Source organism: Lagopus leucura, unplaced genomic scaffold (genome assembly GCF_019238085.1).
Source record: "Lagopus leucura isolate 7727_CA_CO unplaced genomic scaffold, USGS_WTPT01 Super-Scaffold_100001, whole genome shotgun sequence".
NCBI lineage: Eukaryota > Metazoa > Chordata > Aves > Galliformes > Phasianidae > Lagopus > Lagopus leucura.
In genome coordinates, this window is record NW_024962262.1 from 31654005 (window position 1) to 31726093 (window position 72089).

The following is a 72089-nucleotide window of genomic DNA, read 5'->3' on the forward strand; positions in this document are numbered from 1 at the left end:
CAGTGGAAATTACCCCCTGTCATCATCACCACTTCTGAAACACACCAGCCACCACCTCAGCATGCTCACATTTACTGTTTGATTTCCATAAATGTTCAGCAAGCTTCAATGAATGTCAATGTCAATAAAACTAGTGTGATACTTGACTTTGTTTTTGTGAAACTAATTTCTCAGTCTGGTTCAGTGGAAGTAGCTGCAATTCTTAGTGAATTCTCAAGGTGTTTGTCAGAGATTTTTGATGAAATTTTACTCTTACTATGCTTCATCCTTGAAAACAATTATTCACAAACATCCATACTGCCAAGAAAATGATGGCATGAATAAGGCATGATTATGAAGTGAGAGATACCTTTCTCTCGTAAGTTAGATCTTCTAAATGTCTGATAGAGAGACATGGTCAGATTTTTGAGTTGAATGTCTGATTGCAACTCTATACATTTCACTTGAAAATTCACAGGTAATTTATGTAATCTGAAAATAGAATCACAAATATACCAGAAATTTGATGTGTTTTTCTGCAGTCTTGAAACCTATTATCAGATTCCTTAATCAAAACGGAAATCATGGCTACACATTTTTTCACTGTTCACAGGACTGTGTTTAGTCAAAGTATCAAAATACATAAAATTATTTGCCAAATTTTTGCACTTTATGTCCTCCCTGTGGTCTGTTTTCAGTCCAGACAGTGCCAAGCGCACATCAATGATTTGGTTGTTGCTGAATGATGGGTGTGCCTGTGGCTGGACCAGGATGATCAGTGGTAAAGGCTACCACCATGCATGATGACACTGGACAGGGGACAGGTTGCTGGAGAGGCTGAGCTGGGCTGCATGTGGACCACAGGCTGCAGGATAGACATTCCTGACTTGGAGTATTAAGAACAGTCCACTAATTCAATAATCAAATTGAACTCTATTATCTCTTGAGATCCCTTCCAACTTCTGCAATTCTGTGTTTCTTTGATTCATCCATTGATCTGAGTATATAAGGTATGGCTTTTCTGAAAGACAGAGGTGAAGAACTATTCTAAAAAGGTGATACAAAAAAACCTGTGTGATTCTGACAGAACTATTAGTAGCAATAAAGTAGTATAGTAGCTATTAGTTAGCTTACAGTATTTAAACTCAAAGAAGATTTCTTGTGTCTACGCTTATATTTACAATGTGGATGTGTTTTTGTTATCTAAGGCCAATCAGAATAACAGAAAAATAGAGGTTAATCAAGGGAACTGTGCAAGGCATGAAACTCTTGCAACTGAATCACTGCAAACCCAGCACGCTGAATTAGCTAGTCCCTCAGATGTTTGATGGAAAAGGATTAGATCATTGTCTTTGATGTGAAACCTGTCAAGTAGATTGAATGAAATAAATTCTCTGGAAGGCTACACAAACTAAAGGGCTTTATTGCCTAAAGGATTAAGACAAGATTGACAATGTAGAGATTAAATGGGTTTTGACAAAAAAGCAATTTATTCACAGACATGCAATTTTAAAGAATTACACAGTCTCCTGGTTGTACAGGGGAGACAATGGAGTCTAGAAGAGAAAGAGCCTGTGACATTGCTCCATCTATGGAGTGCACAGACTTGGAACCAAGCTGGGAGCCCTTGGGGTCTTTCTTGGTTGCTCCTGGAATCTTTCAACTCTTGATCTCCTGCCACTGATGTCTCTCCCTGTGTTAACACAGACACCATCAGAGTCAGTATATGGAAGGGAATATTCAGTTCCTGATGGATATCTATGACATCACTCAGAACCCAACAGATGTCAGTCACTATTGCCAAAATCATCCTGTCTGGAAGCTTCTTAGAAGCCTGCAGCTTTACAGTGATAGGTTGCTTATGCTTAAGGTACTCCTCTATTCTTACAACTAGGCTACTACCAAATCTGATACAGTTATGTTCATATGCTGGCACTGCTGTCAGCTAGGCCCAACCCATACCAACTGCCACATGAACTTAAAATGAGATGCACAGGGTGGAACATAACTTTGAAGCTGCTGAAACGTATGTTGTTGTTGTTGTTGTTATTTATAAGAATGTTTATAGAGTTTGTATTTCCCTATATAACTATCCTGATTTTGTATGAAACAGCATTAATAGAATAAGAGAATGGCTTGGGTTGGAAGGGACCTCAAGGATCATCAAGTTCCAAACTCTCTGTCACAGGCAGGGTTGCCAACCACTAGACCAAGTACGAGATCAGATTGTCCAGGGCCCAATCCAATCTGGCCTTAAACACCTCCAGGGATGGGGTATCTACAACCTCTCTGGAATTTAAAACTAGTAATAAAAAACAGATAAAGAAAAAAAAAACAACTGAAGAATAATATTTACATTTTATTCATACATTTACTGTACAAAATAATACATGCGTTAATTAAGAGAAACCAAGAGGTGAGCTCAAGAAAAAAAAAAAAAAAAAAAAAAAGAAAGAAGAAATACATTGGCTCTGACAGGATAAAGAACTAACCTAGATATTCCTGTGCTATACAAGGCATGAGAGAAACATTACAAAATAGCAAAATTATTTCCTTGTTCTGTGTTTTAGTAGCTTAGGTGTTTTTCATTCTTCAGCTTTTTTTATACTTGTCTGAGTTGGAAAAAAAAAAAAAAAAAAAAAAAAAAAAAAAAGAAAAAAGACCTGGTAAGAAAATAAATAAAGTTTCAAAGCCTCCAGGAGTGTATAACCTCTTGGTTTGCCATGAGGAAATATGAATTGTCTGGGGCCACAGATAAATTGTATAATATAGTTAAGATGGAATAGTAATTTTTTTATTACTATTTTTGTACTCTACTGTGTACACATCATACTTGCCAAGCCCAGGAAGTGGTAGTGAATGAAGTTAAAACCAACTGGTGTCCAGTTGACTGACTCTGTTTAATATTGGCTGATCAGTGTTTAAAATTTTTACCAATTACCTGGAAGAGATGATTGAGTGCACTCTCAGAAATTTTGCAGATGATACCAAGGATAAGAAGAAGTGTTGATGTGCCTGAGAATACAGAGGGATCTGTATAGGCTGGATCAATAGAACTTTGGTCACAGCAACTCAAGGCAGAATGGCTTGAAAACTGCAGAGGAAAAGGATCTGGGGGTGTTTTTTTGACATCCAGCTGAACATGAGACAGCAGTGTGCCCAGGTAGCCAAAAAGTCCAATAGCATTCTGGCTTGTATCTGAAATAATATAATCAGCAGAACAAGGGAGGCAATTGTCCTTCTGTACTTGGCACTGATGAGCCTGCACCTCAAGTGCTGTGTTCACTTCTTGGCCCCTCACTAGCTGCTTACTTTCAGAAGGCTGCAGGTATGCAGAAATCTCCAGTAAGATATCCTTGCCTCAATTGCAAACCCTTAAATGAGGTCCGGGAAGGGGTGGATCCTGTCTCCAATCCTTCTGGTCACTCAAGTGCATGCAATGCACCCCTCTGGTGCATTAGCCCTGCCTTCCTAACAGGTACTCAATCACTGTTTCAAGACATGACTTAGCATTACAGAGCATAATCAGGAACTACTGAAATGTTTCAACAGTGTGGTGGGGGAGGCAGGCAGATATGTATATAATCATCCATAACATTGTTTTTTAAGTGAAAAAATATGCATTGCATATTGTATTGAAGCAATATGTATTATTAGAAAGGAAAAAAAAAGTGCAATAGTATTTAGACTGATAGTGTGCAGAGACTGTTCCTTCTCCCACTCACCTATATTGCCTTATTCTTTCTCAGTATTCTCCTGTCTCTCCAAGTACATCCGTTATTTCCTGTACTATATGTAAGTTGTAAATGCTGTGAGGCAGGAATCATCAGTATTTTGCTTTTATTTTATTTTATTTTATTTTATTTTATTTTATTTTATTTTATCTTATTTTTTTACTGTAATATACTGATACAAGATTGAGCTTTTCTCATGTTTTAATAATACTCATATTGATAGAGTTGTCAAAAAAAATATCAAGCAAAAAAAAAAAAGTTTTATTTCTTTAACAGAATTTCTGGATTATTGAATAAGAAGAAAGTGAAGATGATAGCATTTATTTTGTCCTGTTTTGTCCTCTTTTAGAAAAAGAAAAAAAAAGAGAGATCTAAATGGCATATTAATTAGATGACTTTACAGCTCACTAAAAACTTAAATGAGTAGTTAGCAGCATATTACAAGAAAACTATTAAAATATTTCAGATCAAATCCAGTATATCTGGACTCCATTAAATATCTTCAAGGATGATTTAGATAATGTGATAAAAAGAAGAATATAAAATAAATAGTTGCAGGTATTTCTGAGGACAAAAGTAGAACTGAAATGATTTTAGAAAGTTAGAGGAGAAGTTTAAAATCAATAAGTTAAAATTAAATAAAGATAAGGGCAAACTAACATGTTTACAGCAGAGTTGGAAAATGAGAAATAAATAATAGTAGGAAGCATGCAAGAAATATAATGGGTAATAAATTGAACTGAGTTGACTCTTTGATCTTGTTACACGGAAGTAAAATTTCCTTACTGTATGAAAAAGAATATCATGTGTACGAGAGAAGATTGTTGAACCTTCATCTGGAATTTTAGTTTCAGTTTTTTAATAAGTTCTAGGAAAGGTGATTGTACACGAGTGTAAACAATCAGTATTCTTGGTAGTGGTGAATAGTGCTTTATTTTTTATTTTATTTTCAATATAATAAATAATAACATTTAATAAAAAAAATTTCTATGTTCTTGCGTATCATGGAATCCGACAAACTCAGTGTATGAACAAGGAGTGTAGAGCAAACGAAGGCAATGACAGAGCATTTATTTGAGAAGTAGGTGATATAGGTAAAGATATCAAAGAGGAATTAACTCACCCCTACTGGTAAAAGTTCGGAGAAAGGGACGAGCTGAGGAATGTGACCCTCCCCTGTTCGAACTGTTGCGCCGCAGGAGAGAAGGGTGGGGGAAAAAGGGGACTCATGTAGACTCAGATGGCATGGGAAGTATTGCAGAGATAGAAGGGGTGGCTCTGGAACCCCCCGCCTGCTCCAGGCACTCACGTACTCACGTAGCTCACCCAATGGTTCAGGCTGTGACCTTGGAATTCCAGTACAATGAGTGAGTAGCTCTCCCTTTTTTGAATCATAGCAGGGGACCCACATGTACCCTAGTCTTCCTTTTACTGTTCACATACTTTAAGAAAGCCTTTCTTATTATCTTTTATCTCCTTTGTCAGATTCAATACCAAGGTGGCTTTAGCCTTCCTTGTTTCATCCCTGCAGGCATTGACAACATTCCTATAATCTTCCCAAGCGATCAGACCCATTTTCCACATTTCATGGACCTTTCTCTTTGCTTTGAGTTTACGCATGAGCTCCTTGAGCATCCATACAGGCCTTCTGCTGCTCTTCCCTGATTTATTACTTTTGAGGACACACTGATTCTGAGCTTAGAAGAAGCGCTGTTTAAATGCTGACCTGCTCTCACAGGCCCCCTCACCTTCTAACACCCTAGCCCACTGGATAGCTCCAAGTAGGTTCCAGAAGAGATCAGACTTGGCTCTCCTGAAGTCCAATGTAGCAATCCTACTTTTTGGTTTGCTCCTTCCACTCAAGATCTTGATCTCCACCATCTCATGATCACTACATACCAAGCTGACCCCGACCTTTACTTCCCTAATAAACACACCCCTATTAGTAAGTACAAGGTCCAGTAACATCCCACCCCTTGTTGGCTCTTCCACCACCTACATCAGAAAGTTATCTTCAACACATTGCAGGAACTGTCCAGAGCTTGCATGCATGGACATGTTGCTTATCCTACAGATATCTGGATAATTGAAGGCCCCCAGAAGATCCAGCACCTGGGATCACGAGGCTACTTCCAGTTCCTTGTAGAAGGCCTCATCAGCTTCCTCCTCCTGATCAGGGGGCGGGTGTATAGTACACACCTACAACACTGTCACCCATACTAGCCTGCCCCTTAATTCTCACCCACAAGCTCTCCACTGGTACATCACCCTCTCCCAGGTGAAGTTTGATACATTCTAGCTGCTCTTGCACATAAAGAGCAGCTCCACCACCTTGCCTAGCAATCCTATCTTTCCTAAAAAGCACATAGCCATCCATGACAGCATTACAGTCATTTGAGCTGTCCCCCCAGTGACATCTCCATGATTGCAATGAGATCGTGGCATTATGACAGCATGCAGATCTCTAACTCTTCCTGTTTATTTTCCATGCTGCACACATTCATATACAGACACTTTAGGGAAGCAGCAGGTGAAGGTATCCCTAAAGAGACACAAGAAAATTTCAGGCAGGGAATTCACAATGGTACCTCCTCTGAGGAGTCCTCACAAAATCATACAGGACAATCCAGAGGTTTTTCTGTGCAACGACAACAACCAGAAGACCTTCTCTGTCCCACTGACTTAAAACCTCTTCCCTCATAAAATCTAGTTGAAACAGCTGAACTACAAGCTCCACCTTAGCAAGGGTTATTTTACCCCCCTCATAACTACTTTAAAGCTCACTCAACAAGCTCTGCCAAATCCTGGGTTAGGATCTGCTTTTGCCTTGGAGGCAGGCAAGACCTGTCCACAGCCATCAGATCAAGTGCTGAGTAAAACAAACAAACAAACAAAAAACTCACAATAAATTAAGTGCTACAACAAATATGACCTGTCTATTGAATCCAGCAGTTCAAGTACACTTTATAAATTGATTTTTGTTTTTCCTTACATATTGATGTTTCTGACACTCTGTTTTCTTGTGTGGTATTAAAATGCAAAAGCAACAGAAATACAGAAAGATTCCAGTGAAAACATAAATAGATTTCAGAATCTATCATCCCCAAGAAATCAAAAGTATGTATTTGGCTAAAGTGCTATAACATAGACTTCACATTTCAATACAGAGTCTGCTGCTCTGACTTGCTTGATTCATCCCTTCAATCAGTTTTCTTCTTTTATTTTTTTCCTTATAAAGAAACGAACACATTACTATCTGTTTGGCTTTTCTTGTTGTTATTGCTTTTTTCTCCTTATAACTTTGTATCTGAAAAGTGAGTACTTTTTTATATGGTAATCAAAAACAAAACAAAAAATCTTTAAAATCATTACTAAATGCAGTTAATTGAGGAGCCAATGAGAAAAGGTTCTTTGCTGTGATGTGATATTCATGATCAGGAAGAACTGTTCAGGAAGAACTGCCATGTCTGCAGTGACGATGAGGAGTTTGCGAACAGCTCAACAAGCAGGATCATAAACCTAGATCTCAGGAAAGGAGATTTCAACATCTTAAAAGGTCTTCTTGGAAAAATCATGAGATATATGGGATAGACAGGGTAGGAGGGGTATGGTGGAGTTGCCTCTATGTTAGGAAGTGCAGAGAAGGCCAAGGTATTCAGTTCATTTTTTGCCTCACCTTTTGTCATTAAAACCACCTTTCAGGAGCCCGTAACCCCAAAGACAAGAGGGAAAGTCTGGAACAAGGAAGAGTTACCCTTAGCGGAGGAGAACATACCTAGAGGTTCTACAAACAGCATACAGGCATCTGCTGGGTCTTGTTGGTCACACCTGTAAATGCTGAATGAGCTGGACTCTTACTGCAACGCCATTGCAAGTATCTCTGAATGTTTATGGTGTCTGGGAGTTATTCAGAACACAAACAAACACAGGCTGGAAAATCTTGCACTAGCTTGCTGTGCTTTGAGCATGGGTGGATTTGTTGATCTCAAAAGATCTCTTTTGACGTATATGATTCTGTTACTATCTCCATGGATGGATACTCCACAAATTTTCTAAACTTTCTGAACAACCTGTTGAAAGGTTGATTACCCTCATGATAAATTATTATTATTTTTATCTGTAATTGAATTATAGTGGAAACTACTGTGAATAGTTTATCTGTATCATCTTCATTTCCTCCTTCTGGACACTTTTATACAATGGCCAGACGACACATGAATCTTCTCCTCTCTAGTTTCAGCCCTCTCAGCCTCTCCTTGCATGAAAGGCTACTAAATCACAGGATTGTTTAGGACTTCTGGAGGTCATCTTATCCAACTCCCTTACTCAAGCAGGACCACCAAGAACAGATTCCCCAGGACTGTGTCAATGCAGCTTTTGAAATAGCTCTAAGAAAGGAGATTCCACAACATCTCTGGACAACTTATACCTGTGCTCAACCACAGAACATGGTACCACAGATGTGTGGAATTGTTTTTCCATGGTTAATAAAATTACCTGCACATATAGATTTATGCTGAAGCTGTGCCTTAAAATTGACTTACTTACTGAGGATAAAGGGTAAGATGATGATTGATTTCTGGCCTGTGGTGCTTGAAATTTTGTTTTAGGAAATAAGAATTACTGTGAAAAGAAGAAGGAGCCAAAGGGGTTGGATACAAACTTCCTTTATAAGGCTAGAGTTTTGATCCTTTTTCTAAATTTTCTGTGGCCAAGTTACACAGGACAATCATTATTTATGATGTTGCTGCTGCTAACAATATGAAATCATCTCAGTAAATTCTTTGCAATTGCAAACTCTAATAATGCAAGAAAGAGATTATCCAAAAAGCCTAGTAAAACTTAGCCATGCAAGCATGTTAAGTGGGATTGTCTCTGATTAATTGTAACATAAGCTTTATTAAAGGTTAGGATCTAAGAAACTTACCGTCAAAAAAATAAATGAAAAAGGCTGTACAATCTGTTTGGTAGTATGTAAGTGCTGAAAATAATTAATATGCACAATTGCATAAATTACTTTTTAATTATATCTAATAAATACTTCTTCTATCTAATAAGTCCCATTGGAAGACAAAGTCCCAACAGAGAATATTGGCTCACTTATTATTGAAGTTACTGTTAAATTAAAATAGTTAGGAAGGAATGCTGGAAATACACTTGTGAAATAGGTATTTTATTTTCAAAAGATTAGCAAAGGTCTGGCATCTTTTTTCAAAGAAATATTAGTAATGTTTATGTATACTGATGTAATTTTCACTCAAGTTAGCTTAATAACATCCTGTACAATGTGGTGTTCAATGGGAGAAATTATATTAAAGAGTAAAAAACTATTCAAACAACACTGAATTAATTATTCAGTGTCTTTTATCTCATTTAAGAGATACAGATTTTTTTCTGAAACCTTTGAAGGAGTAACTCTCTCAGAGAGACTTAATACTCCTAGTTTGGCAAGAATGAAAAAATATATATTCACAGATTATTAATGAGTAAATACAGATAAAATCATCATTAAATTTTGTTTTTCAGGGAAACAGAGTAAAATACTACTTCTAAAACTACTACTAATATGAATGTCTTTAACGTAACCTACAGTCCAGTTTCGTGGAAAATTGATATGTCAACAGTTTACGGGCTGGTTTGGCCCAGTTCCCTGACTAGAGGGATCCTTGGATCTGTGCCTCCAGAAAGGGGAAACAGGAGACTCCGAATAATTAAAAACAGCAGCAACAATCTGAGGAGAAACAAACTAATTTACTAAATCTGGTATTGGAATGCAAGATAACACACTATAATACAATATAATTAGAATCAAAGCTAATAAATCAAATATAACAAGAAAGAGTGTCTGAAAGGTGGAAAGGCCTCACCATAACAATGAGGTGAGACACTCAGTCAGGTCAAACAACAGGGAGGGGAACTGAAAAACAAGGGGAAGGTCTCATTACCTTGCCAGGGATTGTATCTCCCTTCTCTGAACGCAAAGTCCTCTGGGATATGTAGTTCTTCTCTTCCGGACAGGTGCCCAGAACTAGCGCATTAACTCTTTAACTCCCAGTGCACTACATGATGTTATGATGTGGAATACTGACAACCAAAAATTAATTCTAGGAGAGGAAAGCGTTCTCAAAGAATAATGAAATTAGTTCTTGCAATAGATACTTTTATGACAGAGAGACAAGTTACTAGAAAGAAAATAAATTCTATCTCATTTGAATCCAGTACACGAGACTATATTAAAGTATAAAATAATGTCCATAATGGCTATAAAAACAAGAGTATCTTTTAATATTTCTTTAGCTACTTAAGCTAATGAAAGCCACATACATATGGCAAGTGATTTAAAATCCTAAATAATTAAGAACTAAACCTCAGATTTTAAATATTAGAAATAACTTTGATTAAATAAAATATTCTAAGCAACTAAATACATTGAAGCTAATTTAGAAGTTAGTGGTTTTTTATGTGCATGTTCTTCATTTTGTTTTTATGTTAATTTCCACTAAAGCCTTATAGCAAAAAAAAAGTGCTTTGTCTGGAATTGGAAGAATCAGTGTTATAATATGTGGTTATAGGGTTCTGCTTTTTTTTTTTTTTTTTTTTTTTTTTTTTTCTTTAAATACAGTTTTACGAGAATAAATGATTTTTCCAATCATGCAATTATCTGAGATAGGAGGTGCAGAAAGTGTTTAACATGGCATTAAGGAAAATCTTTTAAAGCTTAGAAAAATTGTAAGAGTTAAAATTAGACTATTTATTAATCTACTAAGAAAGAGAATATTCGTTTGACAAGATTATGCCTCCCTACATCCATACATTTCCAAATACTTACAACAGAGATTTTCTTTTAGTGAATGAATCACAGCTTTCAGTGAAGGCTGAATGACAGAATCAATCTACCTAAAATTGACATGACTGCTTTTGAGAAAGAAGCAATTTTCACCAAAACCAGAGACCAGATGGGCCATTTAGGAGAAAGTACTACATTATGCACTGTATCAGAAAGAGAAATTATAATGATAGGCATAAAAATATAGAAAGAGTAGTTGTTTAAAAGAAAAAGTTATGACAATTATTCCAGCTGTCACTGTCTTCTGTATGATCCATTACTGAATGCTTAAATTTATTTACAGAAAGTAGATGTTCCTCCACATGAACAGATAAATATTAAATAGGTAGTCTCTTGATAATTTAAATTAAATATATATATATATATATGTAATACAAATATGCTGAGTACTTACACATACTGAAGAGTAGAGTGAGTCATAACAACAAAGCAAAGTATCAGCTTTCATTTCTTTGGAGATTTCCACTATTAAAATAACATCACCCATTTAAATTTTATTTTAGTTTATTTATTTTGTATATACTTTAATAGCAAAGCTAAAACTACTGGAGTTGTTGTCATGGTTTTGTGATTTTTGGTTTTCGGTATTCCACATCATAACATCATGTGGATGCAACGCAGGGTTGCGTTGATTACGCAGCGAGCGCGGATGGGGAACCTCAGCCGTCCAGGAATCCTAGAGGTGATCATGGACTGGCCTGAAGGTAAAAAGTTTGTAACATCGCCAGCAGAAGAAGTATCACGTGCTAAAGAAGCCCCACCATATAATGAACTACCAGAGAATGAAAAGAAGTATGCCCTGTTCACAGATGGATCGTGTCGTATTGTGGGAAAGCATCGCAGATGGAAATCTGCTGTGTGGAGCCCCACACGACAAGTTGCAGAGGCCACTGAAGGGAAAGGCGAATCAAGCCAATTTGCAGAGGTAAAGGCTGTCCAGCTGGCCTTAGATGTCGCTGAGCGGGAGAGGTGGCCAATGCTCTATCTTTACACTGACTCATGGATGGTGGCAAATGCCTTATGGGGGTGGTTACAGCAGTGGGAGCAAAATAACTGGCAAAGAAGGGGTAAACCTATTTGGGCTGCTGCACTGTGGAAAGACATTGCTGCCCGAACAAAGACTATGGTTGTAAAGGTGCGCCATGTAGATGCTCATGTGCCCAAGAGTCGGGCTACTGAAGAACAGCAAAATAACCATCAGGTAGATCGAGCTGCCAAAATTAAGGTGGCTCAAATAGACTTGGACTGGCAACAGAAGAGTGAATTATTTCTAGCTCGGTGGGCCCGTGAGACCTCAGGTCATCAAGGAAGAGATGCAACATACAAATGGGCCAGAGACCGAGGGGTGGACTTAACTATGGATGCCATTGCACAGGTTATCCATGACTGTGACACATGCGCCACAATTAAACAAGCCAAGAGGATGAAACCTCTGTGGGAGGAAGGGCGATGGCAAAAGTACAAATATGGGGAGGCATGGCAGGTTGATTATATCACTTTGCCACGATCTCGCAATGGTAAGCGTTATGTGCTCACCATGGTGGAGGCAACCACCGGGTGGCTGGAAACATTTGCAGTACCCCATGCTACCGCCCAAAACACCATATTAGGGCTTGAGAAACAAGTCCTATGGCGACATGGCACCCCAGAAAGAATTGAGTCAGATAATGGGACTCATTTCAAAAATTCTCTTGTAAACACTTGGGCCAAAGATCATGGCATCGAGTGGATTTATCATATCCCCTATCATGCACCAGCCTCTGGTAAAATTGAATGATACAATTGGTTGCAAAAAACCATGTTGAAAGCAATGGGTGGCGGAACATTTAAGCACTGGGAGAAGCATTTGGCAGAAGCCACCTGGTTAGTCAATACTAGAGGATCAATCAATCGCGATGGTCCTGCTAGCTCCCTACATACTGTCAAGGGAGATAAGGTTCCTGTAGTACATGTAAAGAACATGCTGGGAAGAGCAGTTTGGGTCTTTCCAGCTTCTGGGAAGGGCAAAACTCTTCGCGGAACTGTTTTTGCCCAGGGGCCTGGGTCCACTTGATGGGTGATGCAGAGAAATGGGGATGTTCAATGTGTACCACAAGGGAATTTGATGTTGGGGGAGTGCAGCCAGTAATTCCATGTAAATATACAGATCTTTTTGTGCGTGCGTGTGTTTAATGTTTGGCAATTATTGTTTGTTTGTATATATATTAAGCATGATGTGGTGATGTAGAATAAGGGGTGGAATGTCATGGTTTTGTGATTTTTGGTTTTCGGTATTCGACATCATAACATCATGTGGGGCACTGGGACTTTAACTGTCAGTGCTCAAGTCCTGGGTACCTGCCCTGAAGAGAAGAAGAACATACATACAAGGGGACCTTGCGGTCAGGGAGAGGAGGTTTAACTCCTGGCAAGGTCGCCTGATCTCTCTTTCTCGCCTGCCCTTCGTCGTGGGCGCTGCTCCCATCTCCCTGCTGCTCAACTAGACTGCGCATCTCACCTCAGCGTTGTGGTGAGGCCTATCCACCTTTTGGACATTCTCTCTCTCATTATATTTGATTTATTAGCTTCAATTCTGATTCAATTGTATTATAGTGTGTTATCTTGCATTCCGATAATATACTTATTAAATTAGTTTGTTTCTCCTCAGATCGGTGCCGCTGTTTTAATTATTTTGGGGTCTCCTGTTTTTTTTTTCTGGAGGCGCGGATCTGCGGATCCCTCCACCCCGCTCATCACGGAACCGGGCCAAACCAGCCCGTAAACCGTTGCTTTGAAAGAAAGCATCATTTATTTCTATTTGACTCCTCTATGTGCTGCTTCTTTGTTTTTTCCCTCTTAGAAAATGATTTGCTAGTAGTATGTGGCTAAAAGATTCTCAGCAATTTTTTTTATTTTTTTTTTTAATCTTAGTCCTTCTGGAAATTCCATGCTTGCGTAACAGTGTCCAGACTAGCAATGTTCCTTTCTCTAAAGATCAGAGAATTATAATTAGTTATAGTAATTGAAACTTGAGCAAGTTATTCCAGAATATCTGTTTAGTCTTTATGGTTTTATTCTGTCTATAAACAGCAGAGATGATTATTTTACTGCACCAAACTGGCTTCAAAGGATTTTTCCTTCAATATCAGTTTGCTCCCATGGAAATAAGAGTAAAATACCCTAGCTAATGCCAGATACAGAAGGCACAAATTCAGGAATACAAGCAATATATAATTTAGTTCATTTTATACATATCTGAAACTATGGCACAGACAATCTCTCTTTTGAATATACAGATGAAGAGTTCACATGAACACCAGTGTATTTTGTAGTTTGGGGTGACTGTATAAACCAACAGGTGAGCAGATTGAATCATAATCATCAGAATTTTCTCTTTTAAGCTTACATTTTCTGTCTCTGGGAGATAAAGTTTTCTGAAGATAGTGATTACTAAAATTTGACAAGGTCCCTCTTAATGCCTGTATGGTTCTCTGGTTTGTCAGTCGCTCACTGCTCATCTCTGTTTCCTTGAACTGGACTCTACCCATTTGTATTCACTCACATGAAGTATACACAATTGCTTAACCATTTAGATTGTATGGGGGAGTGAGTGAATGACTGTGTGGTGCTTAGCCACTTGCCCAGGTTAAACCACATCACTGTATTTCTCAGTAAGGAGCAAAATATATTTTACTTCTTTAAAACTAATGGTAATAACAAATTATAATAGGTACTAAGTAAACAAGAATAATAAAACTAAAAGAACTTTTCCGTGGAACAGAAGGTATTTGATGAAGAATAGTATGACATAGTAAGGTTGTGTTATGTGTGTAGTTAGTTTAATCTTCACTCCCACATTAGGTTAGTCATCAATCCAGGAAGTCCTCACAATTTCTATCTAGCCAATACAATATACAGCAAAATAACTTATTTAATTTCTAGTTTGAGATTTAAAGGTTGGTTACTGACTGAACTTCTACTCCACAGCAGAGCAACTAGCCAAATGATAACAAAGAAGTATTAGACAAGAATTTGTGAAGACCCAAAAATGCATCTAGACTGCTTCTGCTCTGTGTATACTAGTTAATTGATATTATTTACATGACTAAATATGTTAATGAATTCCTTGAGAAAAGAGTCTGGACCATCCAGGAAATTTCCCAGGCTGTTCCTGATATAGACTGATTGAACAAAGTGAACAACAAAAAGATAATCTGAAATACTCAGATAATGCTGCTGCACATGCAGGAACAGTCAAGAACGGTCTTATTTAAATAGTCAAAGTAAGTTAGGACGTGTTTAGCATACAGTCTGAGATAATAACATCGGGCCATATGCCTGCTGGAGTGTTCATATAGGATGATGGGCCATCTGAGCTATAAACGGTCCCTTGCACATCCATTTCATGAGTTTCTCCCAATCAAGCCAAATTTGTTAGAATCCTTGTCATCATCATTCAAATGGCAACTTACTCTTCTGTTCAAGAGATGAAATTCCCCACATCTGCATTAACTAATGGAAAAGATCTCTATAATTCAGTATTTCTAATTAATGTAATCCAGATCTAGAATCTTGTTTACCCTACTTTTTCTTTGCTTTTTGTTTTGTTTTTCTAGGGCCTCAAAATGTTTTTACATGTATGTGCACCTCCTTTTTGGCGAGAATGGAATGCAGCATGGCACCTCTCCAAAAGATATGGGGATGATTGAAGTCCCGGAGGATAGCAGGAGTTTGTGAACATCAGATTGCTTGTATCAGTCTGTAGAGAATCTCAACTGCCTGTTCTTCCTGGTCAGCTGGCCTGTAGCAGACCCCCACCCTAATGTCACTTAAACATAAAAAGTGGGAGTTTTCTCTGTAATGGTGTCATGTAGACATGTCCTTGTTAATCTATAGGTGACTCTGTTTAATCACAATTCTGGGATTTTTGTAATCCCTCTCTATCATATCATCCTATACACTTTCTTCAGCAACACTGTCCATTATTCCTTCGCAGGGCTCTGGTTATCCAATACTTTCCCTGGTTTAAAGGTTCAGATATCATCAAAAATCTCCTCTGCTTAGTAAGGTGCACCCTCCTCTCCCACATATGTGCTGATCCTCAGATAGGGATCCAAGTGCATAGAACCCATGGTCATGAACAGTACCTGTTGTCCAGTCACATTCATTCCCTCCAGCTGATCAGGAAGCTAGTGGGTGGATATGCACATATCTTCCTTTGATTTGCAATCACTCCCACATTTGTAGATACCTCAAAACCTGGAACAAACTACAGTAGTCCAGAATAAATACCTAGACCCCACACCCTGTTTATTGGAGTAGACCCAGATTCAAGCTTCAGTCTCAAGTCTCTCTAGATGTTTGTCATCTGATACTCCCAAACAAGTCTAAACTGAATTCCATAGCAAAGTACGCGTACACATACACAGATTGGACAGAGAGAAAGTAAAAAGGAACTAGGAATATAGTTAATAAAAAAACAAGACAGATCACATTGATTAGACATGGTGCTTGGCCAGACGAGCATATTTATCTGCAATATGTTTACATCTTTATCCTCTCCACTCTTTTTTTTTTTTTTCCCACATTTGTTCTTCTCTAATCCCAATCTTTGTCTCTTTCCCTGAAAATCCTGTAATTTTTGTACATTCACACAATGAAATGTATACCCTGTAGTAACTTTTATGCAATTACAAAATTCCTCAATAGATTTATTCTCCCGCATAAGCTCTAAAATTCTGTCTGAATGTTTCCAAAGCCACACTTGAGGGTTTTTTTCAGTAGCCCTTTCGCATTTACAGAAATAATTACAATTAATTCTGTTCAGTCCATTCAGTAGATGGAACCCAGAGAGGTCTTGAACTCTTCTTGTGTAATTACAGTTGTTCAAATAAATATCTTTCTAGAACCTATTGACTATGTTCTCTTGGGATATACTCGCTTAAATAGAGGCATTCATTATTCATTCAAGGTACAAACTATCTCACATGGCTTTCAGACACTGAGACAAAGACTAACACATATCAAATAACCCCATGCAGATAACACAGTGTCAGCGGTTTACGGGCTGGTTCGGCCCGGTTCCGTGACCAGCAGGGCGGAGGGATCTGCAGATCCGCGCCTCCGGAAAAGAGGAAACAGGGGACCCCAAAATACTTGAAAACAACAGCAATAATCTGAGGTGGAACAAATGATTTACTAAATATAGTATTAGTAAAATACAATGAGAGAGAGAGAGTCTGTCTGGATGGTAGATAGACCTCACCACAATGCTGAGGTGAGAAGTGCAGTCCAGTTGAGTGACTGAAGAAAAGCAGACAGTGAAGCGCAGACAGCAAAGCACAGATGGCGAAGCACAAATGGTGAAGAGCAGGTGAAGAAGAAGAAAGTCAGGTGACCTTGCACAGAGTTATATCTCCTTGCTGACTGCAAAGCCTCCTGGGGAAATGTAGTTCTTCTCCGTCAGACGAACATTCGGCAGAAGTCAAACTCCCCCCAGTGCATTACGTGATGTTATGGTGTGGAATACTGATCAAAAATCATTAAATCATGACACAAATATTCTGTGTCAGCTCCGAAAAAAATTCTTGCCTAAATATAGACAACTTTATTGAGTCTCTCAGATCCTAAATTAAACTTCCTGATTTGCATTCCATAGCATGCCATTGTTGTTCATCATTAATTAAGAATGAAATTCAAGACTTTATTTGTATTGTCAAAGCACTGATATCACACAAACCATTGTTATGATTGGAGATAAATATTACAACATAGGAAAAACAGTAATAAAAAATCAACAACAAAAACAACTAATTTTTGTTAACATTTATAAAATCTAAAGTATAAGAAAGGAACCAAAAATAACTATTAGGTTTTTTGTTTGTTTGTTTGTTTGTTTTAATAGATATAAACAATATAAAATAGCGTATTGTGTTAGCATGCTTTGGAAGGGGAAGGACCTGGAGTGTTGGGCTCTTTGACAAGAGCCCAGCAGCTGCCCCATGCTCAATAAATATCAGTTCCAGGTGGCTCTGAGAGGGACCTGCTGCTAGCCAGGGCTGAGCTGGTGAGTGATACTGGGTGCGTCTGTGTGAGAGTAGATTTAAGAAAGGAAAAAAATCTGCTGTGAAATAGGAGCTGTTTGAGAGGAGTGAATGAATGTTGATTGAAATGATTATGCAGATATCAAGGTAAGTGTAGAAGGAGTGAAGGAGATGTTCTAGATACAGAGCAGAAGTTGTCTGTAGTCTGTGAAAAGGCCCACGATGGAGCAGACTGTCCCCTTGCAGCTCCTGGGCACCATATGGACCAGATCTCTACATGTAGCCCATGGAGGAGCTCATTCTGGAGCAGGTGAATGTGGCCTGAAGGAGGTCACAGCCCACAGAGAGCCCAAGAAGGACTAGGTCCTGGGCAAGAACTATAGTCCGTGGAGAGGAGTACTTGGTGAGGCAGGAGGGCTGGGGGATATAGATCCACACTGAAGCATTTTTTGATGAATTGTGCTTTCTGAGAAGCTTTCATAGGACCTGCTCAGGAAGGACATTGTGCTGTGGGAAGGACCCCATGCTGGAGACTGGGAAGAAAGTGACCATACAGAAGGTAGAGAGAAAGCATAATGAAATTACAACAGTTCCCATTCCCCATTCTCCTGCACTTCTAGAGGGTAGAAGGTAGAAGAGGGTGAATCATAGAACCATAGAAAGGCTTGGGTTGAAAAGGACCACTGTGATCATCTAGTTTCCAACCGCTAGACCAAGCTGCCAAAAGCCACATCCAGGCTGGCCTTGAATGTCTCCAAGGGTGGGGGCATCCACAACCTCCTTGGACAACCTGTTCCAGTGCGTCAACTTCTTTAGCAGAGGAGAAGTTAGCTTTGTTCTTGCTCTGAGACAGCAGTGTATTTTTCTCCTAAGCTAGGGGAAAAAAACTGCTCTTGGCTATACTGGGAATTGTCCAGGAATGGATTTGTTGCATTCCATTAAACAGGAGAAGGAAGGAAAGAGAAAAGAGACTGTCTTAGAAATTAGATTACAATTCTTACAACTAAGTAAAAAAACTAGACCCCATTTAAATAGAAAAAAAAAAAACAGATTGAGACCAAAAACATTTAAAGGAATAATATTGGAATTGCAATAATATTGGAATAACATTTACTTATTGTAGGACGGTATAGCTAATTCTGCACTTCATATGTCTCCTCCTCCAGAATCATCTCAAAATATTTTACACTTCCATACAACTGTTGCTATCTCTATGTCATACCCATGTCATTCAAGAAATAGATTCAACTCCATAGTATAAATGATCACGCTGGTGGACTGCAAAGTAGCTGCAATGTGGACATAAGATATATTCACAAGATAGGATACATCCCATATCACTGAAAAGGAAGAAGCAGTTGGGACTAAAAGAAAATATTGCATTGCAAAATAAATCTCATATATGCTTCTTTTCTTCAACAGCTACAAATAAGTGTCTAGATTTTTACTGATCCCCCAGATTTGTGGTAGAACTTTGCAACTTTTCTGTGGATTATGGAGAAAAACAAAAATTTCCAATAAAATAAATGGGTGAGGAAGGAATTAATCTTACCTAATTCTTGCTAATCTGAATTTTCTGTGTTCCTTCTCTAATCAAAAGAAAGCAATATCTCTTTCTGCAGAGAGTTAACAACTAAGTTATATATAAAAAAACTACTTCTCATTTAGGTTACTCCGTAATTAAGGGAAAGGAATTTACCTTCAAATCTTGATTGATTCTATACAAGATAGCTATCTCACAGAAGAAAAATACATTACTTCCTCTAAGTTTATTTCTTTTGTGTATGCAAGTACTTATTCAATATGTTTACACTGGGAGCAGAACTTGTTTGCATGCTGAAGACAAAGAAGATGAGTTCTTCCTAATCTGCCTTGATTTTTAACAGCTAACAGTAAGTGAAATAAATACCTGTACAGACTTCAAATGAAGAAAAATAAAAACAAATTCACAATTCAGATTTTATTTTATTTATTTATTTATTTATTTTTTTGCTGTGAGAGCAAAAGATGTACAGATTATGATTCTAAGAAAACATGGCCTATGTAAACACAATTATATTTAGGCATTTCCTTAGAAATATGTAGCCACTATGCCCCATTTAAATTAAAAAAAAAAAAAAAAATAGATTGAGACTAAAAACATTTAAAGGAATAACAGTTAAAATCATACATACATTTAAGATTCTGCTCAGTGTGATACATGTCATTCAAAAATCAAAAGGCAATACAACCATCTTTAAAATTTATTGCACGGACTACTGCGACTTATTAAAAAATTCTTTATATTCTACTAATATGTATAACTCACAGTTTATATTAAACTGACAAATGTAGCACATTCATTAAATATTTATTTGCTATGTATAAAGACAAATATACATTGACATAATTGTAATGGGTTATATTTTCACACAGTCATGAATTCTTTACTGCTCTGTATTTTGTGCAGTAATTTATTTCTATACAGTTAAGAAAAAATTATTTTTACAAAGGAAATTCTCACATTTGTCGATGGCAGTATGTTACAATTATATTTTATGATCTCAGACCAATGTCTTGTTACTTCAGTGTGTATCTACTGATTTCAGTAGAAATGAAATTTGAGAATTAAAATTTGGTCTGTGTTGCACCATGAAAATATACATATTACATCCAACATAGGATAGAAAAAGATATTACACTTCAGAGTATTTAGATGGTACTGATGTTTTATAGAAGCACCATTTGAACTTCACTGTGTAATCCTGCTATGAGAAAGTTATGATTATTCCAACAGATTTGCAAGTATTTAAATTTAAACAATATTATAAAACTAGAATCCAGAAACACCATGATTATAATTTCATGAATAAGTGAAATAAGTGTAATGGCTTATCTTGTTAGATACAGTACTGGGTACAGGTTTAGAATTCAAATTATTTATCCATTATGAATTTCTGTAAAACATCAATTTTCCATATGAAAGCATTTGTTTCTGAGGGACAACATAACCATTGTAATATCCCTTTTATGATTTATATTAAACATGCCAATTTCTTATCTCAACGAGTTATGATAAGTAAAACGTTTTTCCACTGATTTTTTTTCTCATATGCATGAATCTTCTTGTTGCTTTTGTTACCATCTGTAATCAATGAATAAGATAAAGACTTGCAATTTTTCTCTTCTAAGAAATGGATTCATAAAAATTATCTTTAATAAGTCAGTCAGATTGCACTTAGTGATCTTAGAGATTGTTTGAAATTGTTATGTTAACATTATAATTATATCTACCCATTGCCCCAGAATGTTAAGTCTTTACCTTGATATCATTTTCCTAGTACTATCAACTTTGGTGTTGATGTTTTATAAACATACTTCAGAGGTAAACACTATGTTTAGGAGCAGTCTTGCTGCTTCAGGCTGCAATTTAGTGGTTCATTATTCTTGATGATCTCATTTACAGCAATTGCGCACAGGAAAGATGACAGAAAGAAGGCTCTGGAAGCCAAAACATAAATCACAGAGAATTTTCTATAAATCAATATCCATTTATACTCCATATAATAAATGAAAAAGGCACGAATAATATAGTGCAAAGGACAGGTATTTAAAATACCACACTAACAAGCAGACATTTTCCATTATCTTCCTAATTATCCTGTGTTTGACAAATAAGTTAATGTGATGAGAAAAACACAGATAACAGTTGAAAAGCGATATGTCATATCAACACAACTACAATGCCTCAATACTCAAAGAACATGCAATGAATGAGCTGTCAGTTTTATGCATCAGTTTGTTATCTTTTGATTCAGCACAGAGGAGAACATTTCCTGTAAACAAACTTAGATGTTTGCTATTCATTAGCCTGTAAGCTCATCACATTATCTATGGAGACAAAGGAGTATACTGCAGAAAACTAGAAAAGTAGAAGGGTGACAAAGATTTTCATTATGAAATATGAGGAATAAAGTAGTTTTTAAGATCAGTTAAGGGATACTTTTTGTCTTTGTGCAGCATTCACTGTTGTGTTACTGATGCATATTTATCAATGCTATGGCTAAATGATTTCTGCTCAACTGAAACCACAAAAAAGATATTACAAAATAGATGCTATAATATGTAGTATTCTGGCTACTGAAGTAATGGCCTGAAATAATAAAGATTTACTATGCATGGAATTAGGATGTATGTGAAAGTGTGTGGTAAGTAACAGTGAGGTGGTGAGTCGTATATTTCAGCAGGGACAGAGGTGACATGAAGGACATGTTTCAGACAGCCATGCTCAGCTGTTACTTTACAAGATGAATTAAAAGTGTCTAAATCAGCTCATACATGTAAATCAGCTAATGATGGTGACTACCTTGAAAAATAGTGTTTTGTAGGTGACAATTTGTTCTATCAAATAGTGTTATTGTACTCTTTGTATCTGCTGTAGTTTCCATGGAAATAAATAGGAGACATTACTTTTGGAGTGACCTGCATAGCTGTTATCCAGTGCTATGTGGAAGTAACAAAATATTGATAGCATAAAAGACCACCGTATGCAACAGTTTCCACTCAGTACTCTCTTCTGGCCAGTTGCTGGAGCTTAGCCAGATGTGTTAGGGTATCTATCCAGGCTGATGGACATAGCTTTTCCATTTTCAGAGTTAACTAGAAGCGAAACTAAGGAAATATCCTAGACACACACACATGAACACACACAGAAGGCACTCTGCTACACAGTGCCATTTGATGCGGTAGCTTATATATCTTCCACCTGGCCTACATGACTTCCATCTTTCTTTACAGGAGCTTCAAATACCTGAATATCAAAAAAGTCTTAAGGTATTCAAAGAAATTTTTAGATCTAACACAGAAAGCAGAAATTATGGGAGAACACCTTTAGGCTGGTAAATAGAAATGAGTGAAGGACAACGTAACCACAGTCCTTGTCATAGTTGAACCACAAGTCACAAATTGTGAGTACAGAGATGAAATGAATACCAAAGCACTTAAACCAAATGTAGAAGTACAATTTTATAAATTACATAACCTCATTCTCCAGGGGAAGAAATTGTGTGCTGTGGTAGGATACTGAGTGAATCAGGGCTGCGGACTGCATGATCCCAAATCATGTCAACGCATGCAACCCTTTTGGTATTTAGTTACAGGGTGGGCCCGAAATTTAGATTTAAATAGAGAAGGAAGAATCCAACACATTGAGGTTATAGCTCATAGTGGAAGAATACTTTCATACATGTGAGAGGATGACATGTGACACAGGGGAATTGCAGCTGAGAGTGGCACATCAAGTCACATGGTTTTGCATGGGACTATGAATACAAAAGGAATGTAGAAAGAGGGCAGTATGATTACTTCCTATTTGGTGGTGGTCAGTACAGAAGAAAGGGATTACTCGAGTAACGAGTTTTTGCTAAAATAAAATCTATTTGTCTTAGGAAAATTCTAATTTAATAAAATCAGTTCCTTGGATCTGTTTTTCTTTCTGTGTTTGAGATTTTTGCTTACACCTTGTCACAAAGAGCTATCTACTGAATGTGATTTAAAGTTTCTGTCCTACCCAATACTGAAGTATTTCACAACTTCTGTGCTTGCCCTCTGGATAGGGGCGAAATCTACTTCATATATTTAAAGAATTATCAAATGATGATGACACAGTGAGAATTAATTTCATGTAAGGTCTCTTGGTGATGACATTAATATCAGATGAAGAAAGATTTTTACATTGTGAAAATAACCCTTGGCACCGAAATAGTATCCACACTGTTTTACTATCAGAAACAAACCATGCTTCCTCTGACAACAGAACAATCAACTACGGCTTTCTTATGCTGGACTGATCTGTATTCTATGATTTATTTGTTGCTGTTCTTGTTTTGTTTGAAAAGAAGCTTCTGTATGTACTTTGCATATTTCAGTGACGGATAATTTACCAACTCAGTAGTCTTTACTTCAAAACTGTCCATATATGCTTATACATTTTAAATGTTCGTTATTGTCTGAAGACATCTTATAAAATACATAAATACATCATGATAAGACAATTTCAGAAGGCCAAGTCTGCTTAGATTTCTGACTTAAAACCTGATGAATATTTACAATTCATTTTGTGGCAGAGGGAAAGAGGTTTTTGTTGGTTCTTTTTTTTCTTCTCAAAGAGGCATTCTTCTGCTCTTCCTTGTAGACATAAGCCACATCTATCACTGAAATAAACTTTATCATATATTTTTTCTCATTTGTTCTGTTTAATATTTTTGTGCTAAGCTTCAGAACTTGCAACTTATGTAAAAAAAAATTATACAGTTTTGTTCATTTAATGTCAGCATTATTAGCTTGTACACAAATTAAGGTTGCAAAAAATATTAGAGTGGAAAGAGGTGGTAAATATAGTTAAGCATGATGGCGTACAATTCTAACTCAGAGATTAAGCTTAATCTCACCAAAATTACGTCCATTCAAAGTTACTTACGGAGAACAAAGTTTCTCTGTGGTAACAAAGCAGGCATAAAGGCAGCGTGCTGTACATTGCCAAAGGATATCCATTTATCTGGGAACTCTGAGACTTCTTCGATAAACCCAGCTGGAACCAGACAACCTTCTATACTCACAGCACAAGGAACCCATAATAATGAATTGATTATCTAGGAAAAAAGAAGAAGTCAGCTACAGCTGTTGCAGGAATTAGTGTCCAATGTCCATTTATGTATCTATGCCAAAAGTTTATAGAAGTAAATTGCTCTGAACTCAATACAAGCTTCTCTGAGAGAGCTTTTCTGCGTGAGTTCTCCAGGACAGACAGGACCCTTTCTTTCTGGCGATACCTGCCTGATTCCAAACTCCATTTTGTGGATCTTCTATGAAGAGAAACTTTACAGTTTTCAGTTGTCCTCAGTCTGGGAATGGTTTGGTGAATGTAGTATACTTCAAATAATACACATATTAATACACAGTTATGTGTACAGATAGGCAATTCTATGTGAAAGTTTGCTTTACTTGTGGTAGTTTTGTAGTAACTTGTAGTATATACTTGATTTACTGCTAGTAATTTGTACAAAATTTTGATAAAGAAATTAATGGAAAGATAACATCTGAGTCCTTGTGTATTATGGAATCCTACAGGCCCACTGTCAGAATCTACACACCTGCAGATTGGTTCACCCTCATAGATTGTGACCATCACATATGGCTAGCTGAAATTGCAGTGGTGAATAAACCATCTTGTGGACTTTGTGAAGAAATCTTAGATGATGCTAAAGTTACTTACTGAGTGAGTGAAAGGGAAATGAGTGAGAAAAGTGCCTCCTTTAATTCAGTTAACAAAATTGTTTCCCACAAGAATGGGAAGGAAAAAAACAAACAGGAACTTATTCAACAGTGTCTCGCTGGCTGAGATCACCCCACCAAAATAAAACCACTGCTTGCCAACAGGAAGTCTGTCCTTCTCTCCTGTAGACTGTCTTTTGATTTCTGTTCATCACATTTTGAGCAGTAAATTAGTAAATAAGCATCATATGCATTGCATTATTTCTCACTAAATAATTCAGTTTTTTAAAGAACATTGAGTCAATGTAAATTCAAGAATAGGAACATGTTTTACAGGGCTTTCACACTGCATAACTTCATACTCACTGAAGGGATGACGTATCTTTAATTTTCTAAATTAAAATGCTGCTCTAGAAATTCACACATTTCTCCTAAATATAGATTCCTCCTTGTACTGTAGGTTAATTCTTCTGTAATTATATAATACAGCAATAGGTTTATAGAAGATAAAGTGTGTAGCTTAAAGTTGCTTTTAGATTTTTTAACACCAAAATGTTTTTAAGACCAGAAAGTAAACATATTAGTTTTCATAAGTTAGTTAAGAATTTTTGAAACCACACATTCTCATATAACATTGAAAGAAGTGGAACTGGTTGTCCAGCAGTATTCACAGAGTTTCTGTCTGTACTGTATAAAGCAGAGGATCTTAACTTTACTATGGAACAGTGAAAATGAACTAAGAATACAGATGCAATTCCTCAACTTAATATGTATTTATGAATACCTCCTAGTATCTCTGTTTAAACAAGATCAAAATCTGGGTCAAAATAAGCATTTATTTTTAAGCAGACCTTGTACCAACGTTAAAGCAAATCCTGGCTTCACAGTCTTAATCATATTACAAACTTTCTTACTGACTTAAAAGTCTAGACTTTATTTTCATCATTGTGTGTAGAAGATTGGCATGAAACAGATAGACATATATAAAAAAGATCAATTACAAATCTAGCTCAAAGAAAGGATTAATTTATGCCTTTGTTCCTGGTCATTTGTTGTTGTTGTTGATTATTATTATTATTATTTTTTAACTCATTCTCCAAGACTGGAAGGGCATTGTAGGACACTTCTGGTATTGGCCAAGTTAAACTAATGTTTACAAGTTGCAGGTGATTCTGTCTAAAGATCTACACTGAGACTTTTTTTTTTTTTTTAATTAGTGTTTATTGAAGTTCAAATTGCTACATTTACTCAGACATCTAAATAGGGAAATTGAATAAGATTCTAATAGAAATTAGATAAATTTGTGGTAATGTGTAGAACAGAAAAGCACTAAGAGTAATTCTCACATTTCAATCCAAAAATTTATTTCTACATTGGAAAGTGGTAATAACACTATTGAAATTGAAACAAGACTGATATTCAATGGATAAATAAAATCTCCAAAAGTTACTCTGAAAGTAATGGCTCCTATTTATTTGCATGGGAACTATAACAGATACAAAGATCATAACAAGACTATTTGATAGAGAAAATTCTCAGCTATAAAGTGTTACCACTATCAACTAAAAACACTAGAAGTGAGCAAGAGCCTGTATGCCACTCTAGTGAAAATCTGCATTGATGGAAGCAGCCCACTGTTTCACAGCTGCTAGGATGATGCCCTTGCTGAAGCATACCACCCACCATCTCACTGTGCTCACATTCACTGTTTAGTTTCTATAAACATTCAGCAAGTATTGATCACTGTCAGTAGATGCATTTTTTTTTTTTCCACACAAAGGAATTCAATTACACACCTTTGCTTCATATGCACTTCCATGTCAGAAACAATTTTGTCAGACTATGCCTCTGCTGCCACCTGTTGCACAGCAACAAAATATAATGGAATATTGCCAGAAAAAATCAACCCCTACTGCCATATCACCAACATTTGTCTCTGGCATTATGAGCCAACATAACAAAGTAGGTTACTTTCAGAGCAGCCCTTGTATACATTATTTTTCAAGAGGTTTTACTTTCATATTTAGAAGACAACAATAAAGATCTATGACAATGTCTACAATGCAGTATACTTAATTTCAACATAGTTGGATTAATACTACCAAAGACTACTTTTCCTACCAAAAGAACAACTAAGAAGACACAGTCTTAGAGATTTTGGTAGGGGTGAAGGGTTATAAGTTTTATTTACTTACTTAAAGATCTCAGTTCTCATCTGTAGTTGTTTTCTTTTTCTTTCCCATATTATGGAATTATTTTAGCTTGATTTGAATTATAAACTGTGTATCTAGGGGTGAAAATTGATGATAGTAGGTCATTAAAAATGCAAGAACCTAAATATAATCTAAATTTGATGTAATATGAGGGATTTGTTTCTTGCTACAATTCAGTTGCCGTTTGCTACAGAGTAGAGGATTTTAGTTCATAATTTAAGACAAATCAAGAAGGAACGGGTAAACTGTGATATCCTTCCTCTTTCTAATAGGAATTCCATAGCCTTGTTGTGTATAGCAGTACTGCCAAAATCGTAGACTCTTAACTGAGTTTCAAGGCGTCAGCACTAAGGCTTGCTCCATTTCAACTTTTCTTGATCTGTCTGCAGTGTTGTTTTATTTGGTTTAGTTTTTACAGCATTTTTTCTTCTGTGTTTCATATTATAATTGTTCCATATTATTGTACACTATTATTGTACACTAAAACCATTATATTGTAAAGAGAGGGGAAACAAGCAGTTATTCTAAGCAGACTTAAGTATTTATGACTCAAATGCAGTGATACAGAGTGGAGGAATATAGAGAGCTGGAATGATAGCATACGTATATATGTATATTATTTATATATTCATGTTTTATATATATATATAACATATATATATATATGTATATAATACATATGTATATGTGTGTGTATATATACAAATATATATATGTAAATAATATATATACATAATTTTATATATACACACAGCTACTTCCAGCTTCTCTAAGAAAATAATTAACGTGGGGATTTAACATTAACATTCAGTAAAGTAGTTCCCTCTTGAACTGACAATTAGTTAAAAGAGGAAACAGAAAAATATGAGAATAACTACAACACTCATTGTAGGAATTGCTTAAACACTGAGTGGTGTGAAAGTGAAATCTGTGACCTTTAATTTTGAGTTTGTCAGTTTGCCTCTGGCTAAGCCAATCTCTGTAGCCTAAGGTATACTGAACTTTCAAATGTTCAATATTTTGGTAGTTTGACCCCTGACAGCAGACAAACATCCATACAGCTTCTTGGTCACTCTCTTTACTGCTCTGGCCTTGTTCTTCCTGTTCCTCAATGTTTACGATCCTTTCTTAAATTATTTTTACAGAAGTTCCAAATAATGAACTTAGCTGTGTCCTGTACCAGATCCTTTGCAGATCTGAATGAAATTGGGTCCAGCACAGGGCAGGCAAATTTCTTCCCACAGAGATCATGTCTGCAGCTGGCATGCTACCAAGTCTTGTCATTTACACCCAACACAAAAATAACATCTTTACACTCAATACACAGTACTCCTGTACTACTGGAGTAAACCATGAACACTACTATTCCACATTTCAGGTGAAGGCATGGGTTTGTAATTATTTTCCCCCTTTACAGAACTCAGCTAGATATTGCAGTTCAAGTTTCTCTGCACTAAAAAGGAAAACAAGATGGGAGTACACTCCTTTGGATAGAATAATTCACTAGTGCGCTCTGTAAAGCGACTTTCATGTGTTTTGGTGAGGTTTTTATTTGACAAATGTTCCATTAAAATGTTTGCACTTCTGATAAGATTTTGCAGAGAATACACTGTGCTTACATATTATTTTGTGTGAATGTCAGATTTGGATTATTCCAGAATTGCCAGCTCTCAAACTGAATTGTACTTTTGACTTAGTTACTGCATTTAAATATTGTACCTTCATAACACAGCAAGTACTCTGAGGTAGTATCACTTAGCTTTCTCACTCTGAGGAGAAAGGACAGTGGAGGTCACCACTGGATGACACCATTGGATGTCTTTCTTAGAATTGATGACAATGGAGGTGTGATTCTGACTGGGTAATTTGAGGTTGCAGAAATGCTAAATTAAATTGTATGTGGTTATAATCTATTTAAAAGCTGTTCAGAAATCCTAATTGAAAGTATAGTGGAAGCATTTGATTGAATATTTCAAATTAAATAATTGGAGTACATTTAGAGGCAAGATATGAACTTGGTCTACCCAGAAAAAATTGTAATTATTTATTCAAAGAATTGAAAGAAAGAGAAATTGTGTAAATGTTTTGTAAATAATAATGTTTCTGAAACTGTGTTGTTTTTTATTATTTTTGTTTTAGTTTCTTCTTTTTTTTCTTTCAGTGCTAGTATATCTTATACATTATCTTTCTGTATATAAGTTATCCTACTTGATAATGAAATACTGCATTATCAGCATCATGTAAAGAAACTGAATTGGACTTGATTTTCTTGCTGAATAGCTCATTTGTGGAAAAATGACATTTCTTGGCTCCCTTTCACTACAAAATAAATACTGTTATAGACATTCTCTGTATAATCACTCTCAAATTTATTTTTGTCTCTTTTTTAAATTAAAATATTTCTTAGAAACTTAGAAAAACAGTAAAAAATGTTAGAATTAATGAATATGAACTGAACCAGTATACTGAGAATGTTCACCACTGCTCTTCCCTAACACAGAGGATCTTTATACACCACAAAGAAGATAAAAGATTTTAATTCAATCTGTGTCCTTATATATTACAGGCACGACATCAGGAAAGTATGTTCTGAAATCAAGAATGAAACTGTCCTGTTCTATTATGGAAAAGTGTTCAAAATTTAATGGCATAACCTTAGACATGTAAAGTATTTCAGCAATTGGAGCAAGACTGCTGGTGGAAAGCTAAATGTAAATAATATGAAAAATAAATAAATGAAGAAATTAGTTTTAGGTGCTTTTATAAAGTCAAATGGTCCTTTTGGGAAAAATAATACATGGATACTTTTGGAACTTCAGACAAATGTTCAGATTGACTGTTCATTTTACATTCACTATTTCTGACAGATATGTCAGACTGGATTTATTTCATATAAATTGAGCAAATGCAACTTTTTCTGCACATGAAGTCTACCAAACACATGGTTCCTATACTTCCATATTTGCTTATGTTGTCTGCTTTATCTGTTAAATTCAAACTACTGTCAGCATGCTGAAAACCTAGATTCCCTAGAATAGCCTATGAGAAGAACCAGGACCAGTAGAAAACAAGGAATAAGATTCACAGATGTTGAAAAACTGTAGAAGACAGCTTCCACTGAGTTTTTTTTTTTAAAAAAAAAAACAGTGATTAAAGAACATTAAAAAAGACTGCTGTTAAAGATATTTTGTTTTGTGTAAAATACTTTAAAATAATCATGAAAAATGACAATAAAGATTCCCAGGCATCTCTTTTCCTGGAGTATATTCATTAATTGATATGACAGTCCAATTAATATTTACTGGAAGTGGGGAAAAAAATAGTGCTAATCTGTTATCAGAAAAAGACCAAAACAAATACACAAAGAAACCCTGCACCTTGGAATGCTAAAATATACAGTATAAAATTCAGAGCTTTTTTGTGGTAAAAGTATCACATCTAAGTCTCTTGCTTTCAATTTTCCGCATACTTTTAATCTTAGGCTGCTGGATGTAAGGAAAGCATTTAATATTCCACTTTCTTTTGAAATAAGCAGATTTGTGTGCGTTAACCATAGAAGCATTTTCTTTTGCTAGTGCAATGTACCACATTACAAATGAGATAGCCACTTCCTCTGTCATTCATACAACACACGCATGACCAGAATAATGGCTTTTTAAACTGAAAGATAAGCTATGGAACAAATTCAGTAATTTTTCAATTGCAGCTCTATACAATTAAAAAAAAAAAAAAAAAAGCCCTACTACTGAATCAGCCATGTTTCTACAAATTAATAACAAATATAATATAAAACAGCTGTGATTTGATAAATGCTCCACAACAATATCAGTTCATGGGAAATATCAGCACTGAGAAAGTAACTAGGTTGTCTGTATCTAACCATAACACTTTATGGCTTAAACTGTTGGCAGTGTGACACAAATGGCCAATGTACTTTAATGCAAGGTTTAAAACTAATGAGAATTAAACTTACCTGGACTCAAAACACAGCGGTATATATCTCTTCCCTTTCCATTCCCATATGTATCATTGGTATCTAACTATATGAAATCTGGGAAAAGAATACAAAGACTTTAAAGTTCTTCTACATCGCACTCCAAATTTTTGGGAGAATTAATACTCCAAAATCATGTTTATGTCCAAAACATTGTGCACTTATTATTGTGTATAATGGTCTAGATACAGGAGATAATATGAAAATATGGCAGATGCAGTGTTGTAAATAGCTTTAGCTGTAGTCCATTTTAATACAGACTATGTAGCCAAAATACAAAGCCTGCTTGTTTAATGTAGATTTCCCACAAATAAATCAATGTCAACATTTTATGGGCTCATTTGGCCCAGTTGTGTGACTAGCGGGGCAGAGGGATCCACTCAGGAAAACAGGGAAAAGGGTAGGGAGATAGGTCCAAAAACAAAACAGCAGTAATGATCTGAGTAGAAACAAACTTTCTTACTAAATAAGTTATTATAATTAGAAACAGCACACTATAATAAAACATAATACACTATAGGAATTGAAGCTAATAAATCAAATGAAATGAGAGAGAGTGTATGAAAACCAAAGGCCTTAATCTAACGCTGAGGCAAGACGTGCAGTTGAGGTTGCCAGGTGTTATATCTATTCTCCAAACACAAAGTCCTGTGGGGTATGTAGTTATTCCCTTCTGGGACAGGTACCAGAACTGCAGAATTAACTCTTTAACTCCCAATGCACCACATAATGTTTTGTTACTGATAACAAAAAGTCATAAAACCATGACAATCAACAAACAAGGAGGCAAGCAAATGACATTTCACACTCCTGTTTGGAAAAGGGGAAAATTCAGCTCAGTTTGCCAAGTGTTAGGATTCACAGGGAGGCAAGGAAACAGAAACAATATCAAACTTCTACCATTATGATATCTTTTTCACTTTCTATTTACAACATCAACAAAATATTTTCCATCCATCTTTTTCCAAAAAAGACAAAAATGGTCTCCAGTCCTCTTGTAGTTCATAGACTAGGTTGTGTTGCAGTGTCCTTCAATCTTTAATCCATTTGGATCAGTGAAATTCTGCTTTTTTTTTTTTTTTTTTTTTTTTTTGGTTTCTCCCCACCCCACACCTTCATTTGTAACACACTACCATTTGTAAAAAGTTGTCAGGCTACCCTTAGAATTAAGCGCAAGACTTTCTGGTAATAGCACTAGCACTACAGAGCTAAAATTATGGCAGTCAAGGACTTCACACTATGGAAGCTCATATGAGACCTTCCATACTTTTCTGAGCAAGCCAGGATTTATATCTTTAAATGAGGCATTTGTCAGAGTAATTACTCAGATAGAAGAAATGTTCTGGAATTTTACTGTATATATTAAAAACAATGACTGGAAATGTCTAAGGTGTTCTACATTATCAAGAATGATACAAATTTAGAAATTCTGCTGTATGACTTGTGACTTAATTTTGTCTGTAACTCTTACTTTGAAAAAAATTGCATATAATTCTGAGCTATTTATGGCTTTTATATATCTGAGCTTATTCGATTGTAAGGTTTTTTCAACATCCAAACCCATTTTTGTCTTGACTGATTGTGAGTAATGATTTCCAGATTTAACTGTGTTTATATATGAGAATTCTAAAAGTTATCCACTTGAAGACAATCCCATTAACAAAACAAAACAAAACAAAACAAAACAAAACAAAACAAAAAAAACCAACAAATAAAAACAAACAACAACAGCAACAAAATCCACCACATTTGCAGTATATTAAGTGGTTCGGACAAAATAATTAATTGTATAATCATAGTCATAATTTCTTTCATTTAAATATGCTGTAAACCAAGTAATATTCCTCTTTTCTTCATAACCGTACTGAAAATAAAATATTTTCTTACTTATTTTGCGCTTTTACAACTCAGATTCTGTTTCATTGGAGGTTATCACTCAACATCTGCAGCTGTAAGTGCAAAGAAAAATGCCACCTCTTTTTACTCTTCACAGCTTACTTCCCACTTCTTCAATCTGTTTAACTTTCATAGCCAAATTTCCTCCTTCTCTCACTCCCTCTCAACTTGATAAACTACATTATACTCCAGATCATTCTCCCTTTTCAGCAGAAAATTCAAGCTTTTTTTTTCCCACACATCAACATCTCCATCATTTCTAGATCTCCTACACTTCACTTTTGACCCTAACATATTTGCATTTCTTACCCTATTTCTTCTGCTAGGAGCAGCAACAAATTTTAGTAGACCTAACCTACTTCTCACTTTGAGCCTTAGAGCAGTTTTTCGTGTTCTACTCCCTTCCTATATGCTATTTTAAATAGCTGTGGTGTTTTTTTTTTTGTTTTTCTTTTTTGGTGAGGTGGTGTTTTCTTTTGGTCCAGATAAATTTTTTTGTTTCAGTACTCTTCTGAGCACTGGGTTTCTGTAGATCTAGAAAAGTTTAAATTAATTCACATTCAATTGTAGGTCTCCATAGTCTCCAAAGATCACTCCTTCAATTATCATACACTGACTTCTGTTAGAGTTGCTCTAAATATTGGTCTAGAGCTATGTTATGTTTGCTGGATCCAGATTGCTGATTTTCTCACTCATTTCTATCATGCCAATTTATCAAAGAAAGCACAATTAGGAAATAATATTAAACACTCTTTGTTAGAAATTTAGTTTGATCTTACAACAGTGAGTGATTTTTAGTAATGCAATCAATGTTGTCATTGTCATTACAATTTTTTAAAGCATTGCATTTATTATAAGATTCAACTGTAATTGTTCATATGTTAAAGAAAAGTTTTCTCATCTGCCTTAGCATCTTTCTGTTTAAAATGTATTTACTTGAAGATGTGATTAACTTTATACCTTCTAGCTTACGTGAATTAATATATTTTTCTTCACAATACAAATTTATTTAAACTTTTATTTATTTATTCTATGAAAGCAAAAAATGAATACAGAAACTATTGAATGTCAAAACAGTATTTTTTCCAGTTTTTGTTCTACTTTATCTGTTAAAATTTTAGAAAGATTAATTATTGTATAGAAAGATTAAAATGCAAAGTAGTGTCAGTCACTCGTGATTTCATCAACTGTATTATTTACTGTCATACTGGAAAGAGCAGAGCATGCACACAGCATATGAAATAGTTCTAGTTGTTTAGCATGCTTTCCCAATAACTATACTTTAACCTTCACTTAATGTGTGCTTTCAGGGATTCTGCTTTAGCATTGCTCCATATCCACTCACAAATAACAGTTCTGTGACTCAGTACATACCAGAGCATCTCATACCCACTGCAAGAAACAACACCCAACATCCATATTGAACTAAGATGTGGATCTTTTCATTAGTTAGGTCTTCTAGAAAATTATTGCAAAAGATTTATAAATTGCACTAAAAATTATCTGAGAAACAGTACTATATTTGATCTTACTCAATTCTCAGTTTAAATATCTGCGATAAAAATAATGGAGATACTTGTAATGCATGTCATTCATTAACTTCAATAGCAAAGATAATAAAACAAACAAAAATAAACTTGCATATAAGGATGTTTAGAGGCTTGCTACCTACTTATTCCTTTAATAATCAGATTATTAAGAGCAGCAGGAATATTTATTTACTATATCTTCCTTAAAGCCTAACAGACCCAAGCAATACAAAGGTTTTTAGAAGTAATGCAAAGTGAGGTATCTGAAAAATATACTGCAAATAACAAATCTGGTTTATGGAACTAAATGGCATTTTTGTATTCACTAAATCTTATTTTTACTAGACATGCAATCTTTCTAATATATAAAAGTCTGCAGGAAAGATAAGAACACATCAACACTAAGTCGTTGTAACACTTTAAGGTATAATAAATGGAAATGTTGCACATTTATGTCTAATGAGAGTTATTTATTTTGTGTGGTAATGAGCACAAAAGAATTAAATAACAATGAATGAATGAAAAGGGTGGACTCTAATTTATGCATTCTGTGTGTCAGTGGTTTATGAGCTGGTTCAGCCCAGTTCCGTGACTAGTGGGGCAGAGGAATCTGCAGATCCTTGCCTCTAGAAAGGGGAAAAAGGGGACCCCAAAATAACTAAAAATAGCAGCAACTATCTGATGAAAAACAAATTTACTAAATCTGGTATTGAAATGCAAGATAACACACTAAAATGCAATATAACTAGAATTGAAGCTAATAAATCAAATATAATGAGAGAAAGAGTGTCCAAAATCACAGATCACAGAATCACAGAATCACCCGGGTTGGAAGGTAGCTGTACAGCTGTAAAGCTGGAAGGTAGCTGTAAAGCTGTAGGCTTTACACTAGTGCTAAGGCAATGCGTGTAGCTGGGACAAGTAGCAAGGAGAAGAGAGGAAGAAGAAAAGGGGGAGGTCTCGTGACCTTGCAAGGGGTTATATCTCCTCTCTGAATGCAAAGTCTTCCAGGATATGTAGTTCTTCTCTTCTGAGCAGGTGCCCAGAACTAGAGCATTAATTCTTTAACTCCCTGTGCACTACATAATGTTACTATGTGGAATACCGATAACCAAAAATCATAAAACCATGACAGTATGAAAGCAAAAAATGAATACAGAGTGTTATCTTCTTTACTTTGCTTAGGTTAGGTAGATCCATACTGCATATTGAACTTCAATATCTGCATATGACCTCTTCTCATGCTTCATGGACCAAAGCAGGTATCTTGCGGCATTTGAGAGTAAAGGCGGTAATAAGAGTTTGTCATAAGTTTGTTAAGAACATGTTTTTATTCAAGGTCATTCAGGGTGGTCAAGGTCTTTTGTGTGGTGCCTGTGTGTACATGTGTCGACATATACAGTATATGGGAATCATTACCCAGTCAGCTTTTCAATGTCCTCAGGTTCCACAGAGAGTTTCTTATCCATTTTGTACATTGAGTCACAGTACTTCAGACTGATTAATCTCAGCAGGCAATGTATTTGAAATTCCTTTGTCTCTTCAGTAGTGTCCCTGTCTAAGACCATACCTAATTTGACTTCTGCTCTGAAAAACCTCTGGAATCTGCATTTTCTTCAAAAACTGATCTACTTTTAATTTGTTACTCATTCTACAATGCCGTGTTAATTCCTGCTCTGGCATTCTTCTCTTTTAGTTGAGTGCCTAAAATTCTATTCCCTTACAAATAGAAATCAGAATTTCTATCTGTGTCCTCTGTCTGGGTTAAATTGAGATTTTCATGTACCCAACAGGCCAGTGTAAACAGAAAAACACTTCCTGAATGAACAGGAAGACTCTGAGTTTTGAAACTTACTTATTTTTTCTAGTCTCTTACCTGAGCTGGGTTCATTATTTTGACTATATTTCCCAAATAAAATTGAAGAAATATAAATTGAATAAATAACTTATCAGCTTTACTTGATTCTAAAGATAGATACAGTCATATATTAACTTGTAATTCACAGATACATTATTTTTTACAAAATATCAACTTGCACAAATTGTCCAAGTTGATTGATTACATGAAATGTATAGACTTTTCAAATCTACTTAACATATCTTGAAAATGTTATTTTTTTTCCCTGGTGTATACATTTGCATTTATTTATTTATTTATTTTAAATCTCTTTAAATACTTTTTAAATTACTATTATTCCTTTAAGGTCTTGTATGTAATTTTTTAAGATCTTGTATGTTTTTTTTTCTTTTTTTTTTTTTTTTTTTTTTTTTTCTTTTTTTTTTTTTTTTCTTTAAGACCTCAAAAAATACTACAGGAAACATTCTTTCCAAATAAATATTCTTACATTATTTTCCACGTCCTACACTAAACTCACACAATATTTTTGCTATCCCAAAAGCAATTATTATTTTCTAACGTAAAAACTGTTTGCTTTTCAGGTGCTAGGGCAGCACAAAGTACATGATTATTCTATATGATCACATTCCCTTGACAATAAAGAATGTATATAACTAGTATAAAATATATAGTATTTTCGCATCTGTTCAATAAACAAAAAAAAATTACTGAAATCCTCCCATCTCTGCAATGTAGACAGCTTTTCTTTTTCACTGTTAAAACAAAAAACGTCCTTTTTATTGTATCTTTTCTCTTGAAATATGTTCTCTTTCAGACTTGTAAGAACTTTTACTTGTTTTCAAGGTTCAGATCAACACATACAAAATAACACCTCTCCCAGGGATGCGAAGCTCAATTCACATGAAAGATTATTGTGGTATTTTTGCCTTTTTCACTCATTCAATGCCAAAATAAATTATTCTATATAACTGAGAACCATGGATGATGAAGTAATTTTCTGCATATGCTAACAATATAGGCAGCAAGAGAGAAAATGTAAGCAAGGTACCGTAACTGTTGAGTGAGTAGCGACACTACTCCTGTGATGATGTTGTAATATAAGTTCTTAAAAGAGATTACAAGTGTCATTTAAAATGTTATTGTTTTGACTATTCTATAAAAACTGTAAACCAGGTAAATACTCAAAATAAAGGGCATGTCATCCTTCCAGATTCCTGCATGGCAATACATTATTTAGCAGCTTGTTAGAACAAACATCTTAGGAACATCTCTAGAGGAAAATTAGACTGACCTCGTATTCATCACCAAGCAAATCCTGTTTTACTGAAAAGAAAACACTGTTGGTATGTCCAAATAAAAGTCATCCTGGCTCAGAAATTTCTGAGATTGTAAGGCTGGCAAATCAGTTACACCACCAGTAGACAAAAATAACAGCTAGTGGAAACAACATTGTTCATATTGTAAAAGCCCCAGTCAGTCCGGAAGTAATTTTTTGTGAGTATAAGTTGAAAAACTGAGATAGATTTTCATGGATTTGGGGAAAGCTATAGTTTTAAAGATTTAAGTCTTAGGATATCTTGTGGTCATATTTTGAACTGTTAGACAAATTGTTTATGAACAATGTAAATGAAGAAACAATGAATGAGTATATGAAGGCATTTTCTTGTCTACAGTACTTCGATAAGCAGGTAATAAAACAATCTGACTATCGCAAAATATCTTCCCAAATCAGGCATCTTAAATTCTACTGGACCATGAGATTCTTTTCTGCTGTACTTAACTATGCTTACTAGGTCAGTCCAAAGATCACTGTGTAGTTCAGTCACTTTCAAGACACTGCGCAGAGAGTAAACAAGTTTTATTCAAACTAGAAATATAGTTCAAAGGCAGTATACTAGCCAAAGACAAGCAGTAAACTAATTAAGATAATGAAAGCCATAGAAATATATTTCCTTTTTATGATCACAAAATAATACTTACAGAGGAAGCAAAACAGGCTAGCAGAATTATCAGTTCAGAAGTTCAGTTCAGAAGTCTGTGAAATTTGTAGGCATTGCTCTGGACCTGCAAGTGAAAAGAAAACTTCAGTAAAACTGTTACAAAAAGTTTTCAGAAACTTATGAACAAGATGTTCTTATTTATGAGCATGCTATATGACCTCTGTGCAATGGCTGGCACATATTTTAAAACAGAATTTTTCTCCTTTTATAGATGCATATTTTCCTCCAATATGATACAACTTTCTTCAGGGAATAACTTCCTGACAGAATAAAGAATGGCTTCATTAGCACAATTCAGTCATACAAGCATTCTGTTTTTTATCTCTGCTTTCATCATGTTCTAAAACCAAGGTTCCTCTCAAGGTTGCATTCCAAACTCATTAATAAGCAGTGATCTGTGTTTTAGTTGTGATTTGCTGTGGACCTGTGTCTGTTTTGCAAGGCCAATGCTATAGTGTTGTGATATTCTCCAGGCATTTTCATTCTAGTGTCATTGCTGGTTCACTCTACACTATAATAATTTCCCGAGTAAATTCATGTTTGTAACACATGCTCAATTACTTCCAATTAAGGTAGTATAGGAGAACAGCTGAGGCAGCAGCCTTGATCCAGAACTCTCTTCTACCAGGCTAGTAGAGTCCAGCCTGTTGCCCTAAGGCTTTCCTTTTTTCTGGTTCAACCAGTAACAAAGCCAAACACTTAATTCACACACATACAGACAGAAGCATATGACGCTGACAAAGATGATCACACAGACCAGGTGCTGTGTTCAGTAGCACCCACACATAAGACTCATAAAACATGCCGCCTAGCCTTCACCTGCTTTCAGGCTGGCAGAGACATAAGGTCCTTGGTGTAGGCGTATACAGCACACACAACATCTCCAGGCTCACCAGCACATTCACAGATTCCTTGAGCACTGGCATAGCGTCTCTGCCAGATTGGCAGCCTTGCTAGATCCCAGACCTCACCTGCCCCATAGGTTCACTCAACAGCTAGTCCATCTTGAAACTCACTGCAAAGACACACAGGTTGATACACTTGTTCCACATGCAATCATATTTGCAGATCCCCTGGGATGAACTTTCTGCCCACCTAATATTCAGACTGCATATGAGGCTTCTACTATTCAATAGTGTAAGTGATTATTCTTTTGCATCATTGTCTCAAAGCTTGCTGGGGACACAGATGAACAAGTCCAAGCAAGTCCTGGGCAAAGGTTGAGAAATCCTTTTTCTGAGGGACACAAATGGACAAGGCCAGGGGAAACAAGAGAGATAAGCTGCAGCTTAGTGGCTGTGAAGCGGTCTTTTGTGTGGACTTACCTCAAGGAAGATGGCCATTCAGGGGGGTACTCACATGACTCTTGCTCAAGCACCCAGGGCTGTCATGTAGGCAGAAAAAGAAGAAGGATAAAATGGGGATCTACAATCATGAGGTTTAGGTTTTCTGGTAACAGATTCCTCATGAAGAAGAAGAGGTTTCTGCCATGAGAAGCCTCACGACCTGCCTCTCTCCCTCCATGGACTCCCTCCTTGCTACCAGCATGCTGAAGAAGAACAAAGGTGTCTGCCATCGTATTACTCACTGTGGAATTCCTGCATGCTGACTGACACTCCTGGGCCTGCTACCTGAGTCCTGCTGCTTCCTCCTGGACTGGCTCTGCAACTTCTTCCTGCTACCTGCTTGCTGCCCAAGGCTGGCCACGCTGCTGCTCCTCCTCACCTACCCCCTGCTGCTTTTGCCTCAGACCTTCTAAATTCGTGCAACAGGACCGCTGCTGGATCCTAGTGGTGACTATCCCCACTGTACGTGAACTCGCTCGTTTCCTACATTTTCTATCACCCTCCTTCCCTTCCCCCTCTCCTTGATTAGGATTTATAGTAAACTGGTTGAACCAACATTTGAACCATTTTTTCTTAATCTCAGGCTGGATATACAGATATTAAAAGAACCTCATCTCCCTCCTATAAATTGGAGCAAGACAAATAGTTAATTCAACTTAAAGTTTGCTGGTGAATACACCAGAAACTAGAGCACCCTGTTGTGAACAAACATAGGGCTCAGTCAGAGAAGCATACTGTTGGCCCTATTATAAATGCAGTCAATCCCTATTTATATCTGTCTTTCTTCCTGTTCCCTCTTCTCCTGCACATTGCATCACCAGCTGGTACTGTCCCAGGGATTCTGTTCCAAAATCCTAGATCCTCAAGCCTACATTCTTATCAGTGGCAAATCCAGGTTTGCTTACAGTTTCTTCATAGCTCGTTAATGAATATCACAGGAAACTTTGTTTGTAGTTATGGCCTCCATTATGTTTGTCTATCAGTTTGGGGTGTTTTTTGTTTTTTGTTTCTTTTGTTTGTTTGTTTGTTTGTTTGTTTATGACTTACTCTTTTCTACAGTAACGACCAATATGCCATATTCTACAATATACGGTCCTCAATTAAAATAACTTTAGCAAAATAAAGATTCACATATTCCTTATACCCTCATCAATTAGTGTGACTGACCACAATTAGTTCACATTACTGCCTCGCTTATCATTTGTCATTCAAGTCTTCTGTCTGTATGTTCTTGTTTATGGCTTCTTTCCTTTCATATTGATAGGTCCTTTTGAACTGTAGTATCCTTGCCTGAATGGCACCTAAGAAGCACACACTTTTTCCTTTCACAAAGCCTTACACTTCCTATTAGTAGCTGTCTGCTCAGAAAAATGGGCAAATTTTGTCCCTAAAATTGTTTGATTCTCCTCCTCTTGGTTTAAACATGGCTTCTTGACAGCAATCTAGATTCAGCCTTAGTTGAAGTTGATTCTAATCTTATTTTTCAAATGTAATTTTTCTACTCTTCCTGGGAAAGACCTCAACATACTTTTCCTGCTGCATGTTTTTTTCTTCAGAATCACACAAACTTGACATTACAAGCCTGAGAATTTTGGAGCTATCCTGCTGATAAGTACAAATTATGAATGCCAAACCTGCTCAAACTTAAGTCAGCTGTTCTGTACAGAGCCATTGTCATTATCCTATATGTAAATTGTTTCTGCAGTGTATATCCTGGTCTAGTATTAAATGTGGAGGTTGGTGGCCCTGCATGTGGCAGGGGGGTTGGAGATTCATGATCCTTGAGGTCCCTTCCAACCCTGACCGTTCTGTGATTCTGTGATATTTGAGCAACAGTCACATAATTTGTTCCATCCAGAAGTGGATATAATAAAAGAAAATTCCATTCTTAATAAGCTGTGGAAAAGTTTAAGAAATGTTTATTTTATTCATATTTTAATAACTACAGTTTGTCATCCTTCTTGGTATTCCAGCATAAGGATTTTTCTTCATGCTATCTGTTAATTTTAATTCTTGAGTACTTTGAATTACTTTAATATACAGTGCAGTTTTGCTATTAATCAATTATTATAAAAGTATAATAATGGAACTACAAATTATTTCTTGTCAAATTTCAGGTGTTCCTAATATCTATTCAAAATTCTGTTCTTAGGATCTTCTTTCTACTCCTAGTTTGGTGTCAAAACTACTAACTTATCCTTTTCTCTCTCACTGAATTCTGATTTTATGGTTTTGCCATAAAATTATTCAATGTAGCTTCGTTCCAATAAAGTTAGCAATTTTGTGTCTGTTTTATCATACTCCATAAATTTGCTCTCACAATGATGCAAACCTGTAGCTGAACATTTTACAGCACTTTTTTTTAAGCCTATTGCAGTTTTATCCCTAATTCTCCCTCTTCCATTGTGCATATGAACACATCATTTTTGTATTAAGTATAAATAATCACTTCTGGTAAGAAAATTATAAATATATAAAAACAACAAGTAATAGAAGTAGTCTGCTGAATAAACTTGATCTGGTTTTATAGAATACAGAATAAATGCTTTCACTCTGGCAAATGTAAGTCTATTACATCTGGAAACTTCAACGTACACAGCATTTTTTACATAGCAGCTTTTCTGTGCTGTTATTAATTTAGTCAAATAATTAGGATGTTGGGAGTATAAATGACTTATGTCACAGTAACTAAAAATAAAGCAAATGTTTCAGACTTCTTTTTGTGTTTAAATTACCTAATGTTTTTATATTAGCTGCACTTCTTTTTTCTTTTAGAAACTGTCATTCTGGACAGGAAGAAAAGTATAAAGACAGCCAAATAATCTTTCCAATAGACATGATGACTTCAAGAACTGTACCACTTCAAATAACATGGAGTAAGTGTTTGCATCAGCACTGCTAATGATGTAAAGCCGGTCAATATTTATGTCTTTGTCCAACTGATCAAAGGACAATCCAGAGTTTCCTAGATTTTCTTTACAACAAAAGTGCATGATGTGGAAATAACTGACAGTTCTTAATGGACCATGAGATGAATAAAAACACTAACACATAATTTGCTCAAAAAGTAATGCCTATTGATCTCCGTAGAAACCACAGCAGATACAAGAGCACAATAACACTCTTTGATAGAGAAAATTTTCAGCTGCAAAACACTGTTTTTTTTTCAGCTTAGTTACCACTAATATCTAAACCAGCTCACCAGCAATGAACAAAAGCCTTAATGCCATGCTTATAAAAATGTGCAGCAGTGGAAGTGATTCAGTGTTTCACAGAATTTATGACTGCACTGTTGCTATTACTATGTTGCCCATGCCACACATGTTTCATTAGTCTGAACAGCTGAAATTCAGAAGACACCAAATCTGACTATATGATGGGTGTAGTAGGAGAGGCCAGCCAAGACTATGCAAGCAATATGCTTAATGGTCTTTAGACTGGCAGGGGATGAGTGTTGTTGTGTTGGAAGAAAAAGACTGTCTTCTTTTCTGACCTGACTGGAAATTTGAGTTTTCATCTTAGTCAACATTGTGATATAACTGTTTGAGTTTAGTGGGTTTTTTTTTGGTTCCAGGAAATCCAGAAGGATGAATCTTTTCTACCCCAAAAGACAGTGCATATTGTTTCACCAACTAAGGACTGTGTCATGAACTTTTTCTTCAGTGAGGAATTCACATGTCACCACTTCATGGACTGCTGCTTTGACTCTTAACACATAGTGGCCACAGAGGATCTCAACACCAGTAACAGTGCAATCAAGTAAACTGTCACCTTTTGCATTTTACGGGTTCAATAGGTCTGACAACCTTCCATGCAGTGTTCTTTCTGTCCCTGAATGATCATTTGTTAGACTCAACTGGGAACAAACTTTGTGATATTGCAGTGTTGCCACCATCATTTCCAATACACTGAAACTGATATGCAGCTCATTATGCAGATCTCTGGTCATAATTTGCCAATTCATACAGATGACCTGATTGAGATGCTCTTCATTTTGTGGTGTAACAGCTGTTTGTGGCTGTCCAAAACATGGCGTGTATTTCACATTGCTGTCATCACATCTGAAATACACCACCGCCCACTTGACTGTGCTGACATCCTCTGTTTAGTCTCCATATATATTCAGCAAATATTGATGACAGTCAATGGGTGCAATTTCTTCCACATGGAGGAATTCAGTTCCATACCTTTCCTTCATATGCACTTCCATGTCAGATTTCATTTTGTCGGGCTGCTCTCCTGACGTATTTCTTGTGATAAGACTCTGATTTATTGAGGAGGCAAGTGATGGGCGCTACTGTGAGACAGTCAACATCACTTTGTGGACATTTGAAAGCCCCTTCCTTCAGAGCTGCTTGCCTCTGGAAGAGAGCGCTCAGGAGTGTTTGTCTACCGGTGGAAGATCTGGCCTGTTACTAAATAGCTCCAGCTTGGTACAGGAAAATTGGGGAATGATACCATTGTGTCCTGTGAAAAACAGGATGCAGGTGGGCATCCCTGCTCCCTCTTACCTGCAGGCAAGGCACGGAAGATGGGAACAAAGGAGTTTCTGCTGAGATCCCAGAGCCAGAAGCTGTCACTCCAAGGAGAGCTGGCTCAATCACTTTGGATTTGAGCTGTCACTCCAAAGAGAGCTGACCTAACCACTTTGGACTAATAAATAAGTTGGTACTACCATTGAAAAGTGGCCATCATTGCCATGATCACCGTTGTCAACAGAACAACAGTGCCCAAAGACCCACCACTACTGAAGATCAATGACTGAATTACAAACCACACTGGATCCATGGTGGTGACTATTTCCCTCTTGCTTCCTACAGAGACTCCTTGCTTCTTCTTTCCTATCTTTTCTATTGCCGTCCTTTCCTTCCCCATTATTCTAATTCATAATTGTGTCTGTCCTCCCCTTCCCCATCTCTCTGATTAAGATTTGTAATAAACTGGTTGGACCAACATTTGAACCGCTGTTTCTTAATCTCATGCTGGGCATACAGATATCTAATAACCTCCTCTCCCTCCTATAAATTGGAGTGAGACACCTCCACTGCCAGCTGTCACACAGAAGGAAAATATAATGGAATGTTGGCAGGAAGGTTGAATGCCTACTGCCATGCCACCAACATCTGCCTATGACATTGTGAGGCAACATAAAATAGGAGCTTTCATTACTTTCAGAGCAGCCCTCATATAAATTGCAAAGGTAATAGATAAAATAATCTATAGAAATTGAACCAGAAGACTGAAAACAAATAGAAGTTGGAACAATGTACAAGCATGTTTTATTCTGCTTGATTTATTCTGCAGGCTATTCATTTAATATAAATGAAATATTTAAGGCCAGAGTATTTATACATGCACCCTTACTTGTCTGGCTGATTAGTTTTGCTTTCTTCTGAAATCTGGGACTTTTATTTCAAATAGAACTTAAAGAAAATACAAATTTTTCACTGTTTCATTGTTTTAGGCTGAATAGTAGTTTAATATTCAGCACTAATGTACAGTATGAATTGTTATTATAATGGTAGATCAAATTTATTTTACTTTTCCTGTCAGATGTCAGTAAGGTTGAATTCAGTTTTTCAGCAGATATATTTTTTTCTCTTTCCATTGTTCAGAAAATTTTCTTTTGACTTAAAACAACTTTTATTGCTTATTTTTTTCATCTGCTCCAGAATTTGTTAAAACCCTAAAATGGAAACCTAAACCAACCACTATGACAGTTTTTCAAACAAAATAGAAAACACTGTCTGATTGATACATGTTTAGACTTGAGTACAGACAGTTTCATAGTTTTACAATTAGACACATTTTGTCAGAGGAATTGTTGAAAATGAAAATGATCAAGCAGGCATCCTTAGTGCTGAACAAATTTAAGGCTAGAGAAGTTATCTATAAAGAATGGTTTATGCTTGAACAAGGAGAATGATCTAAATTATATGATGCTTTTTTAAGAACAAGCTGTGTACAATTTCCTGACCTCTGCAAAGAACATTTTAATTGTCTTGTCAGAAAGCCAAACAAATGAAATCATATAATCATGCTTATCATATAGATGTGAAGGGACATTCAAAGAAGATCTTGTATATAACCTCATGCTCTGAGCAGGAGTCTAAACAGAGCTGGCTAGTCAGATTCATGTCTAGGCTGGTTTGAACATCTCCAATGATGTCAATTCCAAAATTTTTCTGGGAAATTTTGTTTCATTTTGTGTGTTTGATCACTTTTGGGTGACCTTATTTTTTTTTTCTTTCTTTATATTTAATCTGAATTTCCTTTTTTACTCACATCTACCTTCTCTTGTATTTGGCTCTGCACATCCAAGAAGAGTCTAACTCTGAAGTTCCTTACACTTTTCTGTAAGGCAGTGGCACACAGAAATGAAGTCTCCTTACAGCCTCTTCATTCTCAGGCTGAACATCCCCAGTTCTCTTTGCCTCTCCTCCTTGTGTCATATGCTACAATTCACAGACTAGCTTGATGATAGCCTTTTGGATTCTCTTCAGTTTGTCTCTCTTATACTGGGAAGCCTAGCACTGGATACAGTTCACCAGATGTGGTCTTAACCAATTCTGAGAGGAATCATTCTCTCCTTCAGCTGATGACCATGGTCTTCCTAATGCAGCCCAGTATATGACTGGTCTTCTTGCAAGGACACACAGCTGAAGCACTTAATGATCAACAAACAAGCAAACAAGCCGCAATAACAAAAACACACAAAATTTTTCACCACACACAGACTAGAAGCCACTTCCATACTCTGGTAGCAATGCAATTAATTTGAACAGCTTTCATACCTTCCAATTTCATTTCCCAATAATCAGTGGGATCTCATCCAACTATTAATGCTGTTCAATATCTCACTACTGTCTTCAGTATGAACTGAATACAAAGACAACATTTGATAACATTCAAAGTAACAAGCAAAGAGTATGTATTGAACACAATAACATGAATGGTGAAATACTGAATTAAAATGTATAATAGATAAATCAAAAAGGAAGTTAAAATAGATAATTTTGAATTTTTAAAATGAATATATGAATCCATACATTTAATGATACTTTCATTTCATATCACTTCTTCATAAATTTGCATGTAAAATCTAAACCCAAGAAAATCTTACAGAATTATTACTAAAAAACCCCTCTCTTTCTTGAAATGAAAATAAATAAATGTCTGCAGCAGAGAGAAGTTGCAGTATTTAAGGCCGTCATTCTTCTGAAAGTATCTTTAAAAGAAAAAAATTCGACTTAATATGCAATATATTTATTTTCAAAGAGCCTTACCATTCTGAGATTTCTATTATTATATAGTTTCCCTGTAATCAGTGATAAAGGCATTTGTTTATAACAGAATGATCATGAAAATATAAATATCTGTTCCATAGTTTTTCTTTAGATCTGTGTCTATTTTAATGTATCACAGAGTCAGATAACAAAGATTGCTACCATATGCTGGTCAACTTAAATTATTCAAAACACAGTTTGAATACTAATACCTGAGCTATTTGTTAAATAAAAGTCAATGTTTTAGTAGAAACAAGTATTTTAAAGACCTTATTTAAAATGACAACTTAAATATCTAATTTAGATTTCAATAAGAAAATAATTTATTGTTCTGAAGTAGTTACTAAAGTTTCCCAGAAATTAATTACAGAGAAGACACTTCTGCAGATTTAAAGCTCACTTGAGTTGTATAATGCAAATTTTATTTATTCGCCCTTTCTGTATCCCCACATCACGCATAGCTCTAAGAATGGAGAATGGCCTAATCCAGGACAGCTCACGGAATTCATCAAAGTCAAAGACTGAGATACCTATGCATCCCATTGTCCAAGGGAAATGCTCTAATTACTAGAGTCGTGCATGGACAATTTACTGTGCATGGACACTTCTGATGTCACAGAATCACAAAAGCATAGAACCGCAGGAGTTGAAAGGCACCTTAAGAGATCATTAAATCCAACACCCATACTAAGGCAGATATCCTACAGTAGGTCATGCAGATAGGTGTTCTGTAGAAGGAAACTCTATAATCCTTCTGGGTAGCCTCTTCCTTTGCTGTCACTCTTACTATAAAGACACCCTTTCACATGTTAGTACAGAACTTCCAGTGTTCAAGTTTTAGGCTACTTATGCCATTACTACTTGTTCCACAGCTACATATCACTGAGAAGAGTCTGAATTTATCCATTTGCCTCCCACCTCCCTTTAAATATTTATAAACATTATCAGATCCCCTTTCATATTTCTTTATCTAGGTTGAACAAACCTAGGTTACTCAGCTTTTCCTCATACGGAATATGTTCCAGGCCCTTTATCATCTTTGTGGCCTTCTGCTGGACTCCTTCCAGAAGATTGATCCCAGTCTATTTTGAACTGGGGAACCCAGAACTGGACACATAAGTCAAAATGTGGCCTCACCTGGGTAGACTAGACAGGGAGGATCACCTCCCTTATCCTCCTGGCCATTGTAATCTGTCCTGGCACCCCAGTATACCATTGTCCTTCTTGGCCATGAGGACATACTGCTGTCTTATGGCCCATTGGTTGTCCATCAGGATCCCCAGATCCTTCCCCACACAGCTCAATTGTAGTTCTGAAGATTTTAAAAGATTCTAATTTCTAATAGTAACAAAACTGTAGGCAGAAGACATGATTGACATATTTTCGGAGTAAGTGTTTCTGAACACTTATGAACTTCAGTTCATTCACCCAAAGAATTTCAGACTTGGAAGTGTTGCACTTATTAAATTAAGTCTTAATTACTATTATTAAAAGGACCCTATATAAAAGGGTTCCTTCAGTTGTATAACTAGTAGAATTTTGTTCTATCCTTAATTATGTAGGATTTAGATGGATTTAATCTTGATGCTTGAAGTTCAAATTTATTAAGACTTTTATATTCTTAAATTCTACAGCTCTCAGTTTAGGTTAAGACATTGCATCTATTCTTCTTTCAGCCTTAAATTCAATTTTATCATAGATTCTATAGAATCATAGAAAGAATTAGGTTGGAAGGGACCGTAGCTAGTTCTAAGCCCTTGCTGTTGGTAGGATTACCATCTACTAAATTTGGCACTAGATCAGGGCCCCATCCAACTGTACAAGGAAGGAACATCCACAGATTTTCTAAGCAACCTGTTCTAGCACCTTACCGCTCTGTGAGTAAAAGACTTGCCCCTAATATCCAATCTAAATATACCCTCATTTTAGTAACTTCACAATTGTTACTATAGGACAAATTTCAGTGTCATTCTTACTTAATTCTAACTTAGTACCACAAAACTTTTTACACATTAATAATACATAGATATTATATTTTGCAAACATTTATTGGGTGTGAGTTCAATAGATACTAAACAAGAGGTTCCTAAGCAGTACTTATATTTTTTTTTTCACTAAATAAGAAGCAAGAGTAATGCGAGAGTGAAGATTTTTGAAACAGGTAATTTTGTTTTTTTTTTCTGATTCATACTTTTGTAATTTTTCTAACACTGTGACTATGAGTGTAAATTTGTTGCTTTTCATGATAAAGTTACACAACAATACTGAATCAGATAAAAATATCCTTGAATTTTAATCTGTTAATGGCAGTCGTCAATAGCAAGGACACTGAGAAGTCTTCAAGAAACAAATTACACTGAAGTTCTTGCTTAGTGTATCTAACATCTACTCTAAATCTATTTTCTTCCAGTTGAAAGTCATCTCCCTTTGTTCTATCAGTATATACCCTGCAAAAAGTCTCTCTCGTTCCTCATTCTGAGCTCTATTTATGTACTGGAAGGCTGCAACAATGATTCCTAGAACCTTCCCTTCTCCAGGCTGAACAAGTCAGCTCCCTCAGACTCCCTTTGCAGGAGATGTGCTCTCTGTGGCTCTCCTCTGGACTTACTTTAACAGCTGTGTCTCTCTTTCGCTGGGGGTTCAAAAACTGGATGCAGTTCTGGAAGTCTCCATTAGCTCTTGAGCCTCATAGCTCTATTGTGGTTTTCAGCAGCACTTACTTTCATGTACTCTCATCACTGAAATCTTTTATAGTGACTGAAATCTACGTGTCACTTAGAGGAAAGAAGGCGAAGTGGGGAAAATGAATTCATTCATTGAATGCAGTGATTACCAACTCTCCCCTCACCCAAACAAACAACGAAACAACAACAACAATAAAAAAACACCCACAACTCAGTTTAGATATAGTTTAACAGAAAAGAGATCAAGTTCTTCAATGCTCTCTTCATAAAAATACATTGCAAATGTGTATGCTTTTGTCAATACGTGTGATTAAGAATTTTATTTAAAAAAAATTATGTATAGAGATATACATCTACATACATATAGTTTCATATGTATATACATACTCATGACAGATATCAATATGAATCTCCTTTATGAACAAAAACTTTCTGCTAATCAAAAAGGACAGGAATAGGAGAAATATCCCGAAAAGAGAGAGAACAAAAAAAAATGACACTAAAGTCTGAAAACAGGTTTAACCAATCATGATATTAAAAGATTAATTTTTCAAAGGGCATATCTGCATATTTTATTACCCTTTTAAAGACATATAAAGTCTTAATTTAGTTTCTAAAGGAAGCTTTTTATTTTCAGGAAATATAGGAGTAGCTATACAGAAGTACATCAATGTTGTCCTTGTTTCTTACAATAATAACAATATTAAAAGCTCTATCCTCTAAGTGCACTAAGTCTTAAAAGTCACAGAAGCAGATATTAAATTGGTAGGGGAAAAAAAAAGAAAAAGAAAAAAAAAAAGAGCAAATGTGTCATATATCTAAAAGGGGAAAAATACAAGTCTGATTTCATAATGTTGAGGTACAGACAAGGCTATTTCAGAATTTATATCTTCATTATTGTCTTGGCATGATACTTTATTTATAAACCTTTCATGTCTGTATGTGATATTTTTTGTTGATAAGTCTCTCTCAAGCATAATTCGTTGCTGTATCTGATTTCACGCAAAATTATTGGAGCATGTGAGATACAGAGAGAGACAAAAACTGAGCTCCTTGTACAGAGGGATGCCTACCCTTAAGATATGTGGTATTTACTACGTGACTATGTGACTGAAAACTAATCCATGTCACTCAGTGAATCCTTTACACTTGAAAGGTATAAAATTTCTGTTATATTACATATATTCACAGTTTATTCTGATGAAATATTCACAGTAAATGCATCAATTATTGAATTGTGAAGAATCATATAATCATTGAATCACACAAATCTTAGAGTTGGAAAGGACATTTAAAGTCATCTAGTCTAACTCCCCTGTAATAAACAGGGACATGCACAGCTAAATCAGGCTGCTCATGGCCTGATCCAGCTTTGCCTTGAAAGTCTCCAGGGAAGGGGCATAAACCACATCTCAAGTCAGCCTGTTCCAGTGCTTCATCACCCTCACCATAAAAGACATTTTTCTTACATCTAACTCAAAACTACCCCTTGTAAGCTTGAATCTACCTTCTGTAAGCTTGAGAGCTCACCAAGAACATTTAATGATTTTCAGAAGTCATTTATTTATTATTCCGCTCTACTCAGCTGCTCTTACATCACTGCGGTGGTTTAAGATCAGTGCAAATGAATGGGGTTGCAGTCAATTTACAGCACTTCATCTCTGCCACTCTTATTTTCTTATTCTATCCCACCACTTCAGCGCTAAATCCCTCCCACAGGATGCCATCCTTCTAGAACTGATCCAACAGAAGCTTCCCAGAAACTGCAGTTCTGAAAGAACTGCTCCAGTAAGAGTCTGTACTACAGGACCTATACCAAGCCCTTCAGGAACAGACTGCTCCCGTGTGGGTCCCTCAGAGGCAGCTTCCACCAGACCCTACGGTCCTGGCTCAAAGAATTGCTCCTTCAGGGACTTTCTATGGGCTGCAGCTTCCTACAGGCCATGTCCACTTGCTTCGATAGGGGAGTCTCCATAAGCTATAGGAGCACTTCATCCTGCACAGAAGATTTTTCCTTTGTTACATGTGTTCTCACTGAGGAGTAACCAGCATCGCTCACTGGTTCAATTTTAGCCAGGAGTGGGTCCTTATGGATCCAATTGGTTATAGCTCTTATCTGACATGGGACAGATTTGGGGCTCTGTTCACAGATGCCATTCATACAGCACCCAACCACTAAAAGCTGGTCATGTAATTCCAGTGCAATCATTTATGCATAAAGTTGAATCACAGATTTAATTTGATTTTAAACTATTGAAATTTAATTTTAGAAAAATACTTCAACTTCATGAGAACATTGAAGAATCACAGAAAATGTATTTGATTACCTCTAGCCCATATAAAACTTGTTCTTCGGGATAAGTCTGGGGCTTTATCCACACAAAAATATTAACCAAATATATATCAATGTGATATCAAACTTATAAAACTTATAAATGTCAAAACATAATTTAAATCCATTTACTTGTTTTATATTAAATGAAACATACAACATAATCTAGAAATAAGAATTTATTTTTAAAACATGAAAAGTTCTACCCTTAATATTTATTGTCAATTTTTAGCTTAGAAAAAGTCCTTTTAATTACAAAAAAAATATAATCTTCTCGGTTGCAATTATGTGCTTTTGTTCTTACATACTTGAAATATACTTCTGTGCATTTCTTTTTGCCTGATAACAGATTTATGCTCATTCATTTAAACCAATATTTATTCTTTGATTACAACATTTTTTCATGCATGATATGTTGTTTTATGTTAAAATATAAAAGCATACTCATATGAAGGGCATGATTCTGATATTCACATATTTGCTGAAATGTAGCCTATATGTGATAGAGCAGAAGGTAAACTGCAAGGTTTCTTAGTGTTGCATGCTGTTTAATTTCTGCACCATATGGTGTTTCCACAGCAAGATTAAATCAAGTTTTCAGCAACATTTGGAAACTACGTTTGAGCTATTGCCTTTTTAGGATTCTCATTCTATGAATACAGCTTACTTGTCCATAAATAAATAAATAAATCTGAAGATCAACGATCACCAAACTATATGCTCTAGTTCTGTTTTAAGACTAATCATATATAGAGAAGAATGTAACATAAAATATTACTCAGAAATAAAAAGTGAAAGAATGATTCACTATTGAATAATAACCTTTGCCAGTCCTTCATTAGATTAATTCTTTTAATGCTGTCTGATATTAAGAAAAACATATTTAGAAATGAGATTTTATTATTGATTTAAAACATAAGAAAATAAGATAATCATGATGTTGATTTATGTTCATACATTACTAACTACTATTAGAGGTGTAAGAAATACTTGGCGGCTATTATGAACAGTTCCATAAATTTTAAACAGGAAAAAATTAGTTTTGTACAAACTTACATACAACTACATACAATAATTACATACAACTGAAAAGGAAGGAAAATGTTCTTCTCTGAAAAAAATAAAAAAAATAAAAAAATAAAAAAAAATAAAAAAAGAAAATTAAGAAAATTTTTAAAAATATATATCTTGTTCAAAGTTCTTTTTTTTTTTTTTTTTGTTAACTTTTTTTTTTTCCTCCTTAATTATTACCCATGTATTAGGTGCTTAAATACAGAATTATTAGAATTAGGTGCAGAATTTGGTGTTTAAATACAGAATAAATACAGAGGCACTTAAATACAGAATTAGTATCATGGTTTAGCCACTAAAAGTCAGTTGCTCACTCTCCCAACTAGGGTGGGAAAGAGAATCAGGAAGGTGAAAGTATGAAACATTATGAGTTGAAATGACATTTTCTTAGATAAAAAAAAAAAGCTGTTCATGCAGCATATGGCATGGAATATCTCTTTATTCAATGTGGGTCACCTGTCCTGGCTGCGTCCCCTTCCAGTTTCTTGTGCACCCCAAGCCTCCTTACTGGCGGGATGGCACAAGCAGTTGAGTCCTTGACACTGGGTAAACTAAGACATGCTTGTGTTGTCAACACTGTTTAAAATAAAAATGCAAAACACAGAATCATACAATCTTATATTAAAACATAATAATAATAATAATAATAATAACAACTCTATCCCTAATATTATCTAATAGATATTTATTATCTATTATCTATAGATAATCTCTATCTATGCAATTCAGTTCCAGAAAACCTTTTTCCCTGTTTCTGAATTTGAAAACTAATAGCTTCTCTTTGTGTTTGAAGTCCTCCAGGATCAAATCCTCTCATTTTGGGCCTGTGTAGAAGTTCCATGTTCTGAATATTTCAAATACTTTTTATCTCCTAAATTATGCTTAGTCCCAGTTATCCAATCTTCTATTGATGAACAGTATTCACAAACCAAGAATTAAGACACATTACAACTCCAGATTTTAAGTGTGTTGGTGAGGCTTTTTTTTTTTTTTTTTTTTTTTTTAAATAACTTATTGTATTGAAAAAAACATTTACAGAGTAAGAGACTAGTAAGAGTCAAAACTGATTGAATAATCATCAGTCTGTGAGCCTATGTGGAATGATGCTACTCTTTCTGTGGTCCAGAGGAGGGCTCAGCTGAACATGAGCCAGCAGTGTGCTCAGGTGGCCAAGAAGGCCAATGGCATCCTGGCTTGCATGAGAAACAGTGCTGCCAGCAGAAACAGGAAGGTGGTTGTTCCCCTGTACTCATTTCTGGTGAGGCCACACCTGGAGTACTGTGTCCTGTTTTGGGCCCCTCCCTGCAAGAAAGACACTGAGGCCCTGGAGTGGGTTCAGAGAAGGGTGACAAAGCTGGTGAGGAGTCTGTAGCACAGGTCTTATGAGGAGTAGCTAAAGGAACTGGGGTTGTTCAGTCTGGAGAAGAGGAGGCTCAGGGGAGACCTTAATGCTCTCTATAACTACATGAAGAGAGGTTGTAGTGAGCTGGGGGTCAGCCTCTTCTCTCATGTAACTGGTGATAGGACTAGAGGGAATGCCTTCAAGCTGTGTCAGGGGAGATTCAGACTGAAAGTTAGGAAATACTACTTTTCTGAAAGAGTGTTTAAGCACTGGAATGGGCTGCCCGGGGAGGTGGTGGAGTAACCATCCTGAAAGTGTTCAAGGAACGTTTGGATTTTGTGTTAAGGGACATGGTTTAGTGAGTACTATAGGTGATGAGTGGAGGGTTGGACTGGGTGATCTTATGGGTCTTTTCCAACCTTGGTGATTCTATGATTCTATGAAAATCCACCAGACACTTACACTGTGTTCCATCTATATCCAACAGAAAAAGGAAAGCATTTCCAGAATTTTTTTTACTCTCCTAAGGTTATCCTCAGTGTGGAATATAAAAATCAAATTCTAAGGTAGTAAATTTAGGTGGGTATTTTGAAATTCATGTTCAGACTTTTGAATGCTGATAAACTAGATCACTTTGTTGGACAGTGACAGATTTCTCTTGTTTAGATTTTTAACTAAATCTTTGTGTCATGTACTTTCAGAGTTTATAGAGAATTCTTTCTGGCAGCACAGATAGTAGGAATCATTTTATCACTTCAGTCTTCAAATATCTGACATTTTACTCTTGGAGTTTGATTTTCAGAACTGCACCTCTTGCGTAACCTACTCTGAAACCCTACCTTCAAAACCAAATTGCTCCTTTGGGTATCTACTAGGCTTTTAAATAGATAGTTACATTATTAAAACATTAGACTTGTAGTTGCTGATTGTTTGTGTAGGTGTAAGCATAGTTGTTCTCTTTAAATGTAAGTTCAAAGTCCAAGCTAAATGGGCTTCATTGCAATTTTACTATTGTGGATCTCAGAATGTTGATAGCACTTTTTCACAGCAAGGATGGTTTAGTTAAGGCATATAAGTATATCCGTGTTCAATATTTTTAAAGGTAAGAAAAACTTCTGACTGATTGCACTGCTGCCTATCCTGGCAGTCTTCAGAGAGGTTTGTTTGAAGTCTGTGGAAGATAGTTGCATTTTTGAAGCAGCAAATATTGGAAAGCTATAAATCCTAGAAATTCAATTATTTTAGTAATGCAGGTTGTTTTGGTATCACAAAACTAAAATTTCATGGAATCCTTATGCTGGACATTTTTCGAACTCAAGAAAAAACATTTTCTGATCCAAAGGTCGGACATACACCTACATATTTAAACCCGGTAGATAAGATAGAAGCTGAAAATGTTTAGGTACCTAAGTGACCAGAAGAAGACTAAACCCAAAGTTTGACTTAATTGCAAATTTTATTACCTAATTTATTACCTTTATTTAGTCAATATGTCACTTTTTAGACTGAAAATAAGATGTAAAAAATTGTAGAAATTTGTTGGGCTTGAGAGTCCTGAAACTTCTATGCCTTTACAAAATAATGCTGTCATGTTTTCTAAGGACACATGCATAATTTAATTAATATATATGAATATTTTCATGCAGAATTTCATCAAAAATGAAACAAACAGTAATGGGGAAAAAAAAAAAAAAAAAAAAAAAAAGCCTCTGCAAAACTAAATGATTGGATGTTAATTCCAAGCAGTTTGGGCAGACAGACTTTCCTGTTAACCAAAATTCAATGTTAAGTCAGTCTGCTTTTCACTGATTTTGCTATGCTAAGTATAGAACTCCTGAATGTTCTTTTTATAATAAACTGAAACATTCTTAGTGTGTTAACACATAGTAAAAAGGGATTGCTTCATAAAGTCAGTCTGCAGAGAAACTTAATGATTTGTCACCCCATATCTGTTTCAGCATTATTCTGTGCATTATGTTCAAATTCTTAATGTGAGCCAAATGATTCCTCCATGTGAAGTCCAAACACAAATATTTTCTCATCAGGAAACGTCATCTGCTGATCCTGCACAGAAGAATCTTTACCCTCTCCTCCCTCACAGGTGCACAAATGCAGAGAAGAGCTGTGAGAGAGGCAGGTCCATGTTAAACAAAGAGCTTGCTTGAGCATGTGCACCTGACACAAACTCAAGCAAATAGAAACACAATCAGTAACCTGCTTACACTCACTCCATTACAAGAGCCTTCCAACTTCAACTTCATCTTGAGAGTAGGTCTGATGATGGTGGGCAGTGATAAAGCCCATGCAAAAGTATGCAAGGCTTATCGATTACAAAAGTACAAAGGAAGATATAGTTTTTACTGATGTGCTTTGAAACTAAATGTAAACACATGAAAATATTATTCCTAACAGCAGCAAGTAGGTGCTTTGTGATGGTATGAAGGTAGGGACGAACATCACATAAGCATAACATCATATAAGAATTTTGCACATATATGTAAACAGTGTGACCACAAGCGAGATAAAGTTGTTTGTAGCTACATGTAGAAGACATTTGAGTAACAAAAGCTGCTGTAAAGTAAGTACAAGGGTCTGCAGGTAAGGAGTATAAGTGGTAAAACCAGAAAGTTAAGCAGCTGGTGCAGATGAGAATTGTTTTTTTTTGTTTGTTTGTTTGTTTTCTAGGAGAGGTAATAAAGACAATCCCACTTTGTCTCTAATGTCTTTTGCTGAAGTACTCTGATCACCATGACTTCTGTGAATAAAATCCATCAGGGACAATAGCTGCATCCTTTTGGTTTTGTGTATGTTGAGCAAGTGACTTGATGTGATTGTTATAGATTAACAGTGTATGTAACAGTGTAACAGTGATTAATGACATATGAGAAATAATCATCATCACAAAGTATGTTGTGAGTAATCAGGTCTAGTGAAAAATATTCCTGCACATAGCAGAAAAGTTGGACTAAAAATCTTTGAAAACCCCTTCCAATATTAGCAATTTTATTATTCTGTTGTTAATGAAGGAATTCATTAAGGCTTTGTTTAAACGTTTAAAACTGTCCTGATTTGCCACTTTTCTTCCATTCTGTCACAGTGATCTTTGGTTCTCTGATACATCAATATACAGATAGACATATATTCTGTTGTAATAAAAAAATCACTGTAAATTAAGTAGTATATTTATCTCTCTTTGTTCACTGTAATCTGTGTCTGTCCTGAGAAGTTTCTGAATTTGAAACTTATCTAAGAGTTCACAAGGACCAAAAATTTCACATTCTATCCACCATTCCCTCTAAAAAATGGGAAAATAAGTCAAGAGGAGGAGGATGAAGATGCAGAGGAGGAATAGGGAAAAATTATCCAAAGGGGGGGGGGGGGGGGGGGCCGGGGGGAGGAGGAAGAAAAAAAAAAGTGCCTTTTAAAACCTGCTTTAATATCTCCTCTTCTCAAATTCCTCTGGAATATTTCAACTCCTGATGGAAAGTGAAAGTGCTTTATTTAAAACTGCTATATTTAAAACTGTTTCATTTAAAGCTGATGTATTTAAAGTTATCACATTTTATACACTTGGAAGTCCTTGTCATTTCTATCTCACTGAATCTAAGGAAGAAAAAAATCTTTAATTATGATGGCATTTTTGGGATACCAGGAAATGAGTCAGTGTGAATAAAATGCCTTTCAAAAACACTTGCTAGTAGATTTTCAACCAGTAAATTTGACTTGTGTTTCTTCTCCACTCTCTACTTGGTAGTCAATACTTCTCTTTCATATCTCTCAGGATTAATAAATTGTCTTGTCAGAGATCAGTGTTGTACCGACTCTGAATACAGTAGATTAAAAAAAAAAAAAAAAAAGTTTCATAAATTATAATCAGTCCTCCCAGTTTTGGTGTCTGATTTCTACAGCATAAGGGATTCATACTCATATTAGGCATTTATAGTTCTCTTCAAAATTACAGTCTACTATTTGTTACTATTCACAGAAAATTAAAATTAAAGTTGCTAGAATTTGGATTTAAAAGGAAGACAAGAATACTTGTGCTTATGCTGATGTTTTGCCAGATTTGGAAGAAGAGTGAATTTGTCAGGGGCATGTAAAGCTACACCACAGAGAAGCACACAGGAAATAATTGTGATAGAGAGTTTAGAGAACATGATCTGCCACCTTACTTCAAAATCCTGTAGAAGTAGAAAAATGCTAGCCCTAATTAGGATGCTATCACCTAACAAGCTTCTCAGAAAGTCCCATGTGAGTTTATGAGAGATCAGCCCTGAAGTTTTCCCTGACAATAGTCACTCAGCTATAAAAAATAATAATTCTAGGTGGCTCCTTCCTTACTGCCAAAGTCTGTCAAAGAGAATCACATTTCTGTGCCAGATAAGAATTACCTCACCACTAGTTGCAAACCTCCAGTGGCACTGGCTGCTTGCCTGTATTCAGTCACAATGAAGAATTTGTGTCAGCACTCACAGTTTGTTGGTATTAATACTTTCACCCTGCTTGCAGTCATGAATACAGTCATGTTGAGTTCTTCTGAATGTAAGAAAATATTAAATATCCTGTACTTTGGGCCTTTTGCATGTTTACCAGAGAGCTAAGCTTACCTTCCTAAGAATGTTCCCTATTACGAAGGTCTGACAATTTGCAAAATTCTTCCTCCAAATTGGGTTACCAATAGAGGCTATGGCTGGAGAATGGCTTCAGAATTTTTAAATGAACAGCTGTCATTGAATTTGAGCTAATACTGTCACATAGGTGTAAAATGGAAGTACTATTGGATCTTATACTGTCTATTCTAGTCTCTACTTGTAATTAATAGAGACAGAGACAGCTCGAGATTCACTTTAGTCTAGCTTAGATCTCTAAAATAACTGTGATTACTTGTGTCTTTAGATTGTCTATTTCTTTTTATTGACCTTAAATGGATATAGATACAGTTTTCTACATCGCAAGTGCAAAGAATCCTACCAATGCATCAACAAGTATTTTTTTTGGTTTCTGCAGAGTGACCACTTCATCTTTCCAGACAGATATTTTAGTCATTCTCTAGAAACGGGATATTGTAGGTTGCTACAAGATCATCACAAACTCACTAAGGTTAAGTAAATTCACCTCTGGAAATATAAGAGTTTAATTCACTCTAGTGTAAATTTATAAACTAATCAGAACATCTATTCTGACAGCTTTGTTTAAATACTATGTTTAATTTTTGGAGGGCAATATACAATACTCAAATCAGAGATACCTATATTTTCTTTTTGTTAAAAGGTGAGATTTCCTGCACAAAGGCAACATTGGCAAGGTATTTAATTTAGTCTTTCATTACTTAAAACGAGAGAATGATAGGAAATTGTACAGCTCTCTTCTTTTAAGTGCAATTTAAATTACATTTCATACTACTGATTAAGCCCAGGAAATGACATGCAAGAGCATACTATCTTTTTCAATATTACTTGCATGCAAATTGAATTCTGATCCACTGACTTACTGTATGTCTGTAGGTTCAGAATGATTTTGTAACCTAAAAGGTAGTTTTGAATAATAGTTGAATATGTTGAGTATTTTAACAAATAATGGCTTAGTTTGTCCATCAGTTTCTCAATCTGCACTTCCAGGTAAATGGATTAGGAAGTGCACAACAGTGTGAGAGAGGACACAACCAGGCAGATAACCTGAACTAGTTGAGAAGACAGTCTGTAACTTATAACATTTGCTCAGGAGTGAAAAGGAAAAAGAGTGGATTTTGGGACATGAGACATCTTTGCTCAGGCACTGGCTAGGTATTGGTCTACCCGTCGGTGATGGTGAGTGATTGCCTTTGCATTACATAATTTTGTTTTATTGTCTTTTTCTCTTCTTCCACTTGTACTTATTAAACAATTTTTGTCTCTACCTAAAATTTTCCTTTTCTTTTCCTTTTGTCTTTCTTAATTCCACTGCTGGGGGAAAGCAAACAAGTAACTATGGTGCTTTTCTGGCTACCAGGACTATCTTGAAGCAGTTAGGATTTTCTTATTGTGAATATTTGTTCTTCTCTTCCTCTTTCTTATCTATCTATGTGTCTATCTATCTATCTATCTATCTATTTATTTGGGCTTGCCGAGTTATCAGGTCATCCAAGAAATCATCATTTCTCTTTTACTTGGTAAAAAATATTAGCAAAATGCTGTAAGGAAAGCACATTCTCATCTTGACAGAGAACCTCCTTCATCAAGTTTAGTCTGTGGTTCACCTGTGGGAATGGTATATAAAAATGTCTTGAAAACATCTCAATAGCACAAAGTATTTTCTTACAGAAACTTCAGCCTTGAAAAATAGAATGTTTTCTTTTTCTACTGAACAGAATATTTTCATTCTGTGCTAACATCTCTGTAAATGTAGCCTGTGCTGCATTTTTTCTTCTGCAGTTTGATGCACTTTTTGAATTAATATCTCTGCAGTGAGAAAGTACTTTTCCTTATGATTTTGCTTTAAAAGCAGAGGAAAAAGGGAGATTGCCAAATCCTTACAACTATATACTACTGGGTTTTGATAGTTAATACAAGAGAAAAATAATACCAACAAGAAAAACACAACAAACACCTTATTTAATTCTCTAATGAATATCCAAATTATTTAAAATTATTGTTTTTATTCATATTATCTATTTTCAGTTTCCCCTTAAAACAATAACTTTTTCTTAGTAACAGGGCTCGATTCTAGAGATCACATAATTCAGCTAATTTTACATGATGTTCATAACTAACTTATGTCTGTTTTCTCTGATTCATTTTCTGAAAAATTAAAAGAATGTCACTTCCACAATAGCTAATAAATGAAGATACTTTCAGATCTGTGTAAAAACATGTGTTTCTTTGTAGCTAATGCCAACATATTCACTGGTATGGCATAGATTTCTCTCTTACAAAAAGAATAACACTTTCCTTTTCCAAGACTGTTATGGTTTTATGATTTTTGGTTATTGATATTCCACATCATAACATCCTGAATGGCACTGGGAGTTAAAGAGTTAATGCTCCAGTTCTGGGTACCTGACCCAGAAGAGAACTACTACATTCCCCAGAAGACTGTTCGCTGTTCTATTATTATTCCTGCCCAGGGGAATGCATATAAGGCCTTGGCAGGTCACCTGACACTCTCTTCTTCATTCGTCAGCTCTCCTCGCTGCTGCTCCTCCTGACCACACGCCATTAGTGTAAAGCCTTCAGTTCTTTCAGACACTCTTTCTCTCATTATATTTTATTTGTTAGCTTCAGTTCTAATTATGTTGTATTATAGTGTGTTAGCTTGCATTCCAATACCATATTCAGTAAATTAGTTTTTTTCTCTTCAGATGGTTGCTGCTGTTTGTAATTATTGGGGGTCCCGTTTCCCTTTTCCAGAGGTGCAGATCTGCAGATCCCTCCGCCCCACTAGGCACGGAAGTGGGCCAAACCAACCCATAAAACCATTGACAAAGACATTTCAAAGACTATCTTAAAATTTTGAACTAATAAAAGTACGTTGAAGACCAGCTCTCTGGACATATTTTACCTTACATGAAATGTTTCTGGTATTATTCTAACAAAGCTTTCTTTCATGAGCTATTCTTCGTTCAAGAATTTGTTTAAAGCCAGGATTCACCTTCCATTAAGTTAGTTATTTGAAGACTGTTTAGTCTAGTCAATGACGTGGAAATTTGGAGGACATGTATGAAAAAGAATGAATAGTCTATGAATGATTACTGCATCTCATTTCATTCAATACTTAGGCATAGACATGGGGTCAAGCAGTGTTCAAATAGACAATGGAAATAAGTGCTAACATCTTTTTTGTACCTTTCTATTCCAATAAATTTATGTGAATTTGATATTTGAGAATATCTTTTAAAACATTTGCACATTTTTAAATGAAACTAAATGACATGGATAACTCATGATTTTGAAATATGAAGGAGAAGGAAAAAAATGTTCCTACTTCCATTGCAAACTGAAAAAGTCTAAATTATTTCTTTTCATAGCTGCCTTCAGCCATTTTGGGGAAAAAAAAAAAAAAAAGAAAAAAAAAAGAAAAAAAGAAAAAGGAAAGAGGGGAGGGGTTTAAGAAAAAGAAGAAAGAGACAGATTATCCTTGCTTGACTCTTCTTTTATCTTTTTTTTTTTTTAATTCATTCCTTTTATTTCTCTGATTTAAGTGAAAATAAGTATTTTTGTTTGTTTTTGTCTGTTTATACAAATTATGGAAATGTGAAAAATTCATGTTCAGAGTGTAAGGAAGAAAAGGAATAAGCACATTATTCTAACTTAATAAAAGAAAAAAACATTAAACGTTTAAAAAGTTTTTGCATACTCTCTTCATTTACCAAAGGGAGGGGGTGGGAGGGGGCAAGCCTGAAATGTGTAATTTTTCCAAAATAAACGTGTTTCATGGAACTGTAGCCACACTCCAAACAATATCAAGTAAATTAGTAGAAAAATGATATGTGGCATACAGCATGTGGTCTATGCCTATCCTGCTAAATTAGATAATCAGTGCCAAATCTCTGCTTATCGCCTCTGGAAAGTGCTTGGGGAGTACTGATTGTCTCAGTACAATTCCATTCTAAGCACATGTAAAATCATGTTTTTCCATAAAATATAAGTAATATAAACAGAAGTCTGACAGTGCCCAGGTATAACACTGTCACTATTTACGTTAGACACAATGAAAGATGATGAAAATAATGGAAAAGTTAAAGCTTTCATAGTCCCTCAGGAAATCTCTGCTTGCTAATGACTAGTGCCATCTTGAACCAAATAATACTGATTACCTTAAGCAGTAAATAAGATAACCCACAATTTTATTTTATTTTTTTTAATAATTCTTCCAAAAATTAAAGAGATTAATTTAGTTGAAATAATTCCCAAGGCTTAAGCCTTATTTCAATGTATGTGGAAATTAATTGGGCTGGATTGAGGTAAGAACAATACATAAAGGAAATCTTCATTTCCTTTTTTACTACAGAAAGCCTTCAAAGCACATCAGAAATTATCTTTTTTTTTTTTAATTTTTTTTTTTTTTTTAAATCTTTCCTCAATTGTCAGGAATAAAATAGCCACCTGCTTCCTCCTGATCCTGCTTGGAGCCTAGAAACATCTCTATATTTTTGTTATCTGCAGCTTGGAGAATGAACATACGAGTCTGCTGGAAGCAATAATTTAGATGCAGAAGTTTGATGTTTAAGGACTAAACATGTCACTGGGCAGATATTTTGAGGGAGCTGCAAATTATTCATTTTTACCCAGAAAACTAGCCCTCAGCAAGATTGTCTTTGACCTCTTCTGGCTTTTCTCCCAGCTCCCAATTGATATCCTGGCAACAGAGAACTTCTGAAATTTCTTTGTAAAATCTGGGTTGATCGCACAGGAATTGAAATGGTGATGCCAGGCATATTTTTTCAATGTTCTAATGAATTGTGCATTCTTTCTGAGGCCAGCTGGCTGAGTAAGCTTTAGGTAAGATATGGTAGACAAAGCCAGAAATTGTTCATGCTAATAAATAGCTGCAGCAAAAAACTAACTTCATCTCAAGAGTTTATATGGCTTAAAAAAACTGTATAGATAATTTCCATTTAATGAATATGAAGAGTAAAACTGATTCTAGGGATTTTCTATTATACAAATGCTGTATAAGCTTTCCCTCCTTTCCCAGTATCTTTTAAAGCAAACAAAATTAAAAGACTTTGTCATTTGGCCTAGTAGAGCTCTGTCTAAGTGTGAAGCAGAGCTACAGTTTACTCTCAGTGCCTTCGTCCTGAGCCAGTATGTGTGGCTACAGTATAATAACAATTAGATTGAATAAAAGTCTGGATTTGATTATGTTTGGTAGTGACAGGTGTAGGAAAGACATAAAAACAAAACAATAGGAGTTTTTCCAAATGAAAGCTGAAAGTAGCCGTATTTTGTTCTTCTTGAATATGTTATCGACTGTAAAAGAATTTTATTAGCTTCACATACAGAACTTGCTGGTGAAGATAGTACTACAAAGAGTACATTTTTAACAGATCTTGACACTTTCTGCTCCACTGAAATAATATTGGAGCATTTTCAATGAGACTTTTCACATAGACAGTCCATAAGACTATATATAGTCATGTCTACCAGCATGAATGTCACTGTTTTTTACTCTGGTAAATGCAGGTTTTTTTTTCTGGATCTTGAAGGTATCTGAGAAACAGAAAGTACTGTAGAGAACTAGCAGAGATCCATAAAAAATAAAATAAAATAAAATAAAAAGGACAATTGTAAAATCTACTGGAATTTAAAATGCCTTAAAATTATTTACCTCAAAGTGCGGGCTACTCACTCACTCCACTCTCTGAAAATGCTCTAGTTTTAGAGTCAAATACAGACTTTAAACATTAAGTTCCATTCTGCTAGTGGAAAAAAAAAAACAAAATTGTGAAGCTTGAGGACTTCTTGGAGTTAGGTCTTCTGTGAGATTGCCTTTTTGATCTAGTCACTCTTATCTATTCTAAGGCACCAGTCTCTCATTTGATATTCCTGAGACAGTGCTGATGTTACTTTGAGGCACTGCCTAAATGAGTTGTCTCAAGATACATCAGGAATTTGCAATGCTGGTGAGTAGCCAGCCCAGTTAATCCAGAAGAGCTTAATCCAAAACCTACACATCAAATTCCAGTACTCCAGTTAGCTTTTCTGTATTAGGACAGCTCTGTTAAAAGAGTAACTTTGTTGAAGTATAGAATTCAATATATAGGTAAAATGCATTTTTTATGAGTATACAATAATTCATAAATCATATAAAAACATCAAAACTGTTGTAAAATATATGAGTACTGTCAAGTTGTACTGCAGGTCATCTTATCTCTGGGAGCCAGAAGCTACAGGGTACTCCTATGTCAGCAGGGCAGGAGCTCCAAGCAAGGGAGCAGGTTTGGTACAGGAAGACAACCATCCACAACTCCCAGTCCAAGAATATTTGTAGTAGCAAGTCGAATATACATCAGGCTGAAGAACAATGGAGTATGTGCCTAGACATAGACATCACTGCAACACAGCTGACATTTCACCTTAGTCAAAGGCCTTATATGGAAAGTCTCTGCTTAAAAGCAGTTCATAAGGAAAATAACTCCTTGAGGAGAATATTCTCACTCTCCTGGTGTAATGAGATTTTTGTGGTGTGAATCCTAGGGCATGGACTTGGAAGGGCTCTGGAGCTCTGGGCTTTTAGGAGAGTAACCACTATAGGGAGAATTTTTGGTCACTTGAGCCAAAGAGTACTTCTTTGGAGCCTGAGTTATTCGCAATGCAAGAAACTCAACAATCTGTACAGGAACAGCTCTGTGGGCAATTTCTACAAATCCTAAGAGCAGAATTCCCGTTGGGAAATCCTCTGTGGTAGTTCTTCATGAACTATTTCTCCTTCAACGTCATTCTTGAAGGCTCCAGTGCTGTGTTGCCTACTACACTCCAGTAAAATAAGTAGCTCTTTACCATCAGGCTGAGAGGCATTTTTCTGAGACATTTCTCAGATTATGGACAAAATACTACATTTTAGTATTAGAAAGATATTAGGTATGACCAAGACCCCACAGCCATCAAACAGATGTTATAGCACAGTCCTCTCCTCCAAATGTACGGCACAATCTCCTTAATGGTCTGAAGAACAGAACTCCATCACAGACTTCTCAGACTACAGTTAATGTGACACGATGGCCTAGCTTTCTGCCTAAAATATTCTTCACATTTTAACTATATTTGGAAATATATGTTGAAAGATTTTACATTGTTGCCTGTCCACAGCTGAAGTCACTGCTGAGTTAAGCACACGTACTGAGAAAGAAAAATATAAGGGGAAAAAAAAAAAAAAAGGGGGAAAAACAAAAGTTACAGTTCAGCGTTTAGCTGTCCAAAAATTTTGTTTCTTCAAGTATGGAAAGATGCTCCATTGGAGTTCACTGCATTATTAACAAGAGTTTTCAGCCAGGCATTGCAGCATTTGATTTTGAGCAGAAAATTGAGCTACAAAGTGGAATGTAGCAAAATTTGATAGCATTATCAAATTTCACATTTCTTTTTCTGTTCATTACATTTGAAACTGCCAAAGCACCCCTTACAAATTATGTTTTATCCATATATTTCAGCAGTTCTTTAGAACTCATGCTCCAATGAAGACTTTGAGATGTCCTGTTTCTTTTCCCTTTGATGCACAGGCTTTTGTGTTTCAAATCTAGAAGTGTTTTCAACTGTGTAGTTCGAGTGTGGCTATTATTTTTGCCTAATTAAAATTTGATTCTGATGTCTGAAATGTATTAAAAGTAAGATAAGCCTAAATCAGATGATCATGAACCCAAAATTAAAGTAAAATGTAACCCTGTCCATTATTTCTTCTGCAGCAGTGAGTTGATGACTCATTCATTCCTTCATTCACCTCTATTCTGTACTGCACAAGTAGATAGATTACTTGGAAGTAAAATATGTTCTGTTGTAATGAAGTTTCCTTGTACAGTTGAGGAATTTGAGTAAAAGCAAGAAAGAAAGAATTGACATGTATACAATTCATTATTCAGTTGAGAACTTGTTTTGATGCATCAGTCAATGTAAATCACTGGTGTTACAATGGCATTGATTACAATTTTCATCTTTTTGATCACATCAGAAATTCTTCCTCAGGATAACATATAATATGTATTTTCCATCAGATTTCAACTGTTTTCATAACATGACTCACCTCCTACTGAAAACCATGCAGATCACTTTTTTGCTTCATATAGATGTCAAAAAGGGAAAGTAACTTTAGGAAAAAAATTGTTTTTAAAGATATGTATTAATTGAACTAGGAAACTGGAAATTGAAATAAGCATAATCCAACATGCATTTATATATTTACAGTAATGAAAGAGCTCAAGTGACAGTGGCTCTGGACCTAATGTTGCTTTCTGACTTAGCTGCCTTTGTCAGCACTATTTAAAGATAAGGTACCCAGACTTTATCTATATTTGCTACTAATAAAGCTTTGGCAGAAGGATTTAATTTCCAGTTTATCTAGCAACATTCCCTAGACTGGTTGCTGAGAATTGCCCCTCTGCTTGCCTGCTTCACAGAGACAAAGTTGATGACCTCAACAGAATATGAAAGAGCACTGCCCACAGATTGTTCTTAGGCTATCTACATGAACTGGCTATCTACCAGGAACTGGTTCTGTTCAGTCTGGAAAAAAGGAGTCTGAGGGGAGGCCCTACTGCTCTCTTCCAATATCTGAAAAGTGCTTACAGCAAGAGCGGGGTTGGTCTCTTCTCACTGGTGACAGGTGACAGGATGAAGGGAAATGGCCTTAAGGTTTGCCAAGGAAAGTTTAGGTTGGATATAAGGAAAAACTTATTCACAGAAAGAATTGTTAAGCAGTGGAATAAGCTCCCCAGGGAGGTGGTTGAGTCACCATCCTTGGATGTGTTTAAAACCTGTTTGGATGTGGTGCTCAGGGACATAATTTAGCGGAGGGTTGTTAGTATCAGGGTAGTATGGTTAGGTCATGGTTGGACTCAATGATCTTCAAGGTCTTTTCCAACCTGAGTGATTCTATGATTATATGATAACAACTTGGAATATGGCAAGTGTAGACACAACCTCCTCACGCTCAAGGTCCAAGAACTGAAATACATAGGTCTCACCAAAAGTGATGCCTCCTATTTATCTCCATGGAAATGACAACAGATGTAAAGTGCACAATAACACTCTTTATAGAAAAAAATCTCAGATACAAAATAGTAATTTTTAAGTCACCACTATTATCTATGCATTTTCACCAGAGATGAACAAGAAACTGTATTCCACACTCATAATAAATCTGCAAGTGACTCACTGTTTCAGAGCTGCTATGATAATAGGAAAATGTTGATAGGAAAAAATGTTGATCTGAACAGATGAAAGTCAGAAGACACCAAATCCAGACTATATGGTGAGTGTAATAGGATCGTTAAACCAAGATTGTGCAGGCAATGTGCTCCATGGTCTTCAAACTGGTATGGGAACTGGCATTGTTGGGTAACAAGAGAAAGTATGTCTTCTTATCTGGACTGATTCTAGATTTTAAAGCTTTATACTGAGTTAACATCACAATATAGTAGTCAGAGTTTATGTTTTTTTCTGTGCTCCTGGAAACCCAGAAGGATTATTCTTTTCTATCCCAAAAGATAGTGCACATCATTTTACTCACTAAGGGCTATGTCTTGAACTTTCTTTTAGATGGAGAATTTACATGTCATCACTTCACAGACTGCCATTTTGACTCTAGCTCATACTGGTGACAACATGTCTCATCTAGAATAATGATGTGATAGAGGAAACTGTCACCTACAGCCTCATATTGGTTCAGTAGGTCCCAATAAACTTTCATACAGTGTTCTTTCTGCTCTTGTGTGAGCATTCAACCACCTGGAACAAACTTTGTGATAGTCTAGTGTTGCCATTATCATTTCTGCTGTGGATTAACCTTGCAAGCTGCTGAACACCATACACGCCTTCACTCACGTTCTTCCCACTTCAGTTAGATGGGGGAGAGAATAATACATATATTTTTTTAAGTAGTATTTCATGGATTGAGATAAAAACTATTTACTAGAACAGAAAAGAAAGAGAAATAGCCGTAATAATAATAATTACCATTGTTGTAATATATATACACACAAAACAAGTCATATGCAAAGCAATTGATCACCACCGACTGAGTGATGCCCAGCCAGTCCTCAAGCAGCAACAGCCTTAACACTACCAGCTGACTTCACACAATGTAATGATTTTCTTCACGTGATGTCATACGGTATGGAATTTCCTATCTCCTTGGAACATTTAGGCAAGCTGTCCTGATTCTGACCTTTCCCAGCTTCTTATGCCTCCACAGCCCCCCTGCACAAAAAACTGGCTCAGGCTCATTACAGCAATGCTCCAAGACAACTAAATCATCAATGTGTTGTCAACATTGTTTTTCTCCTAAAGCCACAACATAGCATCAAACTTCATTTTTTTTTTTTTTTTTTTTTTAATTGCAGTGGCGGAATACTGACTAAGAAAACTTTCACAAAAACTGTAGAGTAGATTATGCCATTTAACTTTTCTTTGACTAAAAAAAGGGTCAGATGACCCAGTGCAAATTGCAACTTCAGAAAACTAATATGTCTATTTGAAAGGATTGTATAACCTCATACAGCATTAGTTGAAACTGAAAAACTAAGTTTAGCATTAATATAATTCTGAATATATATTGTATGTGCTCCTTTTCTAGAAAACTTATTTGGCAATTATTGTAAAAAGTCTACCAGCATTCCTTATCTCAGCAAAATATCAGAACTTGCAGTAAGCTTTAAGTTGCTTAGTTTTTATGAAAACTTTTTTTTTTTTTTTAATTCTTTTCTTCACAAATCCGAAGGGAAAATAAATGTTTGCAGAGAGGAATCCCCAGTGGCGTGTGTCAACAGTCTTATTCACAAGCATTCTTTCCTTTTATTAGAGTGTGAACTGTTTCCTGCTACAGACAGTATTGCTTACATGAATTGTAATCCATTTCCTGAAAAGCAATGTCCTAAGGGTTGTAAGTCCTCCAGAGAGACAACAAAATTTCTTCTAGGTGTTGAGTGGAGGATTAGTTCTGATCCTCATGTTACATTTCAAATTTATTCATGTTCATGTTAATAACATCCAAAAATCTTGTTGATTATATGAAAAATATGTTTTCTTTTGTTGATTAAGAGAGTGATCTGCAAAGGTGTAAAATGTCTTCTGCAAAATCTAATCATATTTGAGGTTGCAGTTTCAATTACACAGACTGTACACAAAACAGTATTTATTTTGTAATTTTGGCAATAGCTGCTCCCTAGCTAATTTTGCTTCATAACTGAATGATATTCACACTATTTTTTTCCTTGTTATTATATATATTAACTAAACAACCAAACAAACAAAAAAGCTCAGTGGTAAGAACTGAGAAAGTGCTTCCTCTGTGAGTGTTTGGATGAAAGCTCAATTTATTCCAAAACTCCTTATATGTCTTAAAAGAGCTTATGTCGTTATTCAGAGTGGATGTAACTGTCATGCTAAGCAAGACTTCCTATACATCTGCTCTTAGACTTCTGAGAAAGACTTTGGATGAGAGATGAAGTTCAGCTCACCCAACTTAGTCTACCATACTGATATCTATATCTGATACAGCCAACTAGAATCCTATTATGTCTGTCAGAGAGCAATAAGTGCTTCTATTCTGCAGTTCAGTTTACCTCACAGGAAATGAGAACAAAGCAACCATTCATTTCAAAATGCCTACTTGTCTTCATTTACTATGAATAGAGCCTAAAGGGTAAATATTTATGTTAAAGATGCTGAAAATGCAATGAGATGAATTGCATATGTAGTTGTTTTACATCATAAAAGACTCTACTATTTGTGAATTTTAACTTAGAAATGTTATGATAATAATAAGGATGTCAAACAAAGGAATCTGATGTTCAAGATGTTGTGATATCAGTGACCTTTCAGTGAATGTTTCTATTAAGTTTCTGAAAGACTTAACCCACTCTCTGACTACATATGTCTCAGAGGACTATTACTGACCGCACATGTGGCAAAGCTGCTTTTGCCATTTTGTTACTGAGAGAAAATGATAGTAAGGGGATACAGTGAAAAAAGAAGCTGCCTTCTACTTTTGCTGTTACAGTGAAGACTGTACTTCTGGCAACTGAAAAGTATCATAGAGATATCTATCTACCGATCTAAAAGCCAATCTATTTGTGGCAAGGCTCTGAGTACTGCATTCAGTATACAACTTTACAAAGAATCTTTCAGAATATATTTTGGTACTGGTGGTACTAATATTTATATTTTCTTTTGCTGTTTAATCCAGAATCATGGCTTTAATATAGTAACATGATATTATTCATCAAGATAGTCTTGCTGGAAAGAAACAGCTGTGTCCAAAGGCATCTACATATCTCATACAAGTGGTATAGTTTATGCTCCCAAGATAGGAATCTTTCCTCATTAACTGTAAAAGTAGTTGACCAGTTAATTTTAAGCATATACATTTATGTACATTTTAGCAACCAATTTTAGGTATATTTAAGTCAGTAACCAAGAGGAAGTGAGGTGACAGCTACATATAGAAGAAAATTTTATATTTAACATGAAAATATCACAGTGGAAGCATGATAATTACTTTGTAAGGATTTTCTGCCTTTTTCTGCACAAAATACTAATAATTTTACAGTAATAGTGTTCATGAGCCTGAATTACATTTATGTTTCTTTTTTATCTTCCACTGTTTTATGAAAAATATGCTTGCTGATTTTTTGGTTGTTTTTGTTGTTGTTGTTGTTGTTGTTGATGTTGTTTTGTTTTTCACAAGTTCATAGTTTAATAGTCTTTTCTGTCTCAACAGGCATGAAAGCTTTTTCATGTATTTCAAAATGTCTAACAGCAAAAGAACTGCCAAACATTCTTTCAACTATGGTCACTGTTGTTAACATGCCAAGGCAAGCAGCCAGAACAAGTCCTAATTATTTTCCTGCCCCAGGCAATAAACATTTTAACTATACTTTCTTCTCACTTCCAATTCATATAGCAAACCATGCAAACCAATCAAAGTGGAGTGAAAGAAATGCTGCTCCTTCAATTTTGTTTCATAACTGAATGCAGGCATTTGGCTGGACAGCTGATGGCACAGACAGAGCCTGA